Source organism: Nicotiana tomentosiformis, chromosome 4 (assembly GCF_000390325.3).
Source record: "Nicotiana tomentosiformis chromosome 4, ASM39032v3, whole genome shotgun sequence".
In the NCBI taxonomy this organism is placed as follows: domain Eukaryota; kingdom Viridiplantae; phylum Streptophyta; class Magnoliopsida; order Solanales; family Solanaceae; genus Nicotiana; species Nicotiana tomentosiformis.
Genome location: NC_090815.1, coordinates 36,887,462 through 36,959,550, shown reverse-complemented (window position 1 = coordinate 36,959,550; position 72,089 = coordinate 36,887,462). Strand labels below are relative to the sequence as shown.

The window sequence follows — 72,089 nt, the reverse complement described above, 5'->3', positions numbered from 1 at the left end:
CATCAACATTCATATGATGAATATCTCTTTCAAGGAGAAAGTTATACCATTATGGTCAAAATCATTATAGGCAAGATATATTGCTTCTACTACTTTTGCCCTCTAATAATTATATTGCCATAATATTTTGGCATAATCACAATAGGTACGTGATCAATGACTATTCATGCCATAATAATAAAATTATTTTTTTTATTTTATCTCAAACCTCTTTCTAGAGATTAGTGTGGTATATCCACTACTATGTTCATATTCTTCCAAGAATGAATATGTATTCATAAATCAGATGTTATCACATTCACATCATGAATGGACCATAATCATCTATATTGCTTTACAAAATCTCATGTCAAATCAATGACAAACATTACTTTCACAGAGTGAGATTATTTTGAGAATTCTTATTATTCTCATTACCACAATGATGACGATTATAATTTCATCTATTGCCATGTCCACATCCATTGATACCTTCACGGTAATAATTTTATCTTCTTTCAGACTTATTATATATTGCTACCATATTCTCTTAAGTGAATGAGAATGAAGCAAATTCAATGGGACGCATTTCTACTTCTTTGCCCACAATCATACATGAATTTGATCATGGCAAGGCATAAAAATTTTACCACTTCGGGTGGTTATAATTTCTTACAAACTCCATTAGAGTTATAATCAAAATTCATTGTCTTTGCTTGTATTTAAAATCAAATTATAAAATGTCAAGAATCATCATAAATGATTAAAGTGTGTCATTCACGACACATAAAATATTCAGACAGAGCTGCTCCTGTATAAGGAGCAAGGTATTGTAATATAGCAGGGGAATCCGCCCTTTTAAAAGAGAAAAATAAGGTAAAATACTTATCTTAAATCCAGAATTTATTCCTGAAGAAAGGTCATGGAACAATTGACAATCATGATGATCAATATTATATACAAGTTGAGCACCATGCATGTATCTCAAAGCCTGGTGACAACAGCAGATGCCTCTACTCAATTGGTTAGAGTCTCATGCTGATAACGTGCTATAAAACAATAAAAGAAGAAGAGTATTACAGAAAAAAATAGAAAGAGGGAATTCTTATTGATTTTGAGATGAATTACAATATAATAGAACCCCTCATTTATAAGGGAAAAGTGACTTAGCCACCAAGTAACAAACCCTAAAATCTCTCTAAAATATAGACATTCACCTTAAATACAATTCTATTTATAACATTAGTATAATACATTCTGTTTTGTCGTCATCACATCAGTCGATTCATCGATAAATGTTTTCGACGACAGTCAGCCGAAGATTTTGACGCTCCATATGAAATTAGCATAATTTTATTTAGTACAGGATTATGACATTAATAAAGCACGTAATTATTATTTTAATTTTGAAGAAATGGAAAGGGAATGGAGTGAGTAGATAACTATTTTCTTCTCTCTACTTTATTCGGTGGGAGTAGGAATTTGGAAGGTGAAAGGTGATGTATAAAAAGCAAAGGCTAAGAAGGATGGCATCACATGTGCTTTGAAGAGCAAATCTTCAAATGGCTCAAATTAATGGGAATATTATACCAATGTTGCTCTAACGTATATATATAGAAAGGGCAAGAACCCCCTTTAGTTTAGTTAGTAAGATTCCTATTTTTATCAAGAAGGCATCTTATTCACTGAATAAACAATATTTTGTTTATTTTTTCTTTGTCCTTTTATATAGCCCTGGAGCAATCGTATGTTGCAGTATGTTTGGGTTAATACTAAATTCTCTTTACCATATTTAAAAGACATAAATCAGGTCAATTTCATTTAGCTTTATATAACGCTGGTTTAGTTAGTTTTACTCACTTTATTGGTTGTTCAATACCAAACCAAAACCAAGAAGATAAGTAGCTCTTGCCACAAAAGTATAGTTGTATCAGTTTGTAATAGTCCTTCCTTACTTTTTAATAAAATAAGTCTTTATTACAAAAAAAAGGTGTGAAAGCAATTTCTTTTTTAAGAAATACAATTGTCGTTAATAAACATTTTATGCATGAAATAAGCCATTTTTTGTTATTACCAAAAAAAGGCAGTAAGGTGCATAACGCATCTCGCGTTTACGCAAGGTCCGGAGAAGGACCATCACAAGGGATGTGATGTAGACAAGTTATCCTTATGCAAGAATTAGTTGTTATTTCTACAGTTCAAACTTGTGACCTATAAAATACACAGAAACAACTTTACTGTTGCTCTAAGGCTCCCTCTAGGTTATTACTAAACGAAAGCAAAATAAAATTATCATTTTTTCACAATATCACACCAAATCACATCAAATGGAGAAAGTTTAAACTTATCAAGTCTATTTGAGATGATTTTTTTTGGTTTTATTGTACATTCCTATGATCATTATTGTGGATTCTGTATACATTATCAAGTACAAATCATTAATAGGGAGGGGGTGTAGGGGTTAAACTTTCCTTTAGTCTATAGAGGTGGATTGGTTGTGAAATGAGAGTGACAAATGTGGGGTTGGGATTGTCAACTATTTTTGATTCTTTTTGTGATATGTTATTCTCCTTTAAATAGACAACTCCATAGACAAAGAATCATGTGACTTCGTATATATATATATATATATATATATATATATATATATATATATATATATATATATATATATATATATAAATAATTACCCATAAATAAAGTACACGTAGTAGAAATAGTGTAGGTCCATCCCCTCTTTCAAACAAAGACAACTAGTAGTAAACAGAACAATAATATCCCACTCATTTGGGTACCACCCACTAAATGCAAATCTCTTCGTTAAGATTATGGTCAATAATAATTAGCCTTAGCCCCACCCCAATTGTTTGACTGTCTTTTCCCTTCAAAGACCCTTGCCAGTTGCCACGGAGCAAAAAGAGAACACAAAAGCAAAAGTATCTGATGTGCATCTGTGCTTGTAGTTGTAGGTTGTGGGGTTTTTGTGTGTGTGTGTGTGGGGGGGGGGGGGGTAATTACGTATTATATTACTTTTGCTAATTAAGGAGAGATACAACGCATTGATAGAGTAAAGGCATAATATTTTACTCCATAAATAATAATACTATTTCCGTTTCAAAAAAATTGACAGTATTTTCCTATTCGTCCGTTTAAAAAAGATTGACACGTTCTTATATTTTCATAATTGGCGTATTTATAGTCACACAAATTTTAAATTTCAAAAGTTTTATAACTATACAAACGTTATGATATATTTAAGATCATAAATTTTAAAAATCTGCATCTCTTTATTAAACTATGTGTCAAGTTAAACTAGAACTAAAAAAAATTGAAACTGCGATAGTAGTAGTAAGAGAATTGAGATGGAAAAGAAACCAATGACTTTGCCAGAGATTATTTCAACTGTTTGTTTCATCTTAGATGGAGTAGCAATTACAAGTTACTTGAGTAATAAAGCAATTAATTATTTTGGGTCAACTTTTGATTAAGCTATAGGATGACCTAGCTTCTTGACTCATTCTTAAAAGATAAACTCGCCCTTAATCCAATCATGATTACTAATTTCTAAATCTTGATTTAGAACGTTCAGCTTCATTTAATGATTAAGGATAATTAGGGCATCTCAAATAATACTATGTAGTCATGAATTATGATCCAAAGCCAATCAACCTAAAGAATGTTTGAATAAGGTCAATGATATGATGACATCCACATTGCACGTGCATGTGAGAGTACAATATCATCAAACCAGCCTCTGCTAAGTGCTAACAATATAACCACTCTCGAGTTCGACCCTACATATCCATTTGTACAAGATAGATTGAAACAAACAAGGGAGTTTATTTTTTGTTAAAAATAACTAATATCATATGCTTTAATTTTCTAAGGTGTCCGCTAATTAAAAATCCACTGTCCATTAATTCAGATTTGTATGCGCTTTGTGCTGAATAGGTATATTAAAAAGGGTAAAACGTTTCCTAAAAACAGATTCTTTACTCTCAGAGTTCGAACTCACTTGTGGTTAATTAAATGTGATGGGACCTTAATCTTTCCACCACATTCTACCCTCATATGCTAATCACATGGCTTTGATTGAGTATTTAGTTTCCTCAAGTCATGATCGACTATCTATCCTTTTATCCTTTTTTTTTCATTTTAAAGAATTTCTAATTAGGGAGTCTTTCTTTTAATATAGAAAAAAATATGAATATACAATTGATGTGAGGTGGGTGGGTTTAATTTGGGGAAGGAGGACGAAGAAGAGCTTTGCCAAGGAAAGGAAACTTTGAGGAAAAAGAATGTTACTCTCAAAAACAAACTCCTATTTTGATTTTTGACCTGTCTATAGACAGCTAAACTTGTTTATCTATAAAAAATGAAAAATGCTGAGTAAGTTTTCAGTGCCTTTTGATTTTCAAGAGCAAGCCTTTCTTTTTTGGAGTTGTAGAAAGTATGCAAGTAAATTGAATTAATTTAAGATCAAGATAGAGTAGATTGATTGATAAAAGAAATTATACTTTCAGTATTAATTATATGAGTAATTTAATATTATAAATTGTTGGAATACCTTTTTTGTCTTGACAATGTAGAGTGAACTTGAGCAAATAAAATAAAAAATAAAAAAAATAAAATAATAATAATAATAATAAAGGAAAAAGGCAAAGTAAAAATAGGTATGTAATTCCTTCCACAAAGATATCACAAGAGGAGTCATTGCATTGCCAATCTCGAGCTTGTCTCGAGCTTGTCTCGAGATTGATTCCTCTTCTCCTTTTCCTTTTCCATGATTATATATGTAAAAGGTTATATTTGAACAATACAGTTTTCTCCATCTTTTCTTTGTTTTCCCTTTATATTTCCTTTTTTTTTCATTTCTTGTCCCCTAATGTCTTTGAGTCTTTCCAACTTTTACACGCACATTATGCTTGCAGAAAAAATGTCATTTTGATTCTTTGGACTAAAGTCTAAAGGGAATATGTTGTCCATTTCTTTTCAAGATTTTATTATTTTTTCTTTTTTCCTTTATCAGTAGTGACAGTTTTCTCGAAAATAAAATATTGCATTGTTTAAGCTTGTGGCAATATTGTTACTCTTATCTAGATTCTCTTGTTTCTTTAGTCATGGTTAAGTTACCAAGTGGATTCGAGTATAGAACTACGTTTATTTTAAGGTTTTACTTTTTATTTAACTTAATATTTAATGGGTATGTATTCAGTATTATATAGTGTCGTAAGAGTGTTTGTATTGAAGATATACCTTATGGTAAATTGTAAGCTGACCAGTGAGCAGAAGGCTTTATCTCCTTTCGATACAGGAGTGTTTATCCTTAAAATCGGATAATAATTAAATTTGTAAATTATTTTAAAAATACGCGGATTAATTTGATACAGAGCAATAAATTAAGTAGAGTTGAACAAATAAAGATAAAATAGGTTCAAACCGCACGAGAAGGATAGTTCCAGCCTTATTGAAATATTTGCCCTTGATCCGGGCTCGCTATGGCCAGCACTGATGAACAAGAGAAAGAGCTAATAACAGAGAAAATAATAATATATTGCTTTGGAATACGTATTACAATGTGTTTAATAAATTATCAGACCCGCTTTATATAGTAGGGGAATCATACTCTATGTACAACTCTATAAAAGGTCAAAATCCTCTGATTAACTGATTGTCGGTTCTTCATAGATACGTGCCGAGATTCCCGCCGTGATATCCGGCGGGTCACGGATATTACAGCCTTCCGTTGGTCGTGCCCGATTGTCTGACAATGTTCTTCGAAGTCATTCAAGGCTAAGACCGAATCTGAACCGTGACCCTGATATTCTCGAGGGCGGGCGTCGTGCCCCCGGATTCTGACTTGATGAGATCTTTGCCTCGATCTCGTTCCCATGTCATCATGTCTCGAGCTTGGCTTATTTTATCGGAGACCAGGGTGTACCATGAGCCCGGTTTTACCCATATACAGATAGTCCCCTCGTTTCTCGACGAGTAAACGACGAGAAACGATATGAGCTTCCGATTTTTACTTCGACACATCGCGACAGAAACGACAAAACATCAGAAACGTCTCGCCAGTCAAGTCATAATGGCATTAAATGGATGTCAGTCGTCGGTCGGTCGTCCCTGGACGTGAAACGTCGCTGAACTCCTATAAATACCCCTTCTTCTATCTATTTTTCACTTTATATCAAATCTTCTACCTTCGTACCTTCGGGATTTCAATATAATCTAGCGTTTTTACCCCCGTTACTCAAGGTTTTTCAGTACTTTGCAAGACTTTTACTCATCTCCTACTCAAGCCAACAAATTTGATCTTTCAACTTTCACTCTTTCTCCATTTTTTCCAAGTTTTTTCTTCCATAATACTGGCAAAAACCTCAAAATCTATTCCTCAGAAGGATGCTCCTTCTTCCTCGCGACCGACCACTAAGGTCAAGGAGACTATCCCTGATATGGTCGTTGATGAACCAGCGGAAGAGCCCCCCTTGAAGATGTTCATTCCCGATGGTTGTTAGGCCACCGGCGACTTTAAGGTTGAGAAGCCTTCTTCTGTACAGGGTCAGTGTGAGGAGGCCTCAAGATACATCTGCTCAATTACCGAAGAGGTCCTCCCCACGGTCCGAAAATAATGCAACTGGGCCGACAAAGACATTGTGGTCCCGACACTAAAGAGGCCATTACCACCCATGTTGAGGGATCTCTAAGTGTTTACACTTATCCATTTATATTGGGCCCAGTAGACCCGATCATTTTAAAATTCTGCAAGAGGTACAGTGTGTGCCTAGGCTAGATTCATCCATCACTGTGGAGGATCGTGATCCTCCTCCGATTTCTCGTGAATAAAATCAATGGGTGTTTGTTCATCGTCGATCATCTATTGTGCTTATACAGTCCCCGAATCTTCTGGGGGGGACTGATAAAGCTAGTACGGCGGGCCAGCAAAGTCCCGTTCTCGAGCATTGATGAGGACCGGGATCGGGGTTGGCAAGGACGTTTTGTTCGAGTGAGGAGCGCTGACCTTGTACCTTCCGAGTGGAGGCCGTTCCCCGAAAGGTGGAATGCATCACGTAAGTATTCCCTTTAAGCATCGATTTTATGACTTATCTTCCCTTTTCTTATCGGTTCTTGTTATGTTGTAGCCCTTGCTCGGGTTCCGAATGCTATCCCTCGACTTAAGGAGTGGGTCGAGGGCATCGTATCATAGATGCCCAATTCTGAACGCTCATGGCACAAACTTTCAAAAGGTCGTTGGGAGGCCCGTTCCCACGGTAAGGTCTTCTTCTCGAACAAGTCATAGTGAATCTTTTTATTCTAACATTGTGTTCTTATCTCCTTTACTTTCCTTTGCAGGTTTGCCTAAAACGTCGAGCTTAAGCCTTCAGTTGGGGACGGGGACTTGCCTATTGAATCTCCTGCTCCGGGGCAACCCAGAGAGAAGAAGAGGAAGAGGGATCCGAGTTCCCCGAGCTCGGAGAAAAAGAAAACAAGGAGAAGGCTGGTGTGCAAGTCAAAGGAAAACACCAACTCCCGAGCACCAGCTTCAGACTTGCTTTATCGGCTGAGGAACGAGTTCGAGGGGGAAGAGCCCTTTGTTTTTGTGGCCTACGAGCTGTCGCCCCCGAAGAGCAGGTGGCCGTTGAACCAGAGACCCGTGAGGCCGATCTACCTCAAACCAGGGAGGTCGATAAGGAGGTCGGGGTTGAGGCTTCTCGAGATGCAGGCAGTGCCCCAAAGGAGGAACTTAGTGTGATAGACATCACCGAGTCACCCTTGTTTACCGAGTCTATGTACAACGAGGCCTAAACTGTGAAGGAACGACCCAACGAGGGGGAACATGGAGCGGACGATCCCTTCCGCTACTTTTTCGATAGCGTGGATTCCAGCGCCACGAAGGACGTCATCAGATTAGGTGACCTAGAGGTACTGAAGTAAAATCCGTCCTCGAGGGTAGGTGGGCCTACCTCGAGCCCGAGACTGGTCAACCGGTTCCCTATCCCGAGTGCGGATCCTGGTCGGAAGCGGTCTATTATCATCATCGTTCCCAAGGATGCCCTAGTTCTTTTCGCCCCCGTAGGGATAGTTAGTTACCTTCGGTGCCTGGTTACGGAGGAAGACCAGGCCAAAATGAACGAGGTAGACTCTCCATGCATGTTCAACGAAGCACAACAGGTGCTGAACCGGGTAACTCTCGATAATCCCCGATGATTCCAATTTTTCTTCTGATATTTGAACTAATTTTTTGATAACTCTAATATCTTTCCTCGTGGTTGCAAGCCTCGGTGCTCCACCATGAGACCTTTCTCTGGTATTGAGACGAGTTGATCCAACTCGAAGCAGAAGCCAAAGAGCTTGCTGAGAAGAGAGACACCTACAAACTTCTCAGCGGGCAACGTGAAGGAGAGGGCTAAGAGCCTTCGAGCTGAATTGGACGCGGCTCGGAAAGAACACGCTGACCTGGTTGAACATGTAAAAATATTTGAAGTTAGTGATGATGAGCTAGACAAGGGGACTAATGTCTAGAACCCGCAGGTCCAACAGATGATTGATCAGATCGACCAACTCCGGACCGAGATGGGTGTAATCAAGGTCGAGGCAGAAGAGCAAAAATGCAAGATGGACCGTTTGGCCTCGGAAAAGGAGACTGCCCGAGTGCAATTGGTCTCGACAAAGGACCAACTTCGAGCGATGAGGGAGAAGGTTGAGGCATGGTCCTAGAAAATTGAGGAGCTTCAGTCTCAGCTGTGCTCGGTTGGTGCCGATGGAGAGACCCTCGTCAATGAGCTTAAAACGGCAAAGTCGGTGGCTGAAATAACCAAGGACGATGCCAATGAGATGGTGGCCTAGTACAAAGCTGATGCCGAGGCAGCCCAGGACCGCCTAAAAGACATTGTCGAATATGTGAAGTGGCAGTCCCGAAGGGAGACCCTCGAAGAGGTTCATGCTCGGGGTTTTGATTTATTGGCCGAGATTGAAAGTGCTGAGGGGCTCGAGGCCGAGGCCAAGAAGTTGGCGTATCCCGAGGATAAAGAAGACTCTGAGGGTTCGGGTGGATTCGGGGGCGAAGAAGACCCCGATGGTCCCAGTGATAAGGCGGGCTCCGGCGAAGACCAGGCTGTTTAGGTGCCTTCTAGGTTTTCTTTGTTTTTGCACGTTTGTACTTTTTGTTGAGGCCGTTTGGCCTTTGTAAAGATATTTTATATATATATATATATATATATATATATATATATATATATATATATATAAGTCTCTTTTTTCCTTCGACAGTTTTTAAGCTTGTTTCCATTCGCTCTTTTCTTTATGATCGTAAAGATATCAAATGCCTTAGCATGTAATAATTAGGTCTTGTTCGGAGGTTCGAACATGCCTCGTTCTCGATATTATTTTGCTTAAGACTTGTGGGGTGCTTGGTATGATTGGAAGCTTTCCTCAAAGTATTTAGAATATTTTATATTACAATTTGCCGAGTGTATCCTTTTGAACCGGTTTAGAAATTTTGAAGGCCTTATGTTTTAGTTACGGGTCTCGGACGTCTCCGAGCTGTTCTAGGATAGTTGTAGCCTTTCTAGCTCGGGTGTTGCCCAGTGGGCTTGTTACCCCGAGTCGTCCGGGCTTACCCAAGACAACTGTCCCCGAATGGGGATGGTCGTAGCCTTTAAAATTCGAGCATTGCCTAATAAGCTTTGTGTTCCCGGGTTTTGTTATCCCGGGCCTTCCGAACCTGCCTTGGGCGGCAGTCCCCGAGTGAAGCCGCCCTTCGGATCGACGTCTTTAGGGGACCAAATATAAGAAGGAAAAAATATTTAAGGGACAAAATATTTATCCGCAAGGTAAAACCTTCCTTTTATTTCTGTGCATAATATACAAGGTTACACATGTGTACAAGCTTTGTGTCAAGGCTCGGGCGGTATACGTTGGGCGCGGTTCATTTGACCGTTTGGCCCTTACAATAAGTCTTATCGATCGAGCCTAAACTATTCGAGCACAAAGTTTCTTTCCTTACTAAAATCATTATCCGAGGGTGATTCCCCCTCAGTGTTCGAGGCCGATCATAGAGAAGCCTCGGATACTGTTGATGTGATCCTTGACACCTGTTTATAACCGGTTTTCGATTCTAAGTTAGCACGATCCACTGTTGCCTCGTTAAAAACCTTGCCGAAAAATTCATTTGGGACAAAATCAGTTCGAAGGAAAAAGAGTGCAACGCATGCTTTCAGGCCTAAAAATTGTATCGTTCTTTGACGGTCACCTGCAAGTGTTAGTCCATAATGTAAATAAATAAAAGAAATGAATGAGGTCGTACCTTAGCAGTAGTATTATTTCAAGTGAATTATGTACCCGTTGTTCGGTAGTCGCTCACCGTTCATTGCTCCGAGTTTGTACGATCCTTTTCTGGTGATCTCGATGATTTGATACGAACCTTCCCAGTTCGGCCCTAGCTTCCCTTCATTCGGGTTTCTGGTGCTTAGTGTGACCATTCTTAATACTAAGTCCCCGACATTGAAGTGTCGAAGGTTGGCTCTTCGATTGTCCTCTCGATCCATTATTTTTGTGCAGCCAACCGGACGAGAGCGGTTTCGCGCCTTTCATCTAACAGTTCCAGGCTCCTATTCATGGCCTCGTCGTTTGACTCTTTGGTCGTATATCGAAACCAGAGACTCGGTTCTCCCACTTCGACTCGTATTAGAGATTTGGCGTCGTAAACCAACGAGAACAGGGTGGCCCCGATACTGGACTTCGAGGTTGTACGGTATGCCCATAGGACTTTGGGCAAGATTTCTTTCCATTTCCCTTTGGCGTCGGTCAATCTCTTTCTGAGGTTTTAGAGTATGGTTTTGTTCGTGGACTCCATTTGTCCATTCCCACTAGGATGATAGGGTATTGATAGGATCTTTTTGATCCTATGGTCTTCGAAAAACTTGCTTACTTTGCTGCCGATGAACTGCTTCCCATTGTCGCATATGATTTCGGTTGGCATTCTGAACCGGCATATTATGTGGTCCCAGATGAAATTAATGACTTCCTTCTCCCTGACTTTCTCAAATGCCTGGGATTCCACCCATTTAGAAAAATAGTCATTCATAAACAATACAAATTAAGCCTTACCGGGTGCCCATGGAAGGGGGCCGACGATGTCCATCCCCCATTTCATGAACGGCCATGGTGATAGGACCGAATATAGCAGCTCCCTGGGTTGATGAATCATCAGAGCATGCCTTTGACACCCGTCACATTTTCGTACGAACTCCTTCGCGTCCTTTTCCATGTCGATCCAGTAGTAACCGACTATGATTATTTTCCGAACTAATGATTCGGTGCTCGAATGATTTCTGCATGTGCCTTCGTGGACTTCCCTAAAAACATACTTGGTGTCTCCTGGTCCTAGACATATTGCGGGTGGGCCATCAAATATTCTCCAGAACAGGGCATCGTATTCGGACAAGCTGAAGCGGGTCACCTTCGTACGCAGAGTACTCGATTCCTTAGGGTCCGATAGCAGTTTTTCGGTCTTCAGATACTCTATATATTTGTTTTTCTAGTCCCAAGTTAGGCTTGTTGAGTTTATCTCGGCGTGACCTTCTTCCACTACCGATCTCATGAGTTGTACGACCGCCCCCGAGTTGAACTCATCGTCATCGACCGACGATCCCATGTTAGAGAGAGCATCGGCGTCGCTAGTTTGATCCTGAGGTACATGTTGTAGAGTCCACTCCTTGAACTGATGTAACGTTACCTGCAGTTTATCCAGGTATCTTTGCATTCGTTCCTCTCTGACTTCGAATGTCCCATTAACTTGGTTCATCACAAGGAGGGAGTCGCACTTAGCTTTGATCACCTCTGGCCCCAAGCTTTTGGCCAGTTCGAGACCTGCAATCATGGCCTCATACTCGGCCTCGTTGTTAGTCAATTTTACAGTCCTAATAGACTGTCTAACTACATAACCTGTTGGTGGATTCAATACAATTCCAAGTTCGGACCCCTTTACGTTCGAGGCACCGTCCGTAAAGAGGGTCTAGATTCCCGAAGAAGTCCCCGAGTTTAACAAAAACTCTCTTTCGACCTAGATTATTAGGGTCGGTGTAAAGTCGGCCACGAAGTCTGCCAAAATTTAAGACTTGATGGCGGTCCGGGGACTATATTCGATATCGTACCCGCTGATCTCAACGGCCTAGTTGGCAAATCATCCCGAGAGCTCGGGTTTATGCATTATGTTTCTCAATGGGTAAGTGGTTACAACACATATGGCGTGACATTGAAAGTACGGTTTCAGCTTCCTAGAGGCGCTTAGCAAAGCGAGCACCAGTTTTTCTAGGTGAGGGTATCTAGTTTCGGCCTCGCCTAGAGTCCTGCTAACATAATAGATCGGAAATTGCGCACCTTCCTCTTCCCGGACAAGGACTCCACTTACCGCCTTCTAGGATACTGCTAAGTACAGGTATAGTTGTTCGGCTATCTTTGGAGTATGAAGCAGAGGTGGTCTCGAGAGATACCGCTTGAGTTCCTCCAAGGCTCGTTGGCACTCCGGGGTCCATGAGAAGTTATTCCTTTTCTTCAACAGTGAGAAGAACCGACGACTCTTGTCGGAGGCCTTCAATATGAATCTCCCCAGGGCATCTATGCATCTGGTTAAACTTTCAACGGCCTTGATGTTGTCCGCAACAGTGATATCTTCGATGGCCTTGATCTTATCGGGATTAATCTCGATTCCCCGGTTGGATACCATGAACCCGAGGAATTTCCTAAACCCGACCCTGAATGCACATTTCTCCGGGTTTAGCTTCATATTGTACTTCCTCAATATGCTGAAGGTTTCCTGCAAATGTTTCAAATGGTCCTCTGCTCGCAGGGACTTAATCAACATATCGTCAATGTAAACCTCAATTGATTTTCCTATTTGTTCTTCGAACATCCAATTTACTAGGCGTTGATAGGTGGCACCAATAATTTTTAGTCCGAATGGCATCACGTTATAGCAGTATGTGTCGTACTTAGTGATGAAGGAAGTCTTTTCCTGATCGCCCGGGTCCATCCGAATTTGGTTGTACCCGGAATAAGCGTCGAGAAAATTGAGGGTCTCGTGGCCGGCCATTGCATCGATCATGCGATCGATGTAAGGCAAAGTGAAAGAGTCCTTTGGACATGCCTTATTCAAATCTTTATAGTCTATACACATTCTTAATTTGTTTCCCTTTTTAGGGACTACTACTACGTTTGCTAACAAGTCTGGGTACTTAACCTCCCGGATGGACCCTATTTTAAGGAATTTTTATATCTCGTCCTTAATGAACGCATGCTTGACCTCGGACTGGGGTCTCCTCTTCTGCTTGACCGAGTGGAATTTTGGGTCCAGGCTTAACTTGTTAGTGGTTATTTCCGGTGGGATCCCTGTCATATCAAGGTGGGACCAAGCAAAACAATCTATGTTACCTATAAGGAATTAAATGAGTTTTTTCCTGAGATCGGGACTCAACCCCGTGCCTAGGTTTACCTTTCGATCGGGCAAGTGCTCGATCAGTACAACTTGCTCCAGTTCCTCGACTGTCGATTTGGTAGCATCGGAATCGTCGGGGGCTATAAAAGACCTGGGAACCCCGTAATCGTCGTCTTCATCATTCCCCTGCTTCTAGGGTTGGGTTGGGGCCGGTGTAGGTAATTGCTATTTGGCTTCTTGCTTGGTGGCCGAACCTAGACCTTTTGTCATTGTAAGTGCGGATACTGGAACCACCTCGTCGACCGTGAATATTTTCTTTTGCATCCGGTTATTCTTTGTAAATTGTTTTTATCCCTCCTGGCATTGGGAATTTCATCACTTGGTGCAGAGTCGAGGGTACCTCCCTCATGTTGTGTATCCATGGCCTTCCGAACAGAGCAGTGTACCTCATCTCTCCTTAGATTACATAAAACTTGGCTTCCCGAATGGTCCCGGCAATGTTTACCGGTAATGTTCTCCCTTTTAGTGGTCTCACATGCGATGTTGAATCCGTTTAGAACTCGGACTACACGCACGATCTGATCATGTAGACCGAGCTGTTCAACGACCCTCAATCTAATAATGTTGGTCGAGCTACCTGGATCAATCAATACACGCATAACTCAAGATTTATTTATGAGTACAGATATTACCAGTGCATCGTTGTGGGGCTGCATGATCCCTTCAGCGTCCTCGTCGTTGAAATACAAGGTTCCATCTGGCACGTAATCCCGAGTCTATTTTTCCCTTGTGATGGATACTTTGGTGTGCTTTAGCATCAGCCCCTGGGGAACGTCGACCCCGCTGATGATCATGTTAATGGCATGCTGAAGTTCCTCCTGCTCGATCTGTTTATTCGAATCTCTATTCCTGAAATGATTCTTGGCTCGATCGCTTAGGAACTCTCTGAGATGTCCGTTCTTGAATAACCGGGCTACTTCCTCTTAATTGTCGGCAGTCCTCCGTTCTGTGGTCGTGAGTGCCATAATATTTGCACATTAGGTTAGGATCCCTTTGGAATAGATCATACTGTAGAGTTCGAGGCCACTTGGTGTCTCTGATGCATCCGATGGCGGTTATGATAGCAGCAACATCAACGTTGAAGTTCTACTCTCATAACCTTGGTGCTTCCTTAGGCCCGATTGGCCTGTCAAAACCGTTTTTGCTTATGAGTCCCCGATTATTTTGTCTCCGATCGCTTCTCCTTTCATTTCTCACAGGGTTTCGTACGGATCTGTTACTCCTACGATCACCGATATACAGCTAATATCAGTCCCTACTTGGCCTTGGTTCACGATCAATGTCTCTTTTGGGTATGTCACTGGCTCAGATAGGATAAACAGACCTAGAAGGGGCTCCAAGCTAATCATCTTCGACTCTAATTTTTGACTGATATCGGTTATGCACATCGGCCCAAGTTATAGCCGGATATTCTACCAGATTTTGCTTCAACTGTTGCGAAGCCAACGAGCTTCGAGTATTGAGTCCTTGGGTAAAGGCCTGAACGGCTCAATCGTCCACGACCGGAGGCAGGTCCATCCGTTCCATCTGAAACTGGGACACGAATTATTTGAGCATCTCATTATCCCTCTGTTTCATTTTGAAAAGGTTCGACTTCCTCGTCTCGACCTTGATAGCCCCGGCATGCACTTTTACGAATGAATCTGCAAGCATAGCAAATGAGTCAATAGAGTTAGGAGGTAGGTTCTCATACCATATCATAGCTCCTTTTGACAAGGTCTCTCCGAATTTTTTCAGCAAGATAGATTCAATCTCATCATCTTCTAAGTCATTCCCCTTGATGGCACATGTGTATGAGGTCACATGTTCATTTGGGTCAATTATCCTGTTGTACTTAGGAATTTCAGGCATGCAGAACTTTTTAGGGATCGGCTTCGGGGCTGCGCTCGGAGGGAAGGGTTTCTGAACAAACTTCTTGTAATCTAGGCCTTTCAATATTGGTGGCGCTCCGGGGATTTGGTCGACTCTGGAGTTGTAAGTCTCCACATTCTTGTCGTTAACTTCGATTTTCTTTTCTCCCATGTTCACTCGCCTTTTCAATTCCTCGATCATCTTTATTATTTCGGGCTTGGTTCTGGGTTCAACTTCATTTGGCCTATTTGCGGCTGGTTCATTTCTGCGAGTGTTTTTTCGAGATGATTCGAGCTCAACTCTACTGGGAGCGCGGCTTCGGTTCTGCAGTTGGGCTATCACTGCCTGCTGAGCCTGCAGCATTTCGAAGATCACCCGCAAGTTGATCCTATCTCCCTTACAATCACGAGAATTTTGAGCTACCGACCGGACTCCCCCGCGGATACTGTACTCAGGATCGGTGGGCAAACTCGTGTTGATGGCCATATGTGAGCTGGCGTCGATCGGGTCCACGTTCGGAATTCCATTGGGATCGGCGGGGGGCACCTCATTACCGGGCACTATATTGTTGTTCTCGCCATGGTGGCAAGACTCGGCATCCATGTTTAGAGGGGCAGATTGGGAGTTTGACATTTTAACGCAGACCTGAAATCAAAGGAACTTCAAAGAACAAGTGTGAAGTAGGGTGTATTACGAAAATTTGTATCAAATCGTCGCTATTATCCTTAGCCCCACGGTGGACACCAAATTGTTTACCCTCAAAATCGAATAACAATTAAATTTATAAGTGGTTTTAAAGATATGCGGATTAATTTGATACAGAGCAATAAATTAAGTAGAATTGAACAACTAAAGATAAAATAGGTTCAAACTGCACGAGGATGATAGTTCTAGCCTTATTGAAATATTTTCCCTTAATCCGGGCTCGTTATGGCCAGCATTGATGAACAAGAGAAAAAGCTAATAACAGATAAAATAATAATATATTACTTTGGAATACGCGTTACAATATGTTTAATGAATTATCAGACCCCCTTTATATAATAGGGGAATCCTACTCTAGGTACAACTCTATAGAAGGTAAAAATCTTCTGATTAACTGATTGTCGGTTCTTCATCGATACGTGCCGAGATCACCGCCGAGATATCCGGCTAGTCACAGATATTACGACCTTTCGTTGGCCGTGTTCGGTGTCACACACGGTCAAAAATTAGGTGCTCACACCCGGTTGTCTGACAATGTTCTTCAAAGTCATTCAAGGCTAAGACCGAATCCTAACCGTAACCCCAATATTCTCGAGGGCGGGCGTCGTGCCCCCGGATTCTGACTTGATAAGACCTTTGCCTCGATCTCGGTCTCCTATTATCATGTCTCGAGCTTGACTTATTTTATCGGAGACCGGGGTATACCATGATCCCAGTTTTACCCGTATACAAAGACAAGAGTCACGATATCAACTAATGATGAAAAAAACCTTTATCACACCCTAGGCTAGGGGCGGAAGGAATCCGAACCCCTTTTTAAAAAAAATATATTATATAAATTTAAATGTTTTTAATATAATATATCAAATTTTCTTACCTTATTCACGTGTCTACTTTTCTTGAATTTCCTTCTCTCGACGCCTAAAACTAGGGGTGTACATAGGCTGAGTTGGTTCGGATTTTTCAATTACCAAATCAAACCACCAAACCAGTGGTGTCGGGTTTTAAAATCTATAAACCAAACTAAACCAACAAAGTCGGATTTTTCAATCTTGATTTTTCTCGATTTTTTTGAATTTTTTCGGGTTTTTAGATTTTTTCCCGGTAAGTCTTCATAGCACAAATTATATAACTTGTGCTCCAAATATTTCTTTAGTCCTAGTAGGATACAACTATATAATATATTTTTCAAAAAAATAATACAATAATATGAGATGAGTCATAGCATTGTACTAAAATATTCAATAACGAAGATAATAAAATTCATAAAGAAAATATTACTAACTAATAAGCCATAATAAAAATTAACTTAATCTAAAATTACGTATATAAGTCATGCTAAAATAAGTACAACTAATATGTATTATTAATTACACAACTAAGCAAAAAAAAAGATAAACTAAGTTATGCATTTTCATTATAAATCAATGCAAAACTTAAAAATAGATATCCAACACTATTGATATTTCTAGTGTTGAATTGAATTTCTCTCGTTAGCATTAGTATTGATCTGAAGTACCACCATTATGGGCTATAAAATTTATTGGACCATTCAAGAATGTTAAGTTCAAACTTGAAATAATATGTTTAATAATAAAACTGTGAAAAAGTTTATGAAATATTTATAAATTATATTATAATAAATATTTATATGTATACAATTTTTTAAAAATTATATGTAATATCGTGTTGGTTTGGTTTCGATTCGACTCTTTTTTAGTTAAAATCAAATCAAATCAATTATAACCGGGTTTTTTTCCTCTAACACCAAATCAAATCAAATCAAATTATGATCGGATTTATTTTCCCGATTTGACTTAAATTATTAATTTGGTGCGGTTTATCTGTTTTACCTAACTCTTTAATTAAATTTCTTACAAAAGATTCGACATTTTTTATTAAATGAAAGATCTCTACCTAAAAAGGGGAAAAAATACATAAAATAATGTCTACCTCATCCCCCAAAGTCAACCCTCTCTCCAGTGGTCCTTCCCTACCACAATTCCTTTAACACAACCCCCTCTTTGTCATACTAGTATTTTTCTTTTTGGCTAAAATTAAAGTAAAAGTGAATAAGGATAAAATTATCGAACTTAATTGATTCCACTATAAAGCTTTTTCAAAGAATTCAAATGACAAGTGAATCTTGCTCGGTCGGCAAAAATACCTACACCCATGATCGTTAGATCCTGAGTTCGAGTCATGTTGGAGGGGAAGTGTGGAAACACTGTAGATCCTCTTAATTTGGGAGAAAAAAATTAAAAAAAAAAAGAATTCAAATTAAAATCTATAAGTGGAAGGAGGATCTTCATTCTTTTCCTGAATAAAAATGTATAAGCATACTCTCCATCAATACTGAGACATCAGATGCTGGACAGAAATGTTAACTTTAAATTAATCGGTTAATTTACAAGTGCAAACGTTCTTAAAGTAACACTGAGTTCAATACATTTACGTTGAAAATAAACTTTTTTCTTTTACACACGTGGTTACTTAAAAACCTCTTAAAAATCATTGTTTACATATTGGTCACATAGAAAAAAGGTCGCCAGATTATACTAACAATATAAAATTTCTTTTATACTAACATGCTATTTCCAAATTCAAACACTTATGGTCAGTGTTTTCTTGGGACTCACCTCAGCACTCGCTCCGGGGCGAGGCAATATCAAAATGTCCCGAGGCTCAGACTTAGTCTTGTAAGGCTTACGTCCCAAATGTCCGATTGTGCGCCGAAATACGCCTAATGCTCGGGGCTCGCCTAACAGTTCGTAACAAAAACTACGTGTCAAATTCCCTAATTAGCAATGCCGACACTCAAAATTTTTTAGCAAATGAAAGATTGAAGTTCTTTTCATCTATAGAAATACAAAGATTGAGAGTAACTCAAAATAGTGAGTCATGATATTGCATAATTACTAATTAAGAACATCGTGACGGTGAATAATATTTGAATATTTCTTCTGAAAATAGATAGTTAAGATTTATATCTTCACTTACTATAAGTCTTCATATCTTACTTTTATGTCTCTCAAAATTATCATATTTTTATTGTTTTGTTATTTTCAAGCAATTTTATATTTACTCATAAGGAGTAATATTTTAAATTACAGTACTAATGAAGTTTATTAATTATTAACTTTTAGAGAGGTAAATTGCGAAGTTTGATAATATTTTTTAAGAAATTATAATTTTTTAATTATTCGAAAGATAAGATGTTATAGTTCATTTTTATCTCCTAGTAACTCTAACACTATTGCATTATTTATACGTATATGAAAATTAGATATTTTGTTTTTATAATGTACTTTATATATTTTTTGATGTTATTATGCTATTTTAATAATTTATTAATTGAAAATTTTAAAAATCCATGGGATCTACGCCTTATATCTCGGGGCTTAACCCTCGTCCCACATTAAGTAAAAGATCTTGCCTCGCATTCCCGCTTTTTAAAACATTGCTTATGGGTCATAACAGTTAATTTACCAAAACATAAATAGTTCCTTTCTTTCTTTCAAAAGATTTTGATTTTAGAATAAGGAAAAAAATGGAAAGTCCCCGGTTAGCCTTTCAAAAAAATGGAAAGTCCAAAGTTAGCCTTGAGCAAGAAGAATCCTAGTAGTGCAATTGATTGATCACCTAAACTTTTACAAGGTTCGATTTCCCACCTTATAATTCGATTTTCTTTTTCCATCGCACTATCTATATTATTATAAAAGCACGAATAATTTATGCTAAATGTTGAACGACTAAAATATTTCCGAAATATTGATTGACTTTTATGCACTTAAATATTTGTATAATTTAAGGATCTAATTTAAATTACCTAATTATGAAATTCTTTTTCGACTTAAACTACGTATACATCAACCCTACAAAGTTGATTCTACTTGGATTAAAAAGGCATGTCCATAATTTTCTTTTAAAAAGAATTATTATTCCTAATCACAAAAATATATAATTGTGGGAGAATAGGAGATTTATGTAGCATATTGTAAAGTCAATACAAGGTTCTTCCTCAGGATGTGTTGTATTTGAAAAAGGAAGAGTCTATATTCAGTACGGCAATTCCGGAACGTGAGAATTTTGAGTTCTATTTGGAGAAGGGAAAAAAATTTAATTAATTTAGGGATCTTAAATTTTTACAAATATAAAAGAAAAATTTAGTATTAAGATCTAAAAACATTTATAACATTTTAAGTTAAGTAAAAAAATCTTACAACCCTTTAAAATCTTAATTTATATTAGTTCATATAAAGTTAAAAACTAAATTAAGTTAGATATCTTTTATAACATACTTTATGTTCCTAAATATCATGAGTTACTACATAATTCAAATAATTGAGTTAATTTTAAAATATTAATTAATAAAAAATAATTAAATAATAATTTTCAAAATATAAAATCTAATCTTAAAGGAAAAAAATACAGGGGCAAGTTTCTATGAATATCTTTCTTTTACATGATAATAAAGTGGTTCTAATAATGCAGAGGAGACTAATTAAGTAAATTTATCATCTTTGTAGGTTAAGACGATATCATTTTGAATTCAAGTATTCTGTTTATGTAATACCATTAATTTCTAGATTCAAAATGATTGTCGTATTTTTATCACGTCAATTACTTTACAATGATCATTTCATCTTGTAAATAATTTGCTGATAAATTTAGTTAGTTGTTCTTTCACATAAAAATTTTGACTAAAGATTTACGTGTAACGCACGTGCATAATAACTAGTATAATAAAAAAATTGAAAAAAAAAGTCTTTGGCACTAAGTGGGGTGGAGCTGTACATATGACTTCACTCTCCACAATTTGATTGCCTGAGGACAGGGAAGATACTGTCTTCTGGATTTATGCAAAAACATCAGCTTAGTATGTCTGCACATATATCCATGATATTTTTTCCCCCTAAATAAATCAATTTTGCAGATTACCAAACTCACAGGGAAACTCAGCAAATTGAAGCAAATCCCAATAAGCATATTCTTATACTACTATTTCAGTCTTCCTTTATCCAAAGCCTACCCCCCCACAACAACAACTCCACATGTCCCACAAAGTGTTATCTGATTAAGTACATTTATATTTATATTTATATTAATCATTATAGTGCTTAACAGTCAGCATATGGAATACCTTTTCATTTTAAATTCTTGAAAAAAAACTGAAACTTAAAAATTCTGGATAGTGTATAGTCACCTTCCCTCTTAGACAATGCATGATTGAAGGAATTTTCTTTTCCACCACCTTTTGAATTTCTCTAGACTAGGATAATTCAAAATTTTCATGCTTTTTTACTTTTCTTATATAAGTATATTCTTTGCTTTACTTTGCTGAACAAAAGTGGCATGCATGTTATTTGGCTTCACACTTTTAACCACTAGTACCCTCTAGTTTTGTTATTTGAGGGCTCTTACACAAAGCTGCAAGTGAATGAGTGAGTGCAACCAGTATGTTCATGTGTTGTTGTAGAGCAGAGGGGACTTGGTTGAAAGTGTTTGTTTAAGGGGTTGATATTCATACCAAAACAAAGTCTACTTTCAAACATCTTCTCCAAAAAGCTTATTCCTTCATCAAGAATTTCATTTTGGCTTCTGGGAAGTTGTTTTCTTGGACTTCTAAAACCAGTAAAAGCAAGAAAAATGAATGCTGTTTTGGGATATTTGACCTTATTCTGCTTCTTGGCTTATGCTAATGCTATGCTTACTCCAGCTGGTGTCAATTATGAAGGTTAGTTCTTATGAAATATTGAAGGATTTTGGTTTGGTTTGTTTTATTCTTTTCCTTTTGTGGGGCTTCTGAAAAAAATCTCAAGAATGTTTTTTTTTTCCTCACTGATTTGTCAGTGCAAGCTTTAATGGAGATAAAGAAGGTTTTAAATGATCCTCATAATGTTTTGAACTGGGATGAAAATGCTGTTGATCCCTGTAGCTGGAATATGGTGACTTGTTCAACTGATAAATTTGTCATTGGCCTGTGAGTAAATAATTTTCTGATCCTTTGTTTACACTTGTACAATTTTTAGACAATTTTCTAATAATAGTTGAATTGCTGATTATGCAGGGCAAGTCCTAGCCAAAGTTTGTCTGGCAAAATATCACCATATATCCACAATTTGACTCACCTTGAGCTTGTGTGAGTACTTATATAACAACAAAAGGAAATAAAATATCAAATGATTGATTTTTAAGTGTTACTAATATGAGTGTCCTGTTTTACAGACTTCTGCAGAGCAATAATATATCAGGATCAATTCCTTTGGAGCTTGGAATGCTTCCAAAACTTAAGACAATTGATCTTTCTGATAACAAGTTAACCGGCGAAATCCCTTCCTCTTTAGCTCAACTGAAAAGCCTCCAATACTTGTAAACAATGAGAACTTTAAGATCTGATAAAAATAAGTTTTTTAAGTTAAAAAGAGACTAATGATTGTGTTTTTAAATGTTAATTATAGGAGATTAAACAACAACAGTCTAACTGGAGCAGTTCCTGTGGACTTGGCCAATATGACTCAGCTGTCACTTATGTATTTCTCTAAAACCTTTTTCTGTGAGTTATTCATATTATCTATAATACTTCACTTGGGAAAATCAATATGGGTTTCTGTTTTTCATGTTCAGGGACTTGTCTTTCAACAATCTCAGTGGTCCTGTGCCAAGGCTTCTTGCTAAAACATTCAAGTAAGGCTCTTAAAGAAGTCTAAGTATTCCACTTTCTCCCCGTACCAGTAGTATTAGTAGGCAGCCTTGTATTCTATTAGTGTTAGATCTCTATTACTACATGTTGATCATTCCACTTGTTTTCTTATTATCTTGTTGTTATTACTGCTTTCTGTTCATTTTTCCTTGAGCCGAGGGGTCTATCGGAAACAGCTTCTCTGCCCTCAAGGTAGGGGTAAGGTCGTCTGCTTACACACTACCCTCCCTAGACCCACTTGTGGGATTTTTACTGGATTTGTTGTTGTTGTTGTTGAAACCAGATATTTGTATTTATGTCTTTTTGTTCTTATTGATACAGCATTTTAGGGAATCCCATGATATGTGCAACTGGTAAAGAGGCAGAATGCAATGGAACAACACCAATGCCCCTCTCCTTCTCTTTAAACAATCCACAAGGTAAGAACTAGCCATAGAGATGTAAATTGGCTTCACTTGTTTTCTCTGCTGATAAAAACTTGTAAATTTATATAGTCCATTCCCAGCTGAAAATCTTGTGCTGCTGTCTCAGATACTCAGCCTTCTGGAAAATCAAAGACTCACAAGTTTGCCTTCGCCTTTGGGACAAGTCTAGGGTGCATCTGCCTACTAATAGCCGGGTTTGGCTTCTTTCTGTGGTGGAGACAAAAGCACAACAAGCAGATTTTCTTTGACAGTAATGGTAAATACTCTTTGACTGGAACTATAGCGTGCAGTTTTAGCTCCGCGATCCTCTTAATTGTTCATAATTGCAGAACAACATCATGAAGAAGTGTGCTTAGGCAACTTAAGGAGGTTCCAATTTAAGGAACTTCAAGGTGCCACAAACAACTTCAGCAGCAAGAACATACTAGGGAAAGGTGGTTTTGGACATGTTTATAAAGGTCGTCTCCATGATGGGAATATTGTAGCTGTGAAAAGGCTCAAAGATGGAAATGCAGCTGGAGGCGATAAGCAATTTCAGACTGAAGTCGCGTTGATCAGCCTAGCAGTTCATCGCAATCTTCTCCGGTTGTATGGATTTTGCATGACACCAACTGAAAGGCTGCTGGTCTATCCTTACATGTCTAATGGAAGTGTAGCTTCACGTCTCAAGGGTAAACATATCCAAGAACTTCTGCTCTTTAGATAGTCTTTTCCTCCTGTTAAAGATTGTGCATTCGATAGACTTTTGTGTTTGAACAAGTATTTTCCCAAAAGTTTCCAAGTAAATAAATTTGTGAAAAAGTATAAGACAACCAACAATAACAACAGGTTTTATCAATTTGCAAATTCTTCCTCAGTTAGTTAAAAAGAATAAGATTGGCTAATATTATGAAATTACTAGGTAGCATAGATATCATTATGGAAAAAATTGATCGTTGATGATAATTGATACAACATAAATAGAGACTGTCAATTATTTTTCCAAATTGGAATCCTTAAAAGAAGTCTAGGCGATCATATGGATGGTTGTCCCTATTTTGACTCTTGTATTAGGAATCACAATAGGTGTACTAGTAATTGTTTGGTTAGAAAGAGAAATATCCCTCCCGGACCAGAACTTCTTATTTCCGAGAGTGAAGGATTTGAAGTTTGTGGGGTTCTGAACTTTGCCACTGAACCAATAGCTAGTTTTAGTTACTTGGTTCACACTTACATATTTATATATATTTAATGAATTTCCTAATGCAAATATAGGTTCTAAGCAAAAGCTTCCAGGTTCGTCAGAACCGTTACTAATATTCTAGTTTCGCCCCTGGTAATGAACCTTCAAAATCTACTAGTCTCTCTGACACAACATTTGCTTTTTTTTCTTCTTATATGCTTTGCTGATATCTGTGATTTGTTGCAGCCAAACCAACCTTGGATTGGAGTACAAGAAAAAGCATAGCTTTGGGAGCTGCAAGGGGTTTATTATATCTGCATGAGCAGTGTGATCCTAAGATCATTCACAGGGACGTGAAAGCTGCAAATATATTACTTGACGATTACTGTGAGGCTGTTGTGGGTGATTTTGGATTGGCAAAGCTTTTGGATCATCACGATTCACATGTCACAACCGCGGTTAGGGGTACTGTAGGACATATAGCTCCCGAGTACCTTTCTACCGGACAGTCCTCTGATAAAACGGACGTTTTTGGTTTTGGTATTCTCTTGCTAGAATTGATCACTGGTCAAAGAGCTTTAGAATTTGGTAAAGCAGCAAACCAGAAAGGCGCCATGCTTGACTGGGTAAGTATGACGAATTCCCTATACATGATTCCACAACAGAAAACGTCTGAAAATGTATAAGTAGTAGGTGCGCGTGCATTCACTGTCTGAAATATGGACGTATCCTATGGACTTGTCTCTTCTTGCAGGTAAAAAAGATACACCAGGAGAAAAAGCTAGACATGTTGGTGGACAAGGACATGAAAAACAACTATGATAGGATTGAGCTAGAGGAAATGGTACAAGTAGCATTATTGTGCACTCAGTATCACCCAAGTCAGAGACCAAGAATGTCAGAAGTTGTTAGAATGCTAGAAGGGGATGGACTAGCAGAGAAGTGGGAAGCTTCTCAAAGAGCAGAACCCAACACAAGATGCAGCAGAGCCAATGAGTTTTCCTCTTCAGAAAGATACTCTGATCTCACTGAGAATGATTCTTCATTGCTTGTACAAGCAATGGAACTATCTGGTCCAAGATGATAAACTAAGACAGAATGCCAGAACAAGAATCCTGTCCTGTGTGATATTTGAGATTGTTTATATGATCATACAGAAATATGAATACATTCTGACTGTAAAGGATAATTTGTGAACAACTGACTATTTAGGCTGAGTTATTTTTCTTTTTTATATATATTCCCTTGCTAATTGATCAGTTTAGATACAAAAATCATAGGTAATAATGCCCACTCTAACTGAAAACTCTTCATTTGATGCAAACAGCCAATGAACTATGGCTTCATTTAACAACCAATGTGATTTTACAAGAACAACGAATAATGTTATTGCAGTTTGCACCAACTCTAGATCACATGATAAATTGCAAGGAACTTCCATAGCATCTTATATCCCCTAGTTTCGCTTCAACCTCGGCTCTACATATTTCTCATCTGGGTTGTAGGGATGATGCTTTGCTGCTAAATCATCAACCATTTCACTGTAGGATAATCACTATGTTATTATTTACATCAACCATTTCACTGTAGGATAATCACTATGTTATTATTTACCGCATAACAATTCTTACATTGTGTTAATCACTATTATAACAATCTGTGTATGATAATCCATGCATAATTAATTCGTGATACTAACAATATAATATGTACCTATTAAACACCTCATGACAGGTAGCACGATGTGTGATTTGTACCCAAAATTCGGAGTGTGAAAGAAGAAATGTTTGGCCTGTATTTTTTTCTGTTTTCTTCTTCAAATAATTTTTTTATTCTCCTTCTCCTTCATCTTCTCCATCGCTACCTCCATCTACCACAGGATTCTTTTCCTCCCAATTTCTTCCCGTCGTTTTACAGATTCATCTCACTTCCAATATTGATTAACTTATCAATTCAGTTTAAAGAATTTCGTACACGCCAAAGAAAGAGAAACTGATAAATGATATATTAAAAGAGGCTGAGATAAATCTTGAAATTCAAACTCGAATTTGCAGTAATGTTAAACTTTGTATTTGAATTACCTTTTCATTTCAGAGATACATCTTAGAATTCACTTCAAATTTGAATTATTTACAAGTTAAACCCATTTTGCAAGAGAGAAAGCAACAAAAAAAAAAAACTCAGAAATTTCGGAAAATAATTAAGAAAACTAGATTTTGCAAAGAGAAACCCAACAGGAAAAGACGCAGCAATTTCAAACATCACCATGTAATATCGATCCGAGTTTACATAGAAAAATCATCCAACAAGAAAAAACCAGCAATTTCAGACATAAAAAACAAGCAATTTTGACTTGATTTTGCAGCTGCAAACATGAAGATTAACCAAACTATTGCATCTGCATCAACATTTTCCGTCCAGATGTGAAATTTTACGGCCAAGCTGCACATCTACAAATATGGAAAATTTCCAACCAAGAAAACAATATACTTTTTGTTTGGACATGGCTAGAGAGATATGGAAACGTAAATGGGCAGGGAAGAAGCTCAGAGCTTGAAAAAAAGAAAGGGGAAAAGAGATGGCCGTCTGGAAAAGGTGAGTTTGGTGTGGGGAAGTGGGTGGGGGAGGGGGGGAGTAGAGTTTTTAATTTGTTTTGTAAATCTTTTTCAATTTGGATTATTTAGCCTTAAATAAAGAAAAAGGAAAATGGGAACAACCACATGTCACTCTTTAATTTGATGTTTCACCACGTCATCCGAAAGTGAACAACACGCACTTAACTTTTTAAACCGGGCGAGTGAGAGATATTTAATAGGTACATATTCCATTAGGTTAAAGTGTACAATAGGTACGGGCCTTAGTTGAAGTGTCTAAATGGAAACTGGAGCCAAGTTTAAGGGACCGTATAGGTATTTGGCCCCTAAACATCTAATAGAATAACAAATAAAAATGATCCAGCAATTATTATCCACAGCAATATAATCACCATGTTATAATTTGTGTATAGTTTCTGAGAACCAAACAACCCCTAAAGTTCAAGAATGTAAGTAATGCTCGGTAGACTAAATCCCCTTGTATATTAAACATTTTCTTCCACCACAAAGAATGCCAAAATATCATCCGTCCTTTGATTTGTTCCTAGACATCAAATACACAAATCTTTTCTGACCAAACACAGTACTTAAAAAAAGGAAGCAAACCATCTAGCCATAAAGTAAAAAGTTGTGAACTACATATATATCATGCTACTGTTTCTGGTAAAGAATTTCCAGATCAATTTTCCTTCCTATAGGGGCAAAAAGAAAGGAATAGAACAACAAAGAAGAAAGAACATACATCTTGTACGTGAACCTACAATGGCTCTTGAACAAATTTGACTGTAGCTAGAGGAGAAGCCCGTCGAAAAGTTAACAAATCAATCAACATTTTCACCACTTTATCCGTGACATATATAGTAGGAGCAACAATCATTTGTTCAAGCACAGGCGAATGTCCAAGTAAGAATTTGATAAATACTATTTCATGCGGCAGACCAGAGAAATCAGACATCTGCACAATCTTCAGTTTACCGAAAGTGCAGTCAGCAGGCCAGTCTTTCTCCCAAAAGTCCAGATCATAAATATCAGTCGTAGTTGTGATTGAGGAACTCTGACAAAGACAAGGTGCATAAACAGGAGCAGTTTGTGAAAATCTATATCGTTTAGAATAAGAAATCAAACATTTTGACTAATACTTACTGATATCTGAAGCTCTTCTAGATTAGGGGAGCTCACAATCAAGCGAAGCACAACAAGTAACTCTTTCATGTCTTCAAAACTAACTTGGTACAGTTCAATGAACTTCAGATTTTGATACATAACGGGAAAGCTTCCTTGCTCATTACCTATACTCAAATACTGCGCACACACCACACACAGAGGGTGGAAGGAGGGGTTAGACTATAGATATTCAATCTGTAAATAAAACATTTCTGGAAAAGGAGATGCATGAAAGTATTTTATGATCCCACGAATTTCGGGAAAGAACCTTACTTTAGTGAAGTAAATATGGCCAATAAGCCTCTCAAGGCGAGGAACACAACCAAGAAACTTGTCAAAATTGCAACCTGAGCTTTGTTCAAAGTGCTCAGCTATATCATCAGTCATATACATAGCAACTGAAATGCCGATCAAATGTGGGGTGTTCTCAAGGCGTATATCCTTAAATTCACCTTCCAAATTCAAATATTTGAGATTTGGAGCTCGAATAGTAAGCTCCAAACTGTCAAAATATGACAAAGTCAAGCTCTCAAGAAGAGGGCAACTCGAGATCAGACCTTCAATATCATGCGGAGGAATGATAACTTGTTGCAGGCTAAGGTGCTTCAAAGACAAGAAGCCTTTGAAATTTGGAGGAGGGTTTAATTCACATCGAACAAGCACCAAATGAGTCAACTTCGGACAAAAGAACAGACAAGAAGGTGCTCTAAACCAATCATCTTCTCCTATATCAATACTCAACTCTTTGATATCTTTACGCGAAAGGAAAAGTAGCCATTGATCTAAATCAGGAGAAGTTGGTGAGTAGGAAGTATTCAATTCAAATTTGTGAATCGGTCCGTCATGAAGAAACAGGCAACGGGTAATGAAATTTACAAGATTGCAACTGATAATTGCTTTGTCATGGCAAGGAATCAGACATGTGTCATTAAAAACAAGCTTCGTAATGGTTGCCCACTTGTATCTCCATTTCCTTGACAAAACGCTTGTCCTTACGGCATCTAGTAATGGAAGTTTTATGAGGATGGTTTCTAAGATACTTTGAGGCAAATCACTTATTAAATCTCTACCCGAATCAGTGTCCATTCTTCAACTTCAGTTGGATAATATCTGCACAATAGTCAAATTCAACCTCTCAACTTTCAGAAAAGACAACTGAACTCTTTGTTACAGATTCAATCTAAAGACCTAAAGAAAGTTACACTACTTTTTCCTCATAAAAAGAGCATTCAGAAAAGACATCACACTGTTAATTGTCAACAAACATACCACCTTTTAGAAAACTTCAAATTAGACCAAACTAATGAGATCTCTCTGTCTGCACCACTTCATTATGCAGAAAACGGAGAAATGGGACAGAAAATAAACTATAACACAATATCACAACCTCTTAACCTATCGTAGACCTCCTCAGTAGGTGATGTCCGAGTTCAGCTTTATTCGTAAGCTTCACGTCCTTTGGAGTTACTGGGTCTAGAGTTTTATGTACATCTTGTGTATATATGTATATATATATGTTATGGGTATTTCAAAGCTCTGTATATATATATACAAGTACAAATAGTTGATTTCGAACCCATAAATCAAATGAGTTGTGGTAGAATCTCGAACTCGAACCCACAAAGTTCAAATCTTTGATCCGCCTGTGAACTAGAAGGTGGGTGCACATAAGCATTTATGCAAAGAGACTGTTTCCACGACTCGAATTCATAGACTATAAGTAATCAAATGAGCAATTCTACCGTTGCATCCCTACCCTCAATAGAATAAAGTTTAATACGGGTCTCCGAGAAAATGTACAACTTGTAGTGATCAAAATCAACGGAATTTTTTTTTCAAAATCATGTATTTGCTAAACCCCAGAATCCCAAATTCAAGAATCTTCCGATCACCCAAATCACACACACTCTTAATGTCTACATCATATAGCCTATAAATCAACAGATAAATTTAACCTCTATCAACTTTTTGGACAAAACCCATATCAAAATTAGCTAATTTAATCACACCCAGATGATAAAAATGTAATCTTTAACAAAAAGCTGTACAGTACCAAAGTATAAAGCAAAATAACAGTTCAATTAAAAGATTAACCTGAAATTGAATTTGCAAGGGTTCTTGAATTTTTCGGACAGTTGATTCTGTTATATTTCTGATCGGTACATCGGCCGAACAAGACAGGAGACAGGAAAGTGATACGTATTACATGCGGGGGTGTCTGCGAATGCGTGACAAGTCGATGTTTCTCTGCCCTACATATGACGGCAAACTATGAAATGAAATATAGTACTCCAATGTGTAGTTTATTAAAAGTATAAGGACCTGTCATGTAATTTTGAAAATTATACTTCACCCTCTAAAATTGTTGAATTTTAGGACTTCTTGGTGCTCTTGTTATCTTTTTTGTGGGACATTGAAAAGATTAAATAAATTCTTGAAATATTCCATAAGCTACATGACTTAAGTATGCTATGAGAATAAACTCCATTTCTTTGAGCGCGTCTTCCTAAATTAATACTAGATCTTTTTTATGTTGTGACATTTGTTCGCCAAAAAATTTGCACATTAGTATGCTCTTGTTATATCTTCTTATTTACATAATTAACTCCATATTTACATCTCCAGTATCTCCCTTTCTGCTTTTTCTATGTTATTCTTCGGAAATTAGATGCAGTCCTACGGTTGGAGACTCATTTCTTTTAATTTTCTCTTTTTGTTTAATTATTTATTCTTTTTTTCATCTTTAATTATTTATTCTGATATCCCCAATATTTGGTTATTCTTGTAATTCCTTCCAGATTATTCAATAAACATATTTCTCTGTTCTATTTGTTATGATGGAGAATTCTGATTTCATTTTTAAGAGTACGCCGTTAAATAGAAGCTTTCTCACTAAACTGATGTTTTAGTTGGGTGGGCGATCCTCTTGTTGTAAAAGACTTTTGAGTGATAGCCTACCAAAATTACCAACCAAATTCCAGAGGAATTTTATCCGGGCACCCCTCCAAACAAGAAAAAAATACACCTAGTTAGCTGGGACAAAGTCACTAGGCAGAAGTCTCATGGTAAGCTGAGTTTGCAGAAAGATGAGTATAAGAATAAAGCCTCCCATGTTGGGCTGGCCTAGAGGATTTATCACAACACCTCCGGTTTATGAGCTAGAGTCCTAATCTCTAAGCACCGTAACTGAAACCATACCCTAAAGAAGCCCAATCTCCAACCTGGCAATGTATTCTCAAAGGCTATGATATATGCAACAAGGCCAGTAGATGGGTTATCCATAAGGGATACATGGTGAGCTTTATCAATGATGCCTGGATCCCAAACCAGCCAGCAATTAGGGACATGATTGAGAGTCGATTAACCCCAAATGACATGGCTACCAAAGTGGACACTATCCACAATTCTGGGAACTGGATTCCTCATCCATCTCCATAGACATCCCTGAGAACATTATTAACTTAATCAAATCAACATTCATCCTTACGAACTATGCCAAGGAAGATAGGCTAATATGGGGGTTGACTCTAAACGGGTCTTTCATCACCAAATCGGCATATACCTTCCTTAGCAACAATAATGAGAATTTGTTGAAAGACGAGGAAGGTAACTTCAGTTGGATTTGGAGGTTAAAAGTTCCTAACAAAATAAAAAAATTCATCTGGCTTCTTGCATAGGATATGCTACCCACTAGAGCTTTCCTGCACAAAATTGGGGTTACTTGCAACCCTGAATGTTGTTTTTGTTTAACAATGCCTGAAACAAGTGATCATATCTTCCTTGAATGCCCCAATGCAACCCAATTCTGGCATGAACTAATAGTCAAGGGAACTATTGAAAGCCATCAAATGAATCCCATCTTCTCAGCACAGCTTTGGCCAACCACCTGGAACAAGCTAAAGAAGTTGTCCTTTAACAATGTTATCCCCTGGGAAAACATCCTTTCTTTTTTCTTCTGGAACATCTGGTTAGCAAGAAACCACAACCTTTTCAATAATAAGAAAGATAACATCTCGGCTAAAAATATCATCTCCAAATCAACAGAGTACTATATGTTGGCATAAAAAGGTGTTATCAGGAAGCCATTCCATACTAGAGTTAAACGGGAGCCCCCATGAGGGGACACTATAAACTCAACACGGATAGGACAACCAAGAGTAACCCAGGCATTAGGGGAATTGGTGGGGTATTCCAGAATCATAATGGGGATTGGATTATGGGGTCTATGAAAAATATACCATACACCACCAACACTATGTCAGAACTAAAATCACTACTAAAGGGTCTCCAAATAGCATAACAAAATAGATGGATTCCTCTATACATAGCTACAGATTCGGCCGAAGTAATAAAAATGCTACTCACATGCAATATAACTTATGATCCTATGATTTGTGAATGCAGGTTATTGATGAAAAGGATGGATAGGGTGGTGGTGAGACACAACTACAGGGAGCAGAATAGAGTGGATGACGCTCTGGCAAATGAGGCAACAAATTTTAATTTTTTGGGTAGAACTACCATGCTAGCAGTTCCTCCGATATTTGCAAATGATGTATTTTGGGCAGACATCCTAGGAACTGAAGTAGTTAAAATTTTTTTGGCATGTAATATTGATACAATTGAACAAAACATGGTTGTTCTAGGGGAACTGCAGTACCCCTAGTTAGCCAATAATCTGCAATGTAATTTCTAGTTATATATATATATATAAAAAAAATTTCCTTTGACAAAAAAACACTTTTGAGTGATAGAGAGACACGAAAGAGTCATGATTACAATTAAGCTTTGTGAAGGAACATAACTAAGTTATAAATTGAGTTAGCAATTGGCATAAATAATGCAAGGCAAAACTGAGTAAAATTTGGCAAGAAATATCGCCCGAAAATTTTGCCTATGACAAAAATTTGAGCTAGAGACAAAATTGATTCAGAAAAAAATCACTAATAGTAATATGGTGGGAGACTGGATATGTAACGACCTGACCGGTTGTTTTGAGCTCTAGCATATCGTTCGGTGGTTTGAGACCTTGAGTAGCTTCATTTCATATTTTATGACTTGTACGCGTAGTCGGAATTGAATTTCGGAAAGTTCAGGGTTGATTCAGATGGAAAATTCTCATTTCAGAAGCTTTAAGTTGGAAGAGTTGACCAAGGTTTATTTTTGAGTAAACGACCTCGGAATCAGGATTTGAAGGTTCCAATAGGTTCGTATGATGATTTCGGTCTTGGGCGCATATTCGGGTTAAGTATCGGGGGGTCCGGGAGTATTTCAGCGCTTATTGTGGAAAGTTGGCATTTTGAAGGTTTTAGAATTTCCTAAGTTTGGTTTGAAGCGGACTTTGGTATTATCGATGTTCGTTTGGGATTTCGAGCCTTGAAATAGGTTCGTATCATAATTTTTGACTTGTGCGTAAAGTTTGGCATCATTCCGGGATGTTTAAGTATGATTCAGACGCGTTCGTCGAAGTTTCAATGTTTGAAAGTTGAAAGAAGGATTTTGATCGTCGATTCATGTTTTTGATGTTATTTGTGGCATTTTGAGCCTTTGGATAAGTTTGGATAGGGTATTGGGACTTGTTGGTGTGATCAGACGGGACCTCAGGTTAGTTTCGGATCATTTCTCCATACTTTGCTGTTGTTGGTGTCTGGTTTTGTTCTTCGCGAACGCGAAGGGATTCACGCGTTCGCGAAGAAGGATTGTTGGCTGCTGAGATTCTGTGCTACGAGTTTGGACTGATGCCTCACGTTCGCTAAGGTTTAGACGGCAATGCTACTCGTTCGCGATGAAGTAGCTGGCTTGGGGAAATTGGCCTTCACGTCCATGATGGAGTGGACGAGTTCGCGATAGTTGTTGGTTTCTCAAGTACACGCAAGTATACATAGCCGTCAAGTAATAAAGTGTCTCGAAAGTCGGATGTCGAACCCACACAGACTTAGATCAATTGTCAACTAAGCAAACTAAAATCAACTTACTATCCAAGATGATCAAAAGTTTAACTTTTCCATTATAACTACTATTGTGAAATTCAAACACGTAACCAAGGGAGATATAGATTCTAGGGTTGTGGTCGGTTTATCAATCCTATTGAGTTCATAATTACACCTGTTAATCCATATTATCTATGATTGCTAGTTGACCGGATCGTTTATATAAATAGCATGTTCCCACAATACTATCTGTCTATCCATAATATATCAACCCTATATTCATATGATCTTGAATCTATCATGAATGAATGTAATACAGTATTCAACTAAGCAAGACTGTTAGATATATTCCTATCCTAACCGCGAAATCTTTCCCCGAGCCACGGGTTCAGAAACAATCTCTCTCCAATTCTACTCTAATCTAAGCACGACTTTTCCAAGCATAGCATAGATAGTAAATAGAACTCAACTGCTGGCCAAACAATTAAGCAATTATGCACAGAATTAGAGAAACAACCAAAGATGATAACTCGAATTAACGGTAATATAATTAATAAACTTCAATATTCATGACAATCACAACCCTAGAACGTGAAGTTTAGCTCTACATAGATATGGTAGAAAAATAACAAATCATCAAGAAAAAGTAAAGATTACTAAGTTTGATGGAAGAAAGATAGAATCTGATGAATTCCGACCTCCATGGCAGCTCCGTGCTCTCCTTTCGTCTAATCTATATCTAAAATCTCTCTTTTCGTCCAATCTCGTCTTCAACGTACCTACACATAAAATAAACTCAATTAAGCACAAATATAGCATAGTTTAGCATTAAGGCACCTAAATGTAAGGTAAATAATGCACTAAAAATATATAATTATAGCTAACCATCACTACCCCACACTTAAACGTTGCTCGTCCTCGAGTCAACCAACAATTTACACTATCCTTGAGCACTTTGTTTTTACACAATTGAGGCACACTACACCAATGACCATAATTTATAGCAACAATTAAACTTTAGCATGTGCAATCACATACACTTCCCTTTTCTTATGCCATACTTCACTAATATTCACAACAAAGACAACATGCTCCTAACAATCCTAGCCTCAAAAACCAACTCAATGTCACAATGCACTCATGGCTTGAATACCCAACATCATAGAGAGAAGTCTAATAACGTTACCTATCCCTTGTGAAACCATGTGCCCTTACAACAAGAACAAGAGAGTAAGTTGAATCCATACATTCAAATCAAATGCTCAAATATATTTTAAGGACTCATATATATCAAAGAAAATCTCTCACTCTCACAAAAGAAGTCACATGCATGCAATTGGCACCATAGGCTTGCCCTTAATGTAAATCTCTACTAATGTAGGCACACTTGGTCTAAAATCAATTAGGACCTTTTATGGTTGTAATGTGGGCTAAGGTACCGGAAGGATATATTTAGGAATAGTGGCTAACCCTCCTAAGTACTTTAACACATCACATAATCAACTGTAAGCGCAAATTCTTCAATCGCAATTTTAATTTCACAACTAAAATCATCCCTAACAATGTTCCCTCTTTCTTTAAGCACTACTTTAATTCATTCCCACTAGCAAGAATAAAATATTAATTTATTCATCTAATTATTTTTTCTTTTTCTATTTTGTAATTTTCACTAGTGGTGTATTCTTTTACAAAACAAGTGCACCTTTCTTCCTTTCACTGGTTCCACTCAAAAGTCATCCCACACTTAGTCCCTTCTTACTCCTTTTAGCGCTCATCTCACAATTAAAGTGCTTTAAGAGGTAAAAGGATCAAAACAATGTCAATTTAGAACAAAAGAGGTTTAGGCTTGTAATGTGGATGTCAAATAAAAGTCTATAATCTCAAAATGGTTAACTAGGGATATATTTTATTTGTGATAAGCATTAAACTCAAAAAGAACAAAGATATCCTAAAATCATTGTTCAAACCGAGTATCACCTAAAATTTCGCTTCGACTCACATACCGGGAAAGTTCTAGACACAAGCACAATAACCTGGACTATACAAAAATCTCACCACACATGGCACATGACTCACTAAGGACGGTTTTATTCCGACTCTCAAACTAATGCAAGTATTCACGGAGCCACGAGATATTAAGCATTAAGCACAAAGTGAACATAAGTCAAGAAAATAAGACACAAGCGTCACAAAACATGCTATCCAAATAACCAAGGCATCATAAGCACTTTTAGCACATAGGGAAGATACTATGCATGTCAAAGCCTAAATATGCTACTATCAAATAAGTCAAGGGCGCCTAGGAATCTCATCTTTCTTCCTCCATTTATTCCCTAATTTCTAATATACTCTAAAAATAAAAAGATAAAAGGAAAAACTACTACCCGATTCAAACTACATCCCATGGAAAAGAACCGAGGCACAAAGAAAAATAACAGGGGATTATTACTACCTAAAGAAAGCTAAAAGACATATTTTGGATTTTTCTTTAGACTTTAATCCCTCAAGAAAACTGTCTAGGAGATCCATCGTTGGGAAAAGTCCATTTTTTCTACCTTTTTCATTTTTTTTCTTCTTATTTTCCACATTTTAAAAAATAAATTAAGCTACTAAAATGCTACACAACTACGAAAACAAAAATAAGAAGCTAAAATCAAAATAAGAAGTTAACATTTTCTAACATACTACTACTAATTATCTAGAGGAATTCTTCCACCTCACACTTAAAGGAGTGTAGTGTCCCCAATGCACAAATAAAGCAAAATAATAATGAGGACGGACAAGAAACTCCTTGAAAGGGCAAAGGCCGAAGCAATATTGGCTCACGGGTACTCAGACTTCCCCCAGGCATGGTCCTTTGTGTGGGCACCCCACACTTAGTTCTCACCATCTAGCTCGCTTTTGCACTCTTCCAATGGCTTTGCCTCCTATGCTCATAATCCTACAAAACAAAAACAGAACTACAACAATAATAAAATAAAAATAAAAATAAAAGAAAGCAGTAAAGCTGGGTTTCCTCCCAACAAGCGCCTTATTTAACGTCGCGACACAACTTGAACCACTTTTTCCTCCACCTCGAACTTATGAATTGAGCCTCTAATTTGGCTTCAAGCTTTTTTCTATGCTCGCGGGGTGGTGTGATAAATATAATTGGGCCAAGTAACTAATTTTGCATTCTACAATTCTTGGCCTTTAGAGGTATGTAATTCTTTCCCTCTGGCACAATAAATTTCAGAATGTAAGTACCTTGTTCCTCATTTGTTGGCTCCTCCAAAGGCTCGAATGACTCAATTACCATATCATCATCCAAATACAATGTTGAAAAATGGATGGAATGAGGACCAATGCGTTCCAACTCTAGAATTGCGTTACTATTTACATCATCATATGTACACACACTAGAGTCTTCAAATATAACATTATCCACTTCCTCACATGACTCTAGTGTGCTTTCCTCAACATGGACATCATCCGTAAAAGTATGGTCGAAGGATTGACTCTCCACTTTTAGCTCCTCAATTTGGCGTATAAGCTCCTTTTCAGCTTCACACAACTCAGAACTAATTTATTGGGCGTTAGACACATCAACCTTTGCAATTAATTGAGCTCCCAAGTCATGAATAGAATTGCCAATTTTTTTAATCTCTTGTCCCAGTTCAACTCTTCCTTCTATTAAGTCTTTTATCCTATCAGTAATTTTCTCACGTTGAGCCTCATATATTTCCAATCTTTCAGCTTGTTCCACCAGCCAAGTTTGACTAAAAATCTCCTCTTTTTCAAAATTTTCCTCTTGCTGGTACTCACTCTCTTGTCCAATTTTAGGCTCTTCCTGACTATCAACTAAGTCTGTAACTTGTTGATCATTAGTTGTTTCAACCCATTCTTCTACTTTGGCCTTCATTCTCTTTATTGATGCCTTGAGAATTTCCATCTCTTTTCGACGTTCATGAGTTTGCTTCATTAAAAATTGAGTTTGCTCCATTATTTGCCTCATTATGTCCATTATATGAGCATCATGTTCGATATCTTCCATATCGTTGATCCTATAAAACTCACAAACATTATTAGAAAGATCATAAAAAGGGTTCGGAGACGGATATAAAGAATTAGGACAACCATCCCAATGGCCACCTTGACCACCACACATGTTACAAATATTTCACTCATAGGATTGAGATTGTGCGCACAACCCGCTCCTGGGCATATTACGATAATTATTCCACCAGTGGGGTCCTCCATAATATGGATAAGGATCATCAAAGTAAGAATAATTATCATTCAAACAATTTTCATTCCAAGACGTCATGTCAAAATAAGAAAAGAAAATATTAACTAAATAAGAAAATTAAAAACTTGAACAAAAATCAACTAAAAGCTAAACTTAGATAACCAATCAATAACTAAGTCCCCGTCAACGACGCCAAAAACTTGTTGGTTCCCCAAGTACACGTAAGTATACGTAGCTGTCAAGTAATAAAGTGATTCAAAAGTCGGATGTCGAACCCACAGAGACTTAGATCAATTGTCAATTAAGCAAACTAAACTCAACTTACTGTCCAAGATGATCAAAAGTTTAACTTTTCTATTACAACTACTATTGCAAAATTCAAACATGTAACCAAGGGAGATATAGATTCCAGGGTTGTGGTCGGTTTATCAATCCTATTGAGTTCGTAATTACACCTGTTAATACAAATTATCTATGATTGCTAGTTGACCGGATCGTTTATATAAATAGCATGTTCCCACAATACTATCCGTCTATCCATAATATATCAACCCTATATTCCTATGGTCTTTAATCTATCATGAATGAATATAATATGGTATTCAACTAAGCAAGACTATTAGGTATATTTCTATCCTAACAGCGAAATCTTTCCCCGAGCCACGGGTTCAAAAATAAGCTATCTCCAATTCTACTCTAATCTAAGCACGGCTTTCCCAAGCATAGCATAGATAGTAAATAGAACTCAACTGCTGGCCAAACAATTAAGCAATTATGCACAGAATTAGAGAAACAACTAAAGATGATAACTCGAATTAACGGTAATATAATTAATAAACTTCAATATTCATGACAATCACAACCTTAGAACGTGAAGTTTAGCTCCACATAGACATGGTAGCAAAACAACAAATCATCAAGAAAAAGTAAAGATTACTAAGTTTGATGGAAGAAAGATGGAATCTGATGAATTCCGGCCTCCACTGCAGCTCCATGCTCTCCTTTCGTCTAATCTCTATCTAAAATCTCTCACGTAATGCAAATGTGGCATGATAATGTCCTAAGTCTACCCAGACATGACATGATATTAGCTACGTATGGACTCTCTTCACCTCGTGCGTACGTGGCCCCCACAATAAGTAGCACATAACAAATACACGCTTACGGGGTAGTTTCCCCCTCACAAGGTTAGACAGGAGACTTACCTTGCTCTGAAGTTCTATAGCCAGCTCCAATGCCTCTCTAACACCTCAACCCAATGCCCAACAATCCGAAACTAGTCAAACAACAGGCAAACCAATAAAAATATACTCCAACGCTCATAATTAATCAATTTATAACAATTCCCAACTCCGCTGGAAAAGTCAACTAAGTCAACCCTCGGGCCACATGCTCGAATTCTGAATATGTTTGAAAATAAACATTACGTATAACACCATGAACTCAATATATAATTTATCCTCAATTTCATGTCCAAATTCGTGGTCAAAATTGAATACCCACGAGATTACCCTCATGATTGGGGACTTGGAAATTACATGATATTCCCTTGTGACCAGAGATCAGATATTTATTTGACGATTCTTATTTGTTGAGATGTCGTGTGCTATATGAAAATTTTAAATTTATGTTTCGTTAAAGGCTCATGTTGATAATTGTTTCTTATTCTATTGATCCTACTATATTTCATGCCTGCTTATGATTCCCGCATTTTATTTATTGGACCACTAGTAAGTGTCGATGCGGACCCTTCGTCACTATTTCTCCCGGGTTAAGCTAGATACTTACTGAGTATGTGTTGATTTACGTACTCATGCTACACTTCTGTAATAAATGTGCAGGATCTGACAGGTTCATTTGGTGGTCATCTTGGCACGTTGGCGCAGCTGCTGAGGGGACTTTATGGTGAGCTGCATCCCATGTTACGTGTCGTAGCCCACAGAGTCTCCATCACATTTATTTACTTTATCCTATCTAATTCACATTCCAGAAAGATATTGTATTATTATTGTATGTAATTTTAATGCATAAATTTCTTTATCTAATAAGATTCATGATTTCAAAATTTATAAAATGAATAATTAAGTTGGTAGTTCACCGTTGGCTTGTCTAACGGCGATGTTGGGCGCCATCACGACCTATATCGAGTCCAATAGAGTCTTGCGGATCGGTACGGAGACATCTGTATTTATCTTTGAGAGGCTATAGGGCTATTCAGAGCACTTCCCTTCTTGATTCATCGTCGTGCGATTTGATTCCATTGAAGCTTACACCTTTATTTCCTTCCTACCCATTCCTATACGATGATGAGCACTTGTTATCAATTGGGCATCGAGGAGTTGTTGTCATGACCCAAAATCACTATAGGTCGTGATGGCGCCTAACGCCACCGTAAGGCATGCCAACGGTGATTAATCAACTTAGTTACTCATTTCATTATTTTTGAAATTATAAATCCCATTAAATAAATAGAGTAAAATCTGGTACTCGTAGATCACCCGTGAAATGATAATAATTACGTGAACTGCAATAATGAATATCCAGTAGGAACCCCCAAAACCCGATGTCACAAGTGCATGAGCATCTACTAGGAAATATAATAAATTAAAACATTTGTCTGGAATACAAGTTAGACAGGAGAATGTAAACAACTCTAATGGAGACTCTGTATATTGCAGATCATAACATGAAATGCAACTCACCGTAAAGTTTCCGCAATAGTCGAGCCCTTGTGCTCCCCAAAGACCACCAGACGTATATATACCTGCACAATAAGTGAAGCAAGTGTAGCATGAGTACATAAATTAATGCATACCCAATAAGTATCCAGCCTAACCCGAAGAAGTAGTGACGAGGGGTCACTCTACGCAAGCTTAGTCTATCACTCTACGCAAGCCTGGTCTCAAGTAGTAACGCGAAATAAAGGAATTAGACAGGCAAGTATAACTCAAATAGTACAATTAAAATATGGCATGAACCTAAGTCTACTCTGACATAATCAAGAATTCTAGCATACGCATGGACATTCGTCACCTCATACGTGTGTAGCTCCCACAACATGTAGCATATAACAAGGATAACACCTACGAGGTAAATTTCCCCTTACAAGATTAAACATGAGACTTACCTCGCTCTGAAGTTCCATAACCGGCTCAAACGCCTCTCTAACACCTCCAACCGATGCCCATTGACCCGAAACTAGTCAAACAACATGCAAATCGATCAAAATATACTCTAATGCTTATAATTAATCAATTTATAACAATTCCCAACTTCGTTCGAAAAGTCAACAAAGTCAACCCCCGGGCCCACGTGACCGGATTCTGAAAATATTTGAAGATAAACATTACCCATAATATTACGAACTCAAATATCTAATTTATTCTCAATTCCATGTAGAATTTCGTGGTCAAAATTCAAAAATACCAAATTCTAGGTTTCTTTCAAAATCTCCCAATTTTTACTAATTTTCATGTTTAAATCCTTGTAGAATCCATGTAGTTAGTTAACAATATGTGTGAATTACTTACCTTGACATAGAAATCTTCCCTCCATGAGCTCGAAATATCACCCATCCAAATGTAAAATGGGAGAGAAATGGGCTAAGTCCCGTATTAAATCAATCTGCCCAGTCCCGCTCTTCTTCGTGATCGCGGAAAAACCGTCACGATCGCGAAGGCCAAAATCACTGCCTCTAAATTTTTTTCTACGTGTTCGCGACCTGCACGTCGCATTCGCGAAGCATTCTGACCCCTGTCCTTCGCGTTCGCGAAGGCTTAACGCATGTCAGGCCCCAACTCCCTTTCCTTCTTCGCGTTTGCGACCTCCAAGTCACGTTCGCATAGGCTACCCCAGCCTCTCCTATGCATTTACGTCTCCTTCATCGGGTTCGCGATGAGCAAAGACCAGTAGCCCCAAAATCCTTCTTCGCGAACGCATGAGACCCTTCGCGTTCGCGAAGAACAAAACCAGACACCAGCACCAGCAATTGCAAAACTAGGAAAAATTGTCCGAAACCACTCCGAATCACACCCAAGGCCCCCGGGACCCCGTCCAATCACACCAACAAGTCCCAAAACACAACAAGAACCTGCTCGAGGCCTCAAATCACATCAAACAACATCAAAACTGCGAATCGATGATCAGAATCTTCTTTCAACTTTCAAACATTAAAGTTTCGACGAACGCATCCAATTCATACTTAAACATTCTGGAATGACGCCAAACTTTACGTGCAAGTCATAAATCACGATACGAACCTATTCCAACGCCCGGAACCACAAACGGACATCGATAACACCAAAGTCCACATCAAACAAAACTTAGAAAATTCTAAAACCTTCAAAATGCCAAATTTCCACAATAAGCGCCGAAATGCTCCTGGGCGACCCGATACTCAATCTGAACATACGTCCAAGTCCGAAAACATCATACGAACCTATTGGAACCTTCAAATCCTGATTCCGAGGTCGTTTAATCAAAAGTCAAACCTTAGTCAACTCTTCTAATTTAAAGTTTCCGAATTTAGAATTTTCTATCCGAATCAACTCTGAACTTCCCGAAATTCAATTCCGACCACACGTACAAGTCATAACATAGGAAGTGAAGCTACTCAAGGTCTCAAACCACCGAACGTCGTGCTAGAGCTCAAAACAACCGGCCAAGTTGTTACATTCTCCCCCACTTAAATATAAGTTCGTACTCGAAAGTGCCGAGAACTATTCCGGAGTTGTCCAAAATGAATGTTTAACACCTCGTGCACCTGTTTGTGCCACCACAACCCATGCGAGCATATTCGCTTGAGCTATACCAAAGATTCTTCCTTTTTCCTTAGGCAGCAAGCCTAAGAACAAAATTCCAACATCCAAAATTCTCCACGAGACCCTATTCTAACATACGAACACTGCATCAATCGCTACACACTGTACCAAAACATGATCATGTACCTATGCTGAAATCACACCATGCACCTATGCTGAAATCGTTTATATATAATAACATCCTTCGACCACAATAGCTGCAATTCACTAATTTGATGCCCGCATTACACCTCATAACACATGTAAGCCCTGTTCTAACTCTCGCGATACTGCAACGATGAAGGAGATGCGCATGAACTCATAACCACCCGTTAAATCAATAACTCACGGAGTTCCTCCGCTCGACAAGAACCATTACCGCATTCTGAACTAAATAGTGACATTTTACCTTTAATATACCTTACATAAATCTGATCGCACCAATTTTAGGTCCAATAATCTCGCCTCACCCAGTACAAGTTGCTCGGGCAATAAGCCACCTCAAACACTGATCAAGATCTCATATGATGCCATCAATGCGCCAACCAACTACAACTTGAATATGACACATAAGGAAGAATGGACTGTGGAAAAGAATTACCCAGCCCGCATAACAAATAAAACAGCCGAACATATGCTATGAACCTTTCTCTGAGAATGAGAAACAAAATACACAAAAATAGGTATAGGGAACCGTACTCAACATCTCACTGTTCCGGCGTGCAACCCGATCCACACATGATACCGTTGCGGCGTGCAACCCGATCCAAACATCATACCCGTGGCGGCGTGCCATACGATCCACACATAATAATAAATAAGGAAATACCCATCAAGCCATAATGCTTATACCTACAAAATACCTGAATATCGGCCACAAGCACGCCAAGAGCAAAAACACAACCCTGGGGAGACGGGTGGAGCTATGCGCTACAAAACTCAAGCTTGACTACGGTACAATAACGACAAGCTACACAGGACCACAACACACGTGCGAATAATCAAGCCGTCTCACAACCCACATGGCATAATTAAGTATTACAGAGAATAGTTGACGACAAGAATAACACCCAACACTCGAAGAATCATCCATAAGCAGTACTATGCTAAATGAACACATCCGATCTGATGTAAATCTACTAGCGGACCTCCAGCTGATTCCGCTTATCCCATACTGGGATAATAACCTTTCAAGGATCCATAATAACCATATCCATGACACACAAGAGTAGTCGTCAAATCCGGAACAAACTCACATAGTCCACAACCAAAGGAATAGAGCACCTCCCAATCATAACCTCTCTCATTGGCGACAGTACCAAAATCTCCATACTTGATTTTAATCGCTAACAATCGGATGACTAACACGTCACATCTATACGATCTTCTCGTGGGATATACCCTCACAACATTCCGCAAAAGGTAGCAAGATCTGAACATTAATGGCCATCGACCATGCTATTTCCATAGTGCCAGTCAAGTATCCACATTTCAGTACCCAACACTTCTTCCACAAAAGAGACTACCATCAGGTTGCCTGAAAATAGTACCAGCATACTCTGAACTTCCGAAATCCTCCCCCGCTCCTCCGATCTTGTGACATTCTTATCAATACCGACCTGCAACCTTGATCCTCAACTTCCAATTTCCATATCGCTCACTACACTTATCATGTCGTTACACGAGAGTACAAGAATTTCATCATAATTCTTGATCCACCAATAGAATAAACACTTCCTCATCTAGAACCCCTTTCACTCAACATATTTCAGAGGAACAATTGCAACAGAACCGAATTCCCATAACCGCAGAAAACACAAACCTCAAGTTGTGGTCTGAACCACCATAACTCTTCCGGGATTCATCTACACATAATAGACCATCAAAATAAATACCTCCAAATCAATCAAATTACGGTGGCTGTCAAGCCCCCACGTATAGCCACGAATCACCTGTATAGATTAACCTACCAAGTAACTGATCATTTCCACAACCATACTGATTCAACCCAACACTAACTGACCCAACTTATTCCGATTTACTCTTGACTTGCCTTCGAAATAATAATAGCTCCCTTCAAATACATAACAGACCTCAAACAATACTCATGCTGAGTGACCCCAAATCACGAGACCACATCGTCTCAACATCCATAAGCCATTATATTCCCTCTTCAGGCACTGAATTATATTTCCATCTGATACACCGCGCTGATTAGATCTTCTGCAAATCTGAAGTTGTTTCTCCCACTTCTCTAACACTGCACCGCAGACCCGATGATAACATAGAGTACTCAAAGTACCCTTCACACTCTGCTGCAAAGCCCAGGCTTCAGCCACATAACGAACCCGAAAAGTCCTAAAGCACGACACCTTAAATCTTGAATCCACTAGGACCATTATTGAGAGTCGCCCACTCTAATCCAATCTCGATTATTTAACCAAATAACTAGTGCTCTGTTAGAACATGTGCACTCCCATGAAGCAACCGGATGAATCCTTTTCCTTGCCCATCACATCCACATAAGCATAACTTCTGAGCCATCCCTAGCACCTACACACGAATCAATAAGGCAAAATGTAACACATATACGTTAAACTTCCTTATCCAAAATTTCTCATCCTATTGGTCATAGTTAATTCACTACTGCACCGATAACCCTAAACTATACAGGCACACGACCATGTGACTCACTTATAGATGATGGGCTCCCCAACTTAGCTTTACACTACAATCGCATAGATCCAAACCCCACAACGACCACTTCTTCCCAGTTACCATGATCCCACACCGTTGCTCAGCCAAATTTCTCATAAGTTCTTGTTGGACTAATCATAACACATCCTGAATTATCTGCCAAAATTATGCATTCGACCTCTTAACAGTCGTACTATCTTCTTTAAGCGATCCAAGCTCACCTAGCGGTAGATTCATCCCATGTTGGGAAAAAAGTAAAACTCTTCATAGGAACCTCATCAAAAGTCACGCAAGCACTAACCTACTCACAGGAGATAGCCCACCTATGTACCCTCAGTTCGACCTCCTCTAACCTCATTGCTATAGTTGCATCCATCATGAAATCAACTAACCTCCTTGGGTCCACACTGATCCGCCATCCGTAAGAATTCCTTCATTCATCAACATCACCTGAAGGTCCAACAACATGTTATCAATCCCTTCTCGTCACATTCTAAATTCCTAAGCATAGAAACCACCTCAGAGATCATCTCCCCCGAACCATCAACACTGGGAATGCTGATTCGATCTTGAAGTCGCAAACACACCACCATCTCTGATAACTTCTTCTTAGGTTCCATCTGACAACACCATGACCAGAGGCAAACAAATGAAGATCAACTTGCCAATGAGCCTTAACGCATTCAATCAAGGACGGTGACACCATAATATTAAAAAGAATCCCTCCAAATTCGAAAGTATCAATTCTCGACCGTAGGCAACACAAATACTGGGATGAAATGACAGAACACCCCTACATACAATGACGACAATAGCCCACTCGAATAAACAGAAAGAAACATCCTGCACCACATCTGCGGTACCATTACAACTCCTCCATGCCAAATTGATAGCAAGCACTCCACATCGTATAAGAATGAATAGAAACGAAATGAAGGCATAAGCCTCAATGGAATCAAATCGCACGACGAGAAATCAAGAAGGGAAGTGCTCCTAGCAGCCCTGTAGCCTCTCGAAGATAAGTACAGACGTCTCCGTACCGATCCGCAAGACTCTACTAGACTAGCTCATGACTCGTGAGACCTAAGTGAACCTAACGCTCTAATACCAAGCTATCACGACCCAAAATCCACTATACGCCGTGATGGCGCCTAACGCCACCGTCAGGTAAGCCAATGGTGATTAATCAACTTAGTTACTCATTTCATTATTTTTGAAATCATAAATCCCATTAAATAAGAGTAACATCTGGTACTCGTAGATCACCCATGATTGTATTTTCCAATTTTCGTATAAAATATAAATTACAAGGTGAAATGATAATAATTACGTGAACTATAATAATAAACATCCAGTAGGAACCCCCAAAACCCGGTGTCATAAGTGCATGTGCATCTACTACGAAATATAATAAAATACAACATCTGTCTGGAATACAAGTTAGACGGGAGAATGTAAACAACTCTGATGGAGACTCTGTATGTTACAGATCGTAACATGGAATACAACTCATCGTAAAGTCCCTGCAATAGTGTCACGACCCAAAATTTCCAACCGACGGGATCGTGATGGCGCCTAACATTTCACTTGCTAGGCAAGCCAACGTTAGAGAATCATTAAACCAATTCCTTATTTCCATTCAGTAATTAACAATAATATACTAAGATGAAATATAATAGGTGCGGAAGTTTATAAAACTGTATTAATTACTACTACCCGGATCTAGAGTCATAATTCATGAGCATTCTAGAATTTACTACAGGTAATAGTCTGAAAGAAATATAACTATTTGAATGAAAGAAAACAATAGGACATAAAAGATAGACGGGGACTTCAAGGTCTGTGAACGCCGACAGATCTACCTTGAGTCTCCGGACAGCGGACCAATAGCAAAATCTCAGTCAACCTGAGCCGGTACCAAAATCTGCACAGAAAGTACAGAGTGAAACATCAGTACAACCGACCCCATGTACTGGTAAGTGTCGAGCCTAACCTCGGCGAAGTAGTGACGAGGCTAGGATAAGACACCCACATATAACCTGAACAATATAATCATTCTAGTGGCAACAACAGTAAATAAAGAAATAAGGCAGAAATAATGGGAAGGGAACATACAGTGGGGGAATACAACATAAAGAGTAAGAATAATAAAAAGACAGAATTAAACCGAAAATCCTTAAACGAATTGAGCAATTAAAACAGCAAGGAAAACTGCACGGCATCACTCTTCGTGCTTTTACTCTCAACCTCACCAAATAAATAAATAGAATGGTACGACATCACCCTTTTGTGCATTTACTCTCAACCTCACCAAATAAATAAATAGAACGACACGGCATCACCCATCGTACTTTCAAACCTCTCATAATATACAAGGCATCACCCTTCGTACTTTACACTCTTCCTCACAATATAAATAATGCATGCACGACATCACCCTTCGTGCTTTACACTCTTCCTCACAATATAAATAATGCATGCACGGAATCAACTTCATTCTTTACACTCTTCCTCACAATATAAATAATGCATGCACGGCATCACCCTTCATGCTTTACACTCCTCCTCACAAATCACAGAATTAATAACAACGGATAGATAAGAGTATCACAAAGAAACCAGTATTTTATCCATAATCAATAGCACAAGGTAACCTCAACCTTGAATCAATATTCGAAAGTTACCAAATCTTACTGAAACCAGATATAAGTCACCCTACATTTGAAATAACCCGCTAAGCATGGATAGTAGAATTTAAGGCTACAAATAGACAAGAATAGAATTTCACTCGCATGCTATGACTCGACAACGATGCATAGATGTTCGTCACCTCACCTATACATCATATTTAGCAGCCAAACATGTAACAAATGAACACATAATATCTATTCCCTCAAGCCAAAGTTAGACACGACACTTACCTTGCTCCGAAGGCCACTAAATTCTCAATCACAGATTTTCCTTTGGAATTCACCTCCAAACTACTCGTATCTATTCAAAAATGACTCAATAACATCAAATATTGCTAAAGGAATCAATCAATTATAACACATAGAACTCCGAATTTAGCACCAAATCAAATGATATTCTCAAGAACACTTTAAAATTTTTATTTTCTCAACTGGACGTCTGAATCATGTTAAATCAACTCCGTTTCTCACCAAATTTCACAGACAAGTCTTAATTATCATAATGAACCTGTACCGGGATCCGTAACCAAAATACGGACCCGACACTAACAATGCCAAACATCAATCAATTTTAAAAATAATTAATTTTTCAGACTTTTAATTTTCATTAAAAATTCATAACTCAAGCTAGGGACCTCCGAATTCGATTCTGGGCATACGCTCAGGTCCCATAAGTCGATACGGACCCACCGGGACCGTCAAAATATGGATCCGGGCCCATTTACCAAAAATGTTGACTGAAGTCAACTAAAATTAACTTTTTAAGGCATAAATTCTTATTTTCATCAATTTTCAACATAAAAGCTTTCCGGAAACCTGCTCGGACTGCGCACGCAAATCGAGAAGGGTAAAAATGAGATTTGTAAGGCTTAAGATCGCAGATTTGAGTTCTAAAACATAAGATGACCTTTTGGGTCATCACATTCTCCACCTCTAAAACAACCGTTTGTCCTAGAACGAACATAGAAAAGTACCTGGGCTGGTGAAAAGGTGGGGACATCTACTCCGCATATCGGACTCGGACTCCCAAGTAGCTGCCTCAATTGGCTAACCTCTCCACTACACTCGAACTAAAGGGTAATTCTTTGATCTCAACTAGCGAACTTGTCGGGCTATAATTTCCACCGGCTCCTCCTCGTAAGTCAAATCCTTGTCCAACTGGACAAAGCTGAAATCTAACACATGGGATGGATCACCATGATATTTCCGGAGCATAGACACATGGAACACCGGATGAACCGCTGATAAACTAGGTGGTAATGCAAGCCTGTACGCTACTTCACCCACCCTTTCAAGAATTTCAAAGGGCCGATATACCTAGGGCTCATCTTGCCCTTCTTTCCGAACCTCATTACACCTTTCCTAGGTGAAACCCGGAGCAATATTCTTTCTCCAACCATGAATGCAATATCACGAACTTTACAGTCGACATAACTCTTTTGCCTAGTCTGAGCTGTGCGAAGTCGATCCTGAATAATCTTGACCTTATCCAAGGCATCCTGTACCAAATTGTTTCCCAACAACCGAGCCTCTCCCGGTTCAAACCAACCAACTGACCATTGTCATCGCCTTTCGTATAATGCCTCATATGGAGCCATCTGAATGCTCGACTGGTAGCTATTATTATAAGCAAACTCCGCAAGTGGCAAGAAATGATCCCAAGAACCTCCAAAGTCTATAACACAAGCGCATAGCATATCTTCCAATATCTGAATAGTGCGCTCTGACTGTCCATCTTTCTGTGGATGAAATATTGTACTCAACTCCACCCGCGTGCCTAACCCACGCTGTACAACCCTCCAGAAATGTGAAGTAAACTGCATACCTCGATCTGAAATAATAGACACTGGCACCCCGTGAAGGCGGACAATCTCACAAATGTAAATTTCAGCTAACCTCTCTGAAGAATAGGTAATTGCCACTGGAATGAAATGTGCTGACTTGGTCAACCTGCCCACAATGACCCAAACTGTGTCAAATATTTCTCTGAGTCTGTGGGAGCCCAACAACAAAATCCATAGTGATACGCTCCCACTTCCACTCAAGAATTTCTTACTTCTGAAGCAAACCACCAGGTCTCTGATGCTCGTACTTAACTTGCTGACAATTCAAACACCGAGCTACATATGCAACTATATCCTGAGGTAAACTGCGTACCTCGATCTGAAATAATAGACACGGGCACCCCGTGAAGGCGGACAATCTCACAAATGTAAATTTCAGCTAACCTCTCTGAAGAATAGGTAACTACCACTGGAATGAAATGTGTTGACTTGGTCAACCTGCCCACAATGACCCAAACTGAGTCAATTTTTCTCTGAGTCCGTGGGAGCCCAACAACAAAATCCATAGTGATACACTCCCACTTCCACTCAGGAATTTCTAACTTCTGAAGCAAACCACCAGGTCTCTGATGCTCGTACTTAACTTGCTGACAATTTAGACACTGAGCTACATATGCAACTATATCCTTTTTCATTCTCCTCCACTAATAATGTTGCCACAAATATTGATACATTTTGGGAGTAACTGGATGAATAGAATACCTGGAACTGTATGCCTCTTCAAGAATTAATTCACGAAGCCCATCCATATTAGGCACACAAATACGACCCTGCATTCGTAGAACTCCATCTTCCCCCACAACAACCTGTTTGGCATCACCGTGCCGCATCGTGTCCTTAAGTACAAGCAAATGAGGATCATCATATTGTCGCCCTCTGATGCGCTCATATAAAGAAGACTGAGCAACTATGCAGGCTAGAACCCGACTGAATTCTGAAACATCTAACCTCACGAACTGATTGGCCAAAGTCTGAACATCTGCAGCTAACGGCCTCTCACCAACCGGAATATACGCAAGGCTGCCCATACTCACAGTCTTTCAATTCAAAGCATCGGCCACCACATTGACCTTTCCGGGGTGATACAAAATGGTGATATCGTAGTCCTTCAACAGCTCCAACCATCTTCTCTGCCTTAAATTAAGATCTTTTTGTTTGAACAGGTACTGAAGGCTACGATGATCAGTAAATACCTCACACGAGACACCGTAGAGGTAATTCCTCCAAATCTTCAGCGCATGAACAATGGCTGCCAATTCTAAGTCATGAACAGGATAATTCTTCTCGTAAACTTTCAACTGCCGCTACGCATATGCAATCACCCTGCCATCTTGCATTAATACTGCACCAAGCCCAATGTGAGAGGCATCACAATATACCGTATACGATCCTGAACCTGTGGGTAATACCAACACTAGCATTGTAGTCAAAGCGGTCTTGAGCTTCTGAAAGCTCAACTCACACTCATCTGACCATCTAAATGGGGCACCCTTCTGGGTCAATCTGGTCTTAATAGTTGTTCATAATCAATTCTATAATCGTCAATTAACTTCATGTTAAAAAAATCTCATTTCAAACCTTCACAATACTAATAACGAGATGCGAGGCATGAAGACCTCATAATTATTTACCCGAATTAACGAGTCACATTTAATGCCACCTGGGCGGGCACCTACCTCGTAGGTTACAACTCAATATTACAACACGAATTTGGCAAGTATGCACAGAGAATTTCATATAAAAGTTTTTTCAAATAAGCCTAGCATGCATGACTCCCTATTAGTACTATAGTACAAATTTAATTTTACAAGGGAGAATTTAAACACAAGAATTTTTATCACAAGGATCTCGTTCTTATATAACTTCCACCGCAGCTCATAGCTCGGTTTAAACATATCAATTTATTTTAAAATGTGAGGACCTTAGCCTCAGTTCTGAATCACAAGTAATATGCATATCTTGCCAATCAAAACTTTCCATTTTATCCTTTTAAATAACTTTCGTTAAACAAAATCACAACACATAATGAACCCCACACTGGTAGGGCATATAATTTACAATTTGTAATTAATTATCCGTAAATTATATCAAAACTTACCAAAATGAGTAACACAAAGCCACCTTTAGCCTCACAACTCTTATTAGAGACCAACATGGAATGATAGGCGTAGTTATCTCCATAAAACCTCCTAACAGGAGTAAACACATAAGTAGATTATAGAATTACGAAGCTCACTCATAAGTGGAGCACAATAGGAGGACTTGTCTTGATACTCATAACCGAATTAAGTTAAGTAAATTATTCCTTTATTTTAAATCGAGGTCGTACCTATAACGATACCATCTGATGTAACGACCTCCGCCATTCCATAAAACAAATATAACAATGGCTGGGTCTCCACCTCTAGGATGCCTTCTACCCGCCTGTCCTCCACCTCTAACTGGTCGTGTGGGTGGTGTAGTAACTACAATGGGGCACATAGACTGAGTGCTTTAATGAAATATGTCTCTTCCAAGTCTGGGACAATTTTCTCATGATGTGCCTAGTATCACCGCATTCATAACAACCCATTTGCGGGTTTGGCTGCTCATACTGAGTCTGTGCCAGATAACTAGAATAACCATTGTAGGACACTTATGCCAGTGGTGTATTAAAAGAACTTACTGGAGCACCTCGATTAATCCGATGTGTGAACTAGGATGGCCGACTACCCGAGCCCCCGCCATAATGATTTATACTCGCAGAGTAGAATCCACTGAATCCCCAGAACCTTAAGACGTCTTGGTCTCCTTAGTTTCCTTTTTCCTCACGTCGAACACGTTCTAATATCTTGGAAATTTCTACCACTAGTGGAAATGAAGTATCAGCTTGTAGCTCCCGAGACATACAAAATTTTACGATCATAATTGAGTCCTTTAATGGGTTTGTGGACTCACTCTCTGGCTGTAGGAAGCAAGGTAGGAATATGATAGCTAACTTATTGAACCTAATGGCATATTATGACACCGTCATGGTGACCTGACGCAATCGTTCAAACCCTATACGCCATGCATTACGGAGAGTCCGGGAAACAAACTCTTTCAAAAGTATTTCTGAGAACCGAGCCAAGTGGGCGGTGTTGTATTGGCTGGTCTGCCCTCTTCATAGGCTTGCCACAAACACCTATGGAGAATTATCTCTTCCAAGGCCAATTTCTTCTTTTGTTATGCTGACTCAACATTGTTGAGCTGACCCATTTCTTAACATACTCTCCGATTCTTCTTTGGGGTAAACTTTACCCCTATTTATATACAATGATCACAAAAGTAGAGCTCCATATAGACAATTCTTAGTCAAGAATCTCGTCAACCACTGTACTTCCTCCGAAGCACCCCAAAATCCGCAACACTGACGTCCACGCTGAGTAGACCTTCTGTAAATTTAATGTTGTTTCTCTAACTCCTTTGGTACTGAAGTATAAGATTATTACGGAGGCGGACATACCGCAAGTCCCAACCTTATCCTCTACAAAATCTCAGGCCTTAAACACATGTAAAATTTTGGGGGAACCTTTCAGTACCACATATATACATTTCAGGCCAAAACTGATATAACACATGACTCGCAATCCATTCATTGATAGTGGACTCCCCCACTCGGCGCGAAGTCATAGTTCACCACGTCCGATGGTCCACAATATTAACCTTCACAACTCGTATAAATCAACCAGATGCCAAGGTACATTACACCCCCCCCATTATTATTCACTGGGTGATCTCTTTATACGTCCGCATCTTCAGTCGGAATCACACGTTGAGGCAATGCTTGAGCATCTCTGGATCTCTCGTAGTTCATATGCGGCATCACGAACTGTCAACGCACAACTGATATCGAGTGCGCAATGTCATACACGAGTAGATACAAAGGAATACGAGATATAGGTTTCAAGCAAAATCAATGCCGCACGATAAGGAATGAAAGAAGTGATATTGTTCCTAAACTTCATAGCCTCTGAGAGATAAGTATAAACGTCTCCGTACCGATCTTTCAGACTCTAATAAGCTTGCTCGTGACTCGTGAGACCTATGTAACCTAGGGCTCTGATACCAACTGTCACGACCCGAAATTTCCCACCGACGGGACCGTGATGGCACCTAACATTTCACTTGCTAGGCAAGCCAACGTTAGAGAATCATTAAACCAATTTCTTATTTCCATTCAGTAATTAACAATAATTAACTAAGATAAAATATAATAGGTGCAGCATTTATAAAACTGTATTAATTACTACCACCCGGATCTGGAGTCACAATTCACGAGCATTCTAGAATTTACTACAGGTAATAGTCTGAAAGAAATATAACTATTTGAATGAAAGAAAATAGTAGGACATAAAAGATAGACGGGGACTTCAAGGTCTGTGAACGCCGACAAATCTACCTTATGTTTCCGGACAGCGAACCAATAGCAAAATCTCGGTCAACCTGAGCCGGTACCAAAATCTGCACAGAAAGTGCAGAGTGAAATATCAGTACAACCGACCCCATGTACTGGTAAGTGTCGAGCCTAACCTCGGCGAAGTAGTGACGAGGCTAGGATAAGACACCCACATATAACCTGAACTGTATAATCATGCTAGTGGCAACAACAGTAAATAAAGAAATAACGCAGAAATAATGGGAAGGGGACATACAGTGGGGGAATACAACATAAAGAGTAAGAATAATAAAAAGACAGAATTAAACTGAAAATCCTTAAACGAATTGAGCAATTAAAACAGCAAGGAAAACTGCATAGCATCACCCTTCGTGCTTTTACTCTCAACCTCACCAAATAAATAAATAGAACGACACAACATCACCCTTTTGTGCATTTACTCTCAACCTCACCAAATAAATAAATAGAACGGCACGGCATCACCCTTCGTGCTTTTAAACCTCTCATAATATACACGACATCACCCTTCGTACTTTACACTCTTCCTCACAATATAAATAATGCATGCACGACATCACCCTTCGTGCTTTACACTCTTCCTCACAATATAAATAATGCATGCACGGCATCAACTTCGTGCTTTACACTCTTCCTCACAATATAAATAATGCATGCACGACATCACCCTTCGTGCTTTACACTCCTCCTCACAAATCACAGAATCAATAACAACGGATAGATAGGAGTATCACAAAGAAACCAGTATTTTATCCATAATCAATAGCACAATGTAACCTCAACCTTGAATCAATATTCGAAAGTTACTAAATCTCACTGAAACCAGATATAAGTCACCCTACATTTGAAATAACCCGCTAAGCATGGATAGTAGAATTTAAGGCTACAAAATAGACAAGAATAGAATTTCACTCGCATGCTATGACTCGACAATGACGCATAGATGCTCGTCACCTCACCTATACATCGTATTTAGCAACCAAACACGTAACAAATGAACACATAATATCTATTCCCTCAAGCCAAAGTTAGACACGACACTTACCTTGCTCCGAATGCCACTTAATTCTCAATCACAGATTTTTCTTTGGAATTCACCTCCAAACCACTCGTATCTATTCAAAAACGACTCAATAACATCAAATATTGATAAAGGAATCAATTATATTTCATAAATTAAATTTCCCAAATTTTCCTCCAAAATGTTTAAAAATCGACCCCGGGCCCGCTTGGTCAAAACCCGAGGTTCGGACCAAAATCCATTTACCCATTCACCCCCGAGCCAGAATATGTAATTAGTTCTGTAATCCGACCTCAAATTGGGGTCTAAATCCTCAAATTTCCAAAATTCCTAAGTTCTACCCAAAAATCCTAATTTTACCATAAAAATTCTAGATTCTAGGTTGAAATCTTGTTATAAGATGTAAAAGATTGAAAGAGACTAGTTTAGAATCACTTACCTATGATTTGGGGAAGAAATGGTCTTTAGAAAATTGCCTCTTGTGTTTTAGGTTTTGAAGATTTGGGAAATGAATCAAAATCCCATCCAAAAGTCATTTTGATCAGCTGCAGATGTCGCATTTGCGACCTGGGCTTCGCTAATGCGAAGCCCGCAAATGTGAGAAAAGTATCGCAAATGCGAACTCCCCGCATCTCTACTGCCTTCGCAAATGCGAACCATTTGTTCGCAATTGCGAACACTGAACCATCGCAAATGCAAGAATCAGAGTCCCAGCCCCACTGCTTGCAAATGCGAAGCTTCTTCGCAAATGCGATGCTCGCATTTGCGAGCCAGACCTCGCAATTGCGAAGTCTGCATACCTGAAGCACACCGGTTATGATTTCTATGTTCAATTGAATTTGTAGCCTATCCGAAACTCACCCGAGCCTTCGGGGCTTTAAACCAAAGGTGCACACAAGTCTAAAAACATCATACGGACCTGCTCGCGTGATCAAGTTGCCAAAATAACACCTAAAACTCCGAATTTAGCACCAAATCAAATGAAATTGTCAAGAACACTTTAAAATTTCTATTTTCTCATCTGGACGTCTGTATCACGTCAAATCAACTCCGTTTCTCACCAAATTTCACAAACTAGTCTTAAATATCATAATGAACCTGTACCAGGCTCCGGAACCAAAATACAGATCCGACACTAACAATGCCAAACATCAATCAATTATTAAAAATAATTAATTTTTCAGACTTTTAATTTTCATAAAAAATTCATAACTCAAGCTAGGGACTTCCGAATTCGATTCCGGGCATACGCCCAGGTCCCATAATTCAATACGGACCCACCGAGACCGTAAAAACATGGATCCGGGCCCGTTTACTAAAAATATTGACCGAAGTCAACTAAAATCAACTTTTTAAGGCATAAATTCTTATTTTCATCAATATTCAACATAAAAACTTTCCTGAAACCTGCCCGGACTGTGCACACAAATTGAGGATGGTAAAATGAGATTTTTAAGGATTAAGAGTGCAGATTCGAGTTCTAAAATATAAGATGACCTTTTGGGTCATCACAAATAGTCGCGCCCTTGCGCCCCAAAGACCACCAGACATATATATACCTGCACAATAAGTGCAGCAAGTGTAGCATGAATACGTAAATCAATGCGTACCCAGTAAATATCTAGCCTAACCCCGGAGATGTAGTGACGAGGGATCGACATCGACTATTACTAGTGGTCCGATATATCAAGTGCAATAAAAAGTAAACAAGTATGGGGCATGGTAAGTAAATAGTGTAAACAGATATAGGTACGTGGTACGATCCTCCTCTGCACAGTAAACACAAGCTCTCAATTATCGGTCACCTCCTCAACCGGAGTATAAATGTAAAATGGTCTCCACCAGATAGATCGTCACAACTAAAATCAGGAAAACTCACGGATATGATGGCTTCTTGTCAAATATTACGCATGACGCTGCCGAGGCGAACGACCCGATCCCATAAGAGTATTTCATGAAGCCACCGAGGCGAACGGCCCGATCCCAAATGAGTGTTTATAGAAATGCCGAGGCGAATGACCCGATCCCATAAGAATATGATACCTCCGAGGAGAACGGCCCGATCCCATAAGAATATAATACTTCCGAAACGAACGACCCGATCCTATAAGAATATTATACTGCCAAGGCAAACGGCCCGATCCCATAAGAATATGATACTGCCGAGGCGAACGGCCCGATCCCATAAGAATGTGTTACAATAATCCTACCGAAGCGAACATTCCGATCCCATTAGAATAAGAAGATTTAACGAGTCCTTGACCCCACTCACGAATAAACATGTGAGTTATGAAATTTAAGGAAGCTTTTTGATGAAAACGCACAACGCGGGAAAAATCCATAAAGGGAGCACAATTATTCCACGGCTAAATCAAGTAGCTCGTCAAATCTCTATAGTAGCGAGTCTACCACTCTACGCAAGTCTAGTCTCAAGTCGTAACATGAAATAAAGGAATTAAACAAGCAAGGATAACTCAAATAGTACAATTAAAATATGGCCTGAACCTAAGTCTACCCGAACATAATCAGGAATTCTAGCATAGGCATGGACACTCGTCACCTCATATGTGCGTAGCCCCCACAATATGTAGCATATAACAAGGATAACACCTACGGGGTAAATTCCCCCTCACAAGGTTAAACATGAGACTTACCTCGCTCCGAAGTTCCATAACCGACTCAAACGCCTCTCTAACACCTCCAATCAAAGCCCATTGACCCGAAACTAGTCAAACAACATGCAAATCGATCAAAATATACCCCAATTCTTTTAATTAATTAATTTATAATAATTCCCAACTTCGCTCGAAAAGTCAACAAACTCAACCCCCAGGCCCACGTGCCTAGATTCTAAATAATTTCGGAGATAAACATTACCCATAACATTACGAACTCAAATATCTAATTTATTTTAAGTTCCATGTCCAATTTCGTGGTCAAAATCCAAAAATAGCAAATTCTAGGTTTCTTTCAAAATCTCCTAATTTCTACTAATTTCCATGTTTAAATGCCATTAGAATCCATGTAGTTAGTTTACAATATGCGTGAATTACTTACCTTGACATAGATGATGAAAATATTTCCTCCATGAGCTCCAAAAATCGCCCATCCAAATGAATAATGAGAGAGAAATGGGCTAAGTCCTATATTAAATCAATCTGCCCAGGCTAGCTCTTCTTCGCGATCGCAAAAAAACTATCGCGATCGCGAAGGCCAAAATCACTACCTCCAAATTTTCCTCTACGTGTTTGCGACCTCCACATCGCATTCGCGAAGCATTCTGACCCCTTTCCTTTGCGTTCGTGGGCCACGAGTCACGTTCGCGAATGCTTAACGCCTGTCAGGCCCCAACTCCCCTTCCTTCTTCGCGTTCAGGACCTCCAAGTTGCATTTGCGTAGGCTACCCCAGCCTCTCCTCCGTGTTCGTGATGAGAAAATCCAAGCAGCCCTAAACTCATTCTTTGCGAATACATGAGACCCTTCGCGGTTGCGACGAACAAAACCAGACACCAACACCAGTAGTTCTAAATCAAGGAAAAATGGTCCGAAACCACTCTGAATCACACCCGAGGCCCTTGGGACCCCGTCCAATCACACCAACAAGTCCCAAAACACAACGCAAACCTGCTTAAGGCCTCAAATCATATCAAACAATATCAAAACTATGAATCAATGATCAAAACCTTCTTTCAACTTTCAAACATTCAAACTCTGACGAACGCGTCTGATTCATACTTAAACATTCTACAATGATGCCAAAATTTATGTGCAAGTCATAAATCAGGATACGAACCTATTCCAAGGCTCGAAACCACAAACAAACATCGATAACACCAAATTTCACCTCAAACCATACTTAGAAAATTCTAAAACCTTCAAAATGCCAACTTTCCACAATAAGCGCCGAAATGCTCCCGAGCGACCCGATACTCAATCCGAATATACGTCCAAGGAATTATCATATGAATCTATTAGAACCTTCAAATCTCGATTCCGAGGTGGTTTATTTAAAAGTCAAACCTTAGTCAACTCTTCCAACTTAAAGCTTCCGAATTTAGAATTTTCTATCCGAGTCAACTCTGAACTTCCCGAAATTCAATTTCGAATGTGGTGGAATTCCCGTTGTGGTGTGGTATTGCTGTCCTTGTTGGAATGCATTAAGGCTCATCGGTGTTATGGTCTCCTTGATTTGTCTTCGGGACAGGATGTTGTGGAATGGTGACTAAGCAGCAGTTATCAGAGGTGGTGGTGTATGGCGACTTCAGAGTTGAATCAGTGTATCTAATGTTGATGGCTCGAGGGAGATGATCTTTATGGAGGCTTAGAATTGGTAGCAATTTTTTAGTTCGGGTGCTACAGAGGTGGATTATGATTGGAGGCAGTATTTGGGTAGCGAAGGATGAGGAAGGACATGGTGGAAGGTGTCTCGTGGAGGTTGAATTGCTAAAGGTCGAGTAGTTCACTTCGAAAGATGTTTAACTCAGAGTGGGAATGTTAGCGTATTGTGGTTCGGTGTTGATAAGAATGTCACGAACTTGGAGGAGCGGGGGAGGATTTCAGATGTTCAGAGTATGATGGCACTATTTTCAGGCAGCTTGAGGATGGTCTGTTTTGTGGTAGAAGTGTTGGGTATTGGAATGCGGATGCTTGACTAGTACTATAGAAATAGCATGGTCGATGGCCATTGATGTTCAGATTTTTCTACCTGGTGCGGAAGGTTGTGAGAGTACATCCCACAGGAAGATCGTATGTGTGTGACGTGTTAGTCATTTGATTGTTAGAGATTGAGATCAGGTATGGAGATTTTGGTACTGTCGTTTGTGGGAGAAATTATGACTGAGAGGCGCTCCGTTCCTTTGGTTGCGGACTGTGGGAGTTGTTCCCGATTTGACGGTTGATCGTGTGTGTCATGAATAGGGTCATGGTGGATCCTTTAAAGGTTATTGGCCTATTATGGGATGATTAAAATCGGCTTGAGGTCTGTTGGTAGATCTAATGTGAATGCATAATCTACATCAGGTCGGATGTGTTCATTTAGCATAGCATTGCTTATGGATGATATTTATAGTGTCGTCTATTTCAGGTGCTACTCTCTTTATTCCATATGTGTTGTGAGATGGCTTAATTATTCGCGCGTGTGTGGTGATCCGGCGTAGCTTGTGGTATTATATGAGCGATATGGCTTTCTAGATGTCGGTTGTTTGATGCACCTTAGTCGAGTTTGGCTTTTGTAGGGCATGACACTATCCGTATCTCCAGGGTTATGTTTATGCACTTGGCGTGCTTGTGATCGATATTCGGACATTTCTTGGGTATGAGCATTCTGGCTCGGTAGGTATTTCCTTATAGGTTGTTATGTGTGGATCGGGTAGCACGCCGCCACGGGTATGATGTTTGGATTGGGTTGCACGCTGCAACGGTATCATATATGGATCAGGTTGTATGCCACAATAGTGAGATGTTGAGTATGGTTCTTTATACTTATTTTGTGTGCCTTATTTCTCATCTATGAGTTAGGTTCATAGCATCTGTTTGACCGTTTTATTCGTTAAGCAGGCTGGATAGTTCTTTGCAAGAGTTCATTCTTTCTTATGGGTCATATTCGACTTGTAGCTTGTTAGCGCATTGATGGCGTCATATGAGATTTTAGACAGTGTTTGAGGTGGCTTATTGCCCGAGCAACTTGTACTGGGTAAGACGAGGTGTTTAGATCTGAGATCAGTGCGATTGGATTTATATAAGGTATATTAAAGAGAAAATGTCACTATTCAGTTCAGAATAAGGTAATGATTCTTGTCAAGAGGAGAGACTCCATAATTTGTTGATTTGGCAGGTGGTTATGAGCTTCTACATGTCGCTTTCATCATTGCAGTATTGCGACGGTTGGATCAGGGCTTATGCGCGTTATGAGGTATACTACGGGCATCATGTTAGTGGATTTGCAGCAACTACGGTTGGAGGAAGTTATTATAGGCATACGAATTATGCGGTGCGTTGTGTGGTTTCAGCATGGGTGCATGATCATATTTGGTACAACGGGTTGAGATTGATACGGTGTTCGTATGTTAGAATCAAGTCTTATAGCAAATTCCGGATGTTGTAATTTGGTTCTAAGGCTTGTGGGCTAAGGTAGCAGGAAGGATCTTCAGTCTGACTCGAGTTGGTGTGCTCACATGGGTTGTGGTGGCATAGGTAGGTGCACGAGGTATTAAACAATGATTTTGGGATACTCCGGAATGGTTCTTGGCACGTTCGAAAACTAACGTATGTTTAAGTGTGGGAGAATGTAATGACCCGACCGGTCATTTTGAGCTATAGTGCGTCATACAGCTGTTTAAGGCCTTGAGTAGCTTCACTTCATGTTTTATGACTTGTACGCGTAGTCGAAATTGAATTTCGGGAAGTTCGGGGTTGATTCGAATGGAAAATTCTCAATTCGGAAGCTTTAAGTTGGAAGAGTTGACAAAGGTTTGATTTTTGAGTAAACGACCTAGAAATCGGGTTTGAAGGTTCCAATAGGTTTGTATGATGATTTCGTACTTGGGCGTATGTTCGGGTTGAGTATCGGATGGTCCGTGAGCATTTCAGCGCTTATTGTGGAAAGTTAACATTTTGAAGTTTTAGAATTTCCTAAATTTGGTTTGAAGCGGACTTTGGTGTTATTGATGTCTGTTTGGGATTCCGAGCCTTGAAATAGGTTCGTATTGTGATTTGTGACTTGTGCGTAACGTTTGGCGTCGTTCCGGGATGTTTAAGTATGATTCGGACACGTTCGTCGAAGTTTCAATGTTTGAAAGTTGAAAGAAGGATTTTGATCGTCGATTCATGATTTTGATGTTATTCATGACGTTTCGAGTCTTTGGATAAGTTTAGATGAGATATTGAGACTTGTTGGTGTGATCGGAGGGGATCCCGGGGGCCTCTGGTGAGTTTCGAGGTGGTCAGTTATACCTCCATTTCCTCGACAAGATACTAGTCCTAACAGCATCTCGCAGAGGCAAACACATCAAAATGACATTAATTACATCGTGAGGAAGGTTGCTAATCATATCAGAAGGTTCTCATCCTGACACTTTCATGATCTTCGTTTCCATCATTTTAGAGAATCGATAGAAGAGTGGAGACAACAGAAGAGATAAAATTCCAGCAAAAACTTGAAATCATATTGGAAAAACATGCTGCAACTGTGAGAAGTTAGCAGGAGATCAACCAAGAGAAAACAATCGAATGATTAATGGCTCAGAAATAAATGATTAGTTTGTTTACCCGAAAAATTGGATAACGTTAAATTTAGATATGGTTCTAAGGGTATGCAAATTCCTTTGATACAAAATGACAATACAGGTATTTTTGCAATAAAATGGGAATGATGGACGAGAAGACTGAAAATGAATTAGAAAAACAAGCACAATGAAATCTTAATATATCCTGGAAAACCTATGTCTATTACAGTCTATCTCCCTTTTTATAGTAGAGGGTCACTGCTTTATCTATAACAACATAATAAAATAATACATATAGTGGAGGACCCATGATGGTTTGTCTCTTCCTTGATTCTCGCCAAGATTCTCTCCCTCGGTGTGGTTGTAACGACTCTTGTCTGCGAGCTTCGCACTGGCTCGAGCTCGGTGTTAGATCAAACCCCCAGTCTTGGTTCGAGCTCGGTTCTGCCTTGGGGCATCGATATTTGGGGCCTGTGTCGATCGGTGTTGCCCCGTAGTCTGATTCGGACACGGGTTCGATAATGGTATCGAGTTTTGCCATTGATTGGTCTTATAGCTCGAAGCTCAACGTGTCTACTTCGGAATTCATCCGAGCTTGTCATGTGGATACCCTTCGATTGAAACGTCATTGTCTCGACCGGTATTTATGACTGAGAATCGGTTTTGACCGTACACAGATAGTCCCCTCGTTTCTCGGAAAGGATGTGGTGAGGAACGATATGATTTCCCTGCGGCTCGATCAAATTTATGCTGACGTTTCTATCGAACCCGATCTTGACGTATGTGATAGCTGTCCCATCGGCTCGGTTTTACTGAGGCATTTAATGTGTGTCAGACGGTGGTCGGCCACCGCTGATACCGAACCGTCATGCCTTAGTCTATAAATAGTCTTTCCATACAACCTTTACCACTTTTGCGCCTTCTCTTCTTCCAAACTTTCTTATTTATCCTCTCTACTTCGCTGCTACGGGGCCGTCCATACCAGAATTTTGGTGCTGTCTATTTCTTCACCTTCTTTTGCACTCTTTCCTTTCATATCAATGTCGAAAACTTCCAAAACCGTACCTCATAAGGAGAAAGCTTCTTCGTCACGACCATCTGATGATAAGGCGTCGGTGGAGCCGTCAGTTTATGACTATGTTCCTGGCCCGTGCATTTTGAAGATCGATTTTAAGGTGGAGAACCCTTCCTCCATTCCGGGTCGATGTGAACACGTATCGATGTATACGTTCTCTATAACGGAGGATCACTTCGAGGCCGTCAAAAAAGACTGCAACTGGGGTTCCAAGGTCGTGTTGCAAATTCCGTCTTCTGATGAGAGTGTTACCACTTACGTGGAGGGTTTTTTAACTGGTTATACCTATCCCTTCACACTGGGACCCGTCGACCCGGTGATTATTGATTTCTGCAAAAGGTATCAAGTCACCCTTGGCCACATTCATCCCTCTTTATGGCGTATAGTGATCTTATTGCGCTTCTTCTCTATTAAAGTCGGGGGGTTGGATTTTTCTCTGAACCACCTCATACGACTGTATCGGCCTCAGATCTTTCGAGGACTAATCAGACTTCATCGTCGGGCATCGAAGGCTTTGATGTCGAGCATCGATGAAGACAAGGATCGCGGTTGGATGGGTCGTTATATTCGAGTGAGGACCCGTGATCTCATTCCGGAGGAGAAGATGCTGTTCCCTGAAGAATGGAATTTTGACCGTAAGTGATTTTTGTTCACTTTTCATGTCCTTTTTTGATTTTTTCTGATGTCCTTCCCTGATGTTCAGCTGCCCCTTAGATGCCACAAGTGGTGCCTGACCTCGAGGACTGGGTTCAGAAGTTAGCCTCGACCTCCTCTTACGCCGAGTGCGCTTGGCGTGATTTGGCAAAAGGCAGATGGGAGGCCAAGAACCAAGGTGAGGTTTGCTTCTTGTTTCCTTCGAAGTATTCTTTGCGTTCTATTCGTTACCGATTTCCTTTTGTACAGGCGTAACCAGGGATGCCGCTTTGAGGCCTTCGAGCGGTGAAGAAGGAAACAAGTCCCTGGTCCCTAAACAGGGGGAAGATAAGAAGCGAAAAGCTTCCTCTCGGTCAGAGGACCCCAAGCCCAAAACTCGAAGGGTGAGGAGAAAAGCAATTGCCTTGACTCGGTCCAACGACTGAGAGAAGAAGAAGAAGAAGAAGAAGAAGAAAATAGCTCCTCAGCTTTGGTAGTCCGATCTACGAAGGCCATCGAGGTTGCCAGAGCTCCCGAGCCGATGGTGGTTGTGCCTGTCAGGGTTGTTTCCGAAGACCTGAGTCTCGACCGGAGTACTCCGAGCGATTTACTCGGGGCTATGACAATGGGTGATTCGCCTTCTCTTCCATCTTTTTCTGAGGAGATGCTGAAAGAAGCTCGAGAGTTGAAGACTCCCGATATCGGTGTAGGCTCTGGTGCAGGGGATCCTTTTAGGGATTGTTTTACTGGAGTCGACGATGGTTCCGATATCGGTGACGCTTCTCTTTTATTAGAGAAGGCTCATCATTTCATTACTCGGGTAATGATTCTTCCATACTTGGTTTCTTTGTTCTTTTCCATACTTGACTCGTGTTTCTTACTGTGCAGGGCATTAGTAGGTTTCGAGTCGATCTTAGCCAGTATGAGGCCGAGCTCCGGAAGGTCTCAGGTGAGAGAGATGCCCTGCGGCTTCTTTGCAGCCAAAAGGACGAGGCTATAAAGGACCTCCAAGCGGATTTGGTTAAGGTCCGTGAAGAAGGGGTCGAGCTCGATAAGCAGGTGAGCCTCGTTCTGTTAAAGTATGGGTCTGACTCAACTGTGGAAGTTAAACCTTCGTTGTCTCAGTTGCAGCAAAATATCGAAAAGATCGGGTTACTTCGAAAAGAAGTCGATCAAATCCGAGCTGAATGCAATCGGTGGAAGGAGACCCTCGACCTCCTGGCATCGGAAAAAGAAACCATCTTAACAAAATTATTATCGACCGACGTTCAACTTCGAAGTGTCAAGCAAAAGGGTTCGGTTCAAGATAAGAAGATCGAGGAGCTTGAAACACGACTTGCTGAGGCTAAGGCGGAGGTTGAGTCGTCGAAAGTCTTGGCGGATAAGTCCATTGTTGTATATCGGGCTGATGCTGAGGCTGCTCAGATGGAGGCCCGGGAAGCGACGAAGACTGCCGATACTCGAGCTCATTGGGTTGCCGAACTTGCTAAGTGTAGGTCTCGGAAGGAGACCCTCGAGGAGATACACGCTCGAGGTTTCGACCTTACCGAAGAGGTAAAAAGGGAAAAAGAGCTCGAAGCAAAAGCTGAAGCCTTGGCTTCTGATGATGATGATGATGATGGTAGCAAAAGCGGATCCGAGGACGGGGAAGAGCTCGACCAGGAAGCTTAGTTTCTAATTCTTCATGTTTGTAAATTAATCACGTACGCAATTTTTGTATATATATGTATAACGAGGTCGACTTGTTTTTGTTTTGTGAAGACTTTTAATCGAATGTTGACCTTGTAGTCTCTCTGATCGAGCAGATTTGTAGCCCTTGGGTTTGCTTGTTGAGTTGATGGTTCAAACTTTGAAGGAACATAATCCGTAGGTGTAATGTAATGGTTGAGTTAATGTAAACTCAGAGTAAAAGTAGCTTATTAGCCGTTGAGTGAATGTTTTGAACTTGAAATATTGTAGCCCGTAGGCGTAGTGGTCGAGTGAGTGTTTGCTCGAACTCGGAATAACAGTAGCCCGTAGGCTTAATAGTCGAGTGAATGTTTTGAACTCGAGATAATGTGGCCCGTAGGCTTAATGGTCGAGTGAATGTTTCGAACTCGAGATAATGTGGCCCGTAGGCGCAATGGTCGAGTGAGTGTTTCGAACTCGAGATAAAGGTAGCCCGTAGGCTTAATAGTCGAATGATTGTTCCAAACTTGAAATATCTTAGCCCGTAGGCGTAATGGTCGAGTGAGTGCTTGCTCAAACTCGAAATAACAGTAGCCCGTAGGCTTAATAGTCGAGTAAATGTTTCGAACTCGAGATAATGTGGCCCGTAGGCTTAATAGTCGAGTGAGTGTTTGCTCGAACTCGAAATAAAAATAGCCCGTAGGCTTAGTCGAGTGAATGATTCGAACTCGAAGTAGTGTAGGTCGTAGGCATAATGGTTGAGTGAGTGCTTGCTCGAACTCGGAATAACAATAGCTCGTAGGCTTAATAGTCGAGTGAATGTTTCGAACTCGAGATAATGTGGCCCGTAGGCTTAATAGTCGAGTGCGTGTTTGCTCGAACTCGAAATAAAAATAGCCCATAGGCTTAGTCGAGTGAATAATTCGAACTCGAAGTAGTGTAGCCCGTAGGCGTAATGGTTGAGTGAGTGCTTGCTCGAACTCGGAATAACAGTAGCTCGTAGGCTTAATATTCGAGTGATCACTTCGAAATCGGAATGAAAGTATCCCGTAGGCTTAATAGTTGAGTGAATCTGAATTCTGGTTGCATAATAAATCTCAAGTCATTACACATGTGTTTATGTTTGGGCCAATCTATATGAGCATGGTTTATTTTGACCATTTGGCTCTTATAATTTTTCCTGTTGGAACCCTATTGTTGTGAGATGACTTTCTTGCATCTGAACTCGATGTATTTGAGGGCCCTGATGCCCCCCCGGTATTCGAGGTCGGTTGGAAAGAGGCCTTGGATATTGTTAAAAGTGCAGCACAATCGATGGTTGGCTCATTAAAAACCTTGCCGAAAAACCCATTCGGGAGAAAACCGGTCTAAGGGAAAAAGAGTGCAACGTGTGCTTTTAAGCGAAAGATCTTCTTTAGCTCTTGTTCGGACTTCTGCATGGGTAAGTTAGATGAATATGGAAAGGTCGTACCTTAGCAGTAGTACCATTTTAGATGTGATACATTCCAACTGCTTGATAGCTATTTTCCATTTATGATGCCGAGCCTGTATGATCCTTTTCTAACGTTCTCAAGCACCTGGTATGGTCCTTCCCAATTTGGTCCTATTTTTCCTTCGTTTGGATTCCGGGTATTGATGGTGACTTTTCTTAACACTAAGTCCTCGGGCTTGAAATGACGAAGTTTAGTTCTTCGATTATAATACCTTTCGATTCGTTGCTTTTGGGCGGCCAATCGGATGTGGGCAGCTTCTCGTCCTTCGTCCGATATTTCAAGGCTGGTGTTCATAGCCTCGTTATTTGATTCTTCCGTCATGAATCGAAATCTGGGACTAGGTTCACCGACTTCGATTGGTATCAATGCTTCGGAACCATATACTAAGGAGAATGAGGTCGCCCCTGTATTGGATTTTGACATTGTTCGGTATGCCTAAAGGACTTCAGACAGGATTTCTCTCCATTTTCCCTTCACGTCGTTCAATATCTTCTTTAGGTTTTGAAGAATAGTCTTGTTCGTTGATTCGGCCTGACCGTTCCCACTGGGGTGGTATGGTGTTGATAATATCCTTCTTATTTTGTGATCTTCGAAGAATTTTGTGATTTTGCTGCCAACGAATTACTTCCCATTGTCGCATACTATTTCGGCGGGTATCCCGAATCGGCATATGATATGATCCCAAATAAAGTCTATAACTTCTTTCTCTCTTATTTTCTCGAACGCCTGTGCTTCAACCCATTTTAAAAAATAGTCAGTCATAAATAAAATAAATTTGGCTTTACCTGAGGTCGATGGCAGAGGGCCGACGATGTCCATTCCCCATTTCATGAATGGCCATGGGGATAGAACCGAGTGAAGTTGCTCTCTGGGTTGATGGATCACTGGTGCAAACCTTTGACATTTATCACATTTACGAACAAATTCTTTCGCATTTTTGCCCATATCGATCCAATAATACCCCGCTCTGATCACTTTACGAACTAATGTGTCAGCACCGGAGTGATTGCCACAAGTGCCCTCGTGTACTTCCCGGAGGATGTAATTGGTATCTCCCGGACCCACGCATACCGCCATCGGTCTATCGAATGTTCTTCGATATAGTGTTTCGTCCACAGCCAACGTAAATCGAGCATCTTTAGTCCGTAGGGCTCTGGAATCTTTAGGGTCTGAAGGGAGCTTTCCATTTTTTAAGTATTCAATATACTTGTTTCTCCAATCCCAGGTTAAGTTAGTAGAATTTATTTCGGCGTGCCCATCTTCGATTACCGATCTTGAAAGTTGAACGACAGTCCCCGAGCTCAAATTATCTACCTCGACCGACGATCCCAAATTTGCAAGAGCATCGGCCTCATAATTCCATTTTCGTGGAACATGCCGTAGGGTTCATTGTTTGAAATGGTGTAAAGCGATAAGCAGTTTGTCCAAATACATTTGCATCCTACCTTCTCGGACTTCGAAGGTTTTGTTTACTTGACTCACCACCAGCAAAGAGTCACAATGCGCCTCAATGACTTCTGCTCCCAAGTTTCTAGCTAGTTCGAGACCTGCAATCATGGCTTCATACTCGGCCTCGTTGTTAGTTAACCTGATAGTTTTAATAGCTTGCCTAATAATGTTACCCGTGGGGGGTTTCAAAACTATGCCTAACCCGGACCCCTTTATATTCGAAGCACCGTCCTTTAAAAGGATCCATACCCCGGACGATATACCTGATTTCAAAAGGAGTTCCTTTTCGACTTCGGGTATGAGGGTTGGCGTGAAGTCGGCCACGAAGTCTGCTAAAATTTGAGACTTGATGGTCGTACGGGGTTGATATTCGATATAGTACCCACTGAGTTCGATGGCCCATTTGGCCAATCGGCCTGATAGTTCAGGCCTATGTAAAATATTACGGAGTGGGCAGGTGGTTAATATACTTATGGGGTGACATTGAAAGTACGGCCTTAACTTTCTAGATGCGCTTACCAGCGCAAGTGCCAATTTTTCTAAGTGCGGATACCTAGTTTCCGCTTCTCCTAAGGTCAGACTTACGTAATAAACGGGAAATTGCGTACATTGCTCTTCTCAAACTAGGACACTGCTTACGGCGACTTCCGATACCGCCAAGTACAAGTATAGTTTTTCATCGAATTTTGGAGTGTCAAGCAGTGGTGGGCTCGATAGATATCGTTTCAATTCCTGTAATGCTTGTTGGCATTCTGGTGTCCAGGCAAAGTCGTTCTTCTTTTTGAGTAGGGAGAAAAATTTGTGACTTCGATCTGCTGATCTTGAAATGAACCGGCCTAAGGCTACAATTCTACCTTTGTACAGCTTTCACGCTGTCCACGATGGTGATGTCTTCAATAGCCTTGATTTTGTCGGGGTTGATCTCAATTCCCCGATTTGACACCATGAAGCCGAGGAACTTGCCCGAACTGATCCCGAAAGCACATTTTTTGGGGTTGAGCTTCATGTTGTATTTCCTCAAAATCTCGAACTTTTCTGCAAATGGGCCAAATGGTCCTCTGCGCGCAGGGACTTAACTAGCATGTCATCAATATAGACTTCCATTATTTTACCTATTTGTTCTTCGAACATTCTGTTTAGTAGGCGTTGATAAGTAGCTCCTGCATTTTTTTAGCCCGAAGGGCATTACGTTATAACAATATGTTCCATATCGGGTCACAAATGAAGTCTTTTCCCGGTCGTCCGGGTTCATCTGAATTTGATTATACCCGAAATAGTCATCGAGAAAGGTGAGGATCTCGTGGCCGGCCGTGGCATCTATCATGCGATCGATGTTGGGCAGTGGAAAGGAATCTTTGGGGCATGCTTTGTTCAAATCCTTATAGTCCACACACATTCTAAGTTTGTTCCCTTTTTTAGGTATTACAACCACATTGGCTAACCATTCAAGGTATTTTACCTCCCGAATGGACCCCATCTTGAGAAGTTTGGTTACCTCGTCCTTTATGAATGCGTGCTTTTCCTCGGACTGGGGCCTTCTTTTTTGCTTCACCGGTCTGAACTTAGGGTTCAAGCTTAGCTGGTGCGCCGTTATGTCCGGCGGGATCCCTGTTATATCTAGATGGGACCAGGCAAAACAGTCGATGTTATTGATAAGAAATTGAATGAGTTTCTTCCTGAGTTTGGGGTTCAGACCCGTTCCCAGGTATACCTTTCGTTCGGGCCAGTGTTCGATCAGTATGATTTGCTCCAGTTCCTCAATTGTTGATTTGGTGGCATCGAAATCATCGGGGGTAACGAAGGATCGAGGGATCCATCGATCATTATTGTCTTCTTCGATGTTCTGCTTACCTGGCTGGGTCGAAGCCGATGTCTGTGATTGCTATTTGGTGCTCTGCTCGCCGATTGTGTCTCCTTCTGTACCTGATCCTTTTATCGACGAAAATGGGGATGTTGATTTTGCTTCTTCGACGGAGAACATTTCCTTTGCGGCCGGTTATTATCCGTACACTATTTTGACACCTACCGATGTTGGGAATTTGATGACTTGGTGTAGGGTCTAGGGTACGGCTCTCATGCTGTGGATCCACAGCTTTCCGAAAAGGGCGTTATATCTCATATCACCTTCGATTACGTGAAACTTTATTTCCTGGATGGTTCCGACCACATTTATCGGTAGGGTAATCTCGCCTTTGGTGTTTTCACATGCCATATTGAATCCGTTTAGAACCAGAGTTGCAGGTACGACCTGATCTTGCAGGCCGAGCTGTTCTACGACCCTCGATCTGATGATATTGGACGAGCTACCTGGATCAATTAACACACGCTTAATCTTAGTTTTATTCATGAGTACGGATATTACCAGTGCATCATTATGGGGTTGGATGATTCCCTCTGTATCTTCATCACTGAAAGACAAAGTCCCTATGGGTGTATAATCTTGAGTTCGAGATCGCTTTTCCCTCACAATCGATGTTTTAGTGCGTTTAAGCATCGGCCCCTAAGGGGCATCGATGCCGCCGATGACCATGTGAATGACGTGTTGCGGTTCTTCTGGCTTGTTTTGCTTGCCGAATTCCTTGTCCCTAAAATGGTTCTTCGCCCTATCACTCAGAAATTCCTGAAGGTGTCCTTTGTTAAATAAGCGGGCCACTTCCTCTCTTAGTTGCCTGCAATCTTCCGTTCTGTGGCCATGGGTGCCATGATATTCGCACATTTGATTGGGATTCCTTTGGGCAGGATCGGTCTGCATGGGTCGAGGCCATCTGATGTCTTTGATGCGTCCGATGGCAGATGTACCAATGTTGAAGTTATACTCCGATAATC

At 39.6% G+C, this 72,089-nt stretch overlaps 2 protein-coding genes across 3 annotated transcripts; one reads left to right on the top strand and one right to left on the bottom strand.

The window, feature by feature from the left end:
• The first annotated feature begins 21,178 nt into the window (after positions 1-21,178).
• Positions 21,179-25,556, top strand: LOC104092735 (protein NSP-INTERACTING KINASE 2-like). 2 transcript variants are annotated; one of them, XM_009598402.4, is made up of 11 exons: positions 21,179-21,767; positions 21,884-22,013; positions 22,101-22,172; positions 22,259-22,348; positions 22,492-22,563; positions 22,658-22,717; positions 23,055-23,152; positions 23,265-23,414; positions 23,488-23,829; positions 24,567-24,946; positions 25,075-25,556. In XM_009598402.4, exons 1-11 carry the CDS (start codon positions 21,680-21,682, stop codon positions 25,402-25,404), a joined length of 1,812 nt encoding a protein of 603 aa, XP_009596697.1. In that variant the 5' UTR covers positions 21,179-21,679; the 3' UTR covers positions 25,405-25,556. The 2 variants fall into 2 exon arrangements, with proteins under 2 accessions (XP_009596697.1, XP_009596696.1); XM_009598401.4 differs by having other exon boundaries at positions 21,180-21,767; positions 22,259-22,402.
• Positions 25,557-27,378: 1,822 nt separating this feature from the next.
• Positions 27,379-30,346, bottom strand: LOC104092736 (F-box/FBD/LRR-repeat protein At1g13570). The gene is made up of 4 exons (XM_070199730.1): positions 30,173-30,346; positions 28,352-29,188; positions 28,058-28,216; positions 27,379-27,968 (listed from the first exon to the last, which is right to left on the bottom strand). The coding sequence occupies exons 2-4, from the start codon at positions 29,162-29,164 to the stop codon at positions 27,672-27,674; spliced, it is 1,269 nt and encodes a 422-aa protein (XP_070055831.1). The 5' UTR covers positions 29,165-29,188; positions 30,173-30,346; the 3' UTR covers positions 27,379-27,671.
• Between the last annotated feature and the right edge of the window lie 41,743 nt (positions 30,347-72,089).

Excerpts from the sequence above, each read along its gene's own strand:
- LOC104092735 (XM_009598401.4), top strand. The coding sequence starts at position 21,680 with ATGAATGCTGTTTTGGGATATTTGACCTTATTCTGCTTCTTGGCTTAT. Across the intron at positions 22,564-22,657 it reads ATGACTCAGCTGTCACTTAT|GGACTTGTCTTTCAACAATC; the intron begins GTATTTCTCTAA and ends TTTCATGTTCAG. Across the intron at positions 24,947-25,074 it reads AAGGCGCCATGCTTGACTGG|GTAAAAAAGATACACCAGGA; the intron begins GTAAGTATGACG and ends CTCTTCTTGCAG.
- LOC104092736 (XM_070199730.1), bottom strand. The coding sequence starts at position 29,164 with ATGGACACTGATTCGGGTAGAGATTTAATAAGTGATTTGCCTCAAAGT. Across the intron at positions 28,217-28,351 it reads GCCATATTTACTTCACTAAA|TATTTGAGTATAGGTAATGA; the intron begins GTAAGGTTCTTT and ends GTGTGTGCGCAG. Across the intron at positions 27,969-28,057 it reads TAGAAGAGCTTCAGATATCA|AGTTCCTCAATCACAACTAC; the intron begins GTAAGTATTAGT and ends TGTCTTTGTCAG.